Consider the following 66,318-nt stretch of genomic DNA (forward strand, 5'->3'; position numbering starts at 1 on the left):
ATGATGTATTGCAGTACTCGTCTATTTCAGATCAATCCAAATCTAATCAAGGCAGGTTATGGAATATTCATGAACGAAGCTGTTTTCAATCCTAGCCCATGAACTGGTGACGACGTACGCATAAAAGTAAAGTCGGTCGTAAAACAGCGGAATTCCCCCAGGTGCTGTTGACAAAAGTAAACTCTAAGCGACATAGTACGAGGACGAGTATAATATGCTTATAAAGACAATCGCTCTCGATTACCTTAAGCTTAGTCCACGTTTAAATGTCAACTGAAATTTCATTTGATTTGGTTTCACGGCATGCTAATGGGCATTTGTATCATTAGGCCGTTATAAGAGACAGAGTGTGTAGATATAACGCTTCGTCTTTAGAAGAGCAGACTAGTGTATAGATCGTCGGAGTGACCAGCTGAGGTTTGACGTCTGGGAGTCCACGAGTTCCAGTTGGTCTTATGTAAGATGAAGCAACACCCCAACACGTTAGGATGTATGATCAGCATTGGAAACGCGATCGATCGGTTTGGAGCGCGGGCTCAGCAAATGGATATATCCGTATGAAACTACCGTCATTATGGCTTTAAGTGCAATGTTGAGGCAGTGAGCTGGGAACATCTAGCAGTATGTGCTGGCACGTTTGCGGAAGAGACACACTGAAAAAATAATATGGCTTTGAAACAAGTTGATGAGGTTGAAACCTTTCTAAAATAGTTCAATATTATTACTTTTCAAATTAGTTCTACTAGTGTTCACACCGTCGGCCGTGAATGTCTTTCTGTCCGTTTACCTTTTATCAGCCAGCGTGAAAATAAAATGGCAATACGCAAGGATTGGTGAGGCTACAGCTCAGAGCAAACTATACACTGTCGTGTTAGATGGTATCCAAGCAAACGTACATCAAAGTCAGTTAACCCCGAAAACAGACCGTCTGCAAGAGGAGGATGAATGACACGTATCCATGGAAACAGTTTATATGGTAGCATGGCCGTGGTGAGGAGATATTTTCTGAAAGATGAAATAGCGATGACTGGAGATGAAGTGTGATGGTGGAATCTGTGTGGTTTCGTGTGATGACGAGTATTGGTATGACATGGACCAACAAGGGCGGTGTACGGGCGAACAGGATCGCAAAGCTACACAGTAACACACTGGATTAGGATGCTTAACGTTAGAGGGATCGTACCGAATTACATCATACTGGCCAAAAAGTCAATTCGATATTCAGTGGGGATACTTGATAACTGGCAGCGCAGATCCACTTAATACCTACCATATTTATGACATTCTAATAACTGAGCTTCATGTTTCCCTGTGCTAGTAGCATTGACGCTGGTCTATACCGAAAGTAGAGCTTTCGTCTAAGAAGGAAAACTACCAAAACATTGAGCGAGCACGTGACTAGCCTCAGGTTGTGCATAACAAATAAAACAGAATACGGTTCCACATGCCTTATTTCCAGTAATGATTCTCTCTTCACAATATGGCGCTTTATATCTGGAAGAGATGCGTCTGAGATGTTAGTGTCAGCTGACACGGCATTCATCTGTCACCATTGAAATGTCTGAGGTGTAAACGATCTCAATTTGGCGTCCAGTAGTGAAACAGTTAACTGCACAGATGATTTAATATACCCTATGAAATCAAATCGTCTTTTTCCGTTTGTGAAACTGATTGAAATTTGAAGAGGAGGATGAGGTTTTTCTGTTAATATTAATCGGCTATGAATAATGGAAGAAAAGTTTCCGACTTCTATGAAGAAGTTGGTGCCACTCCTATCCGTAGAAATGGACCGCGGTTATGTGGCGACGATGAGAGGATACTGTTGAATGTGGGTGGGGTGCGTCACGAGACCCACGTAGCTACCCTAAGGAATATACCCTGTACCCGTCTGTGTAAGTTGGCCGAGCTTCACGTGATTTCTGCGGACAGCAAGAGGGACGAATATTTCTTTGACCGCCACCCTTCAGTTTTTAACTCTGTCATTGATTTCTATAGAACAGGTATGTTATTTTTTATCTAAATTTTTCACGTTTTTTCTCATTTCTTTTTAAAATTTGTTTCTCTTTCATACGATATTTCAATTAACATGTCTTAAACATATATTACCATGCATAACTATATATTTAAATTGTTGTTTGTCAACAAATATTTTCATATATTTTCAATATCAACATACCAAAATCCATGTAAAGTATAATGTAAATATTATGGAATGCAAGCGTGAGTGAGTGAGATCAGTCTTTGCGTCCATAAATCGTCTTTTTGTGGTGCCTCATGACATCTGTTACTGGCGTCACAGAAAACATTACAGGCGATGTATGTTCTTGTGTCCAGGGATTTTGTAATACATCGAGCATTGATTTGATGTTATGTTTTGTTTACACGTGCCACTGCACGACCGGTCCATTGAGGCGTGACGTTTCATTAAGTTTAAATGTCACTCGAGAATGCACAGTAACACTACTACAGCAATATTGCGATCGATCGTTTGATAAATACATCGTTATTTCACTGAAGACACGTATCTAAACGTTCATCACACGTTCAACATTTACATGTTAATTTGATATATTGAAGGTCATCAACACCAATCTATATTAACACTGCCCTCGAGTACGTCTCGCAGACAGCGGTGTGTGTGATGTTCACTTCAGAATGGTATAGAGAATTTCGTGTCACGGAACGTGTTGGGTAAATGTATAAAAAAAGTCCCGAGTTTTTCACAACGTTCATTATTTACAGAATATACAATAGTTACAGTAATTAAATCCCGAACATCAAAGCTTCAAAGAGACCGTCAAGAAATTATTTGTCAGGTCATTTTCTCGGAGGCAATGAAAACAAGGATGAAGCCGATAGGTGTGTGATGGTTGATTAGGATGGCAATAACGAGACCTACATTAGCGCTAATGTGTCTGGTAGTTACCTAGCATTGCCCCCTGTCACGCCCATCATATGTATATGTATATGATTGCCTCATAAGATAAATCAGTTATCTCCCGAAAAAATAGATAAGGTATTTAAGAGATGATGTATTATACATGACGGTAGGATTACAATAGTCATGATGGCATCTTCTCTTATAGTCATGCCTCTACCGCTTCATAGAGAGAATCCAAGGAAAATGAAAAAAATAACACTGTTTATCTGGACGATTGTAGATACTGATGGAAATACGGGTGACATGACTTCATTAAAAAATGCGAGTGATCAGGCTGTATACAAATGAATCGTATAGACCCATTTCAATATGTGTGATATAATCCTATTCAAATATCATGTGAAAGTGGAATTATCAACGAATAAAAAATATTAAAATGTGAATTGTAAATGTAAATGATTCCACTTTAGACACACAACTCTAAAATTATAACATTGTGACAATAATGAGTTAGCAAAAATATCCATAGTTACAGTCGGAAAATGCTTTCATTTAAATGTTGGTTAGCTATATTCACAATGATAAGATACCATTCCCCTTTCTGTTGTATAAGATTACTACTACTTATAATAAAAAGGACATAAAATCCTCAACAAAATCTTATGCAATACTTCATATTTTTTTGCCTTTTCGAATCTGTATCGTTCTTTAAGATTGCTAATGAAATCATGCCGATTGTTTGTATGCATTGGTTTACCCTATCCATTTATTAAATTCGTGCTCATGCAGTGCTTTTGATAAAAGAAAATAAAGAGCGTACAAGGTTATCTTAAAAAAGGTCCCTGACTAGCCAATACAATGTGCCATCGACGTTTCTAGAAGTCTGTGAGCGAAGAGTTACGTTTACCATTTCACCGATTTCTGTTATAACAGTAAAGTTGTAGCGACGTTTGGATACTATTTTTGTAAAATACATATTATGTAGACCCGACCTATATAATCACACCATTATGATAAGATTGACGGTTGTGTCTATATCATACATTGGGACATGAGCCATGTTCACGACCTGTAATATACCGGACCTCTAAAGTATGTGACTACGTAAATAGTGGATGATGTTTTAGGCCTTTGTCTGTCTACTAGACAATACATAATTGTCTCTCGCCTTGGTCTAGTAATCATTGAGATTTTCTAACAATATGTGTGGTCGGATTCACGCTTTACTGTTAAGCTGGTGGCAGACTGGACAGACAGACGAGAGAGCAGCTTACATCCGAGACAGTGTCTGATATTTCCCCCAGATACGTAATGAGCACGTGTCATGGACATTAGCTTTTGTAAGACGCATGCTTGTTTTGTGAAGCAGAGGAGTGATTACATACAGTAGGTTGGGGAAGTCAATTGACGTTATGTTGTCTTACATATAACAACAACAGACAAGTTTGTAGCTGATGTTTGTGGGTCAATAATTTACCTCTTCAACAAATTTTGACGGCTTTGATTTCATATTGACAAAGATTTGTTTTGATCGATGCAGTTGCAGGGATACTATTTGGTAGATATGTCGATCTACACGTTGAATTTTCAGTTGACTTGAAACAATTTGATTGGCCAGGTTTTAGATTCACGAGAACAAATATGTTGCTTTAAGGTTGACTTAATATGGTAGATGATATTATTTGGGACTTTCATAACAAAAGTTTTATGAAAATTTGTGCTTTGTATGACATTGTAGGTGTTTTGTATGTTGATGTATGTATGCTGTATGAAATCCATGTATGCTGTATAAACATTTATGTTTTAATGACTACGGATATGTGTTGTATAAACAAAAGTATGTGTAGCATTTTTTTGTATGGTGGTGTATGTGATTTGTATGATAGTGAATGTGTTTTGTATGACAATGGAAATGTTTTATGACTATGAATGTGTTTTGTATGACTATAGATGTGTTTTGTATGACAATGTATATGTTATATGACTATGAATGTGTTTTGTATGACTATGGATGTGTTTTGTATGACAGTGTATATGTTATATGACTTTGAATGTGTTTTGCATGCCTATGGATGTGTGCTATATAATTATCTATAGGGTATAAGTGAAGGTTTGAACATACAAATGATTGGTATATTATAGGTTGATAGTTTATCAGCGTTACATAACACCTTATACTAATTATGGGGTGATTTTGCGAGATAGTACGGTAGTATGTCAAACTGAGATAGATGCAGACGTGATAAAAGTATGTTGGAGATAATGATTGTTTGTCTGATCCGGTGTAAACAGTATTGTTGCATGAAGTGATGAATGTACGTTCTGGAACTTACAAGAGGAACAGGTATGAGGGGAGAATTAATGTCAAGGTACGCATGACAAAATAATGTGGATGTTCGATTACGTAGCATAAAAATCAAGGTGACATATAAACAATATAAAAACAAGAAGAAAATAACATATTAGGTGATTTAGGCATGTATATGCAAGACTTGGAATATATTTCTGGAAGGGTGTGGATGTTCATGCGAGCCTGGTTGTGTATTGATAAATGTTGGAAAGATGACAAAAAACTCGAGATGTGCGTGTATAGGTAGTACACACGTGTAGCACGCTTACATTATGATGCAGATAGGCTGCTATCGATTCTTATGTAACTTTACCTTACCAGGCGCATGTTCTACCTTCATTCTATCTTCGATCAATGGTACCACAAATTCACACTATATAAATATATAATGGCAGGTTTATCAAATTCACAGCATATTACCATAAAAATATCGCCAATACAACATATTCACAGCACATATAACCAAAGTACCTCAAAATTCCACAGGGACACCACCAAGACCACGAATTTACGCCATATTTGGAATATTGAAAGTATTGTAAATTGATTTACTGTCATGTAAAACATCAACTATATCACGAATCCACCTTTGCAATATTGCTAGTATCACTGTTATACCATAACATCATAGAAATACCGTCAGTACCACAAATATATGCCATGGAAAATCATCAGTACCATATGAAATTTCAGTACGATAAATCCCAAGTGCCTCAAACAATAAACAACATTACAGCGAAACATCTTCAATTGCATAAAATAACCACATTTAAGAACGCAAACATCTTTTTTGAGTCACGAATTTCTGTACATTAGCTTAAACATAGCACAAAATCATTAATCGCATTGCGAAGAATAGTCTTTGGAATTACAAAACTTATATTATGTTCATTACATAATTTTGCCACATTGCTAGCGTCAAAACTTGTCTCAATAGAACTAATGTTTGGTTAAAATGCCCTAGTGTAGACCTTTTCCCCATATAAATAGTGTTTTTATCATAGCGTTTCATCATTGATACCTGGGCCCGGCACCATAAAACTATTCTCAGACAGATTTTTTACTCAAGTATATGATTTTACATAGGCTTGAGTAAAAAATCTATCTGAGAATGTTTTATGGTGCCGGGCCCAGGTATTTATCCCATGTCATTAGATAAACACCATCTGTACTACATACATAACCCATATTACATTCTAGCACTGAACACTTACTGCTATATTATCATATAAATACACTGTACCGTTATTCCCCAACACAATTTGCCATCACGCCATAATGATTTAAAGCTTTACGGCTGTATAATTGTATATTAATACAATAATGAATATTCTATCTCTCTGGCAGCAGTTGGGGATCTGTATCATTATTTACGACTTCAATAAACTATGCCAGCATTCTGTATTGGGATTAAATTAAAGGCCATTAAAATTAAAAACAAACCCATGGCTAATAGTCAATTGTGAAATGAGGATATTCGTGTTATTAGGCTTTGTGAAGGAAGGACTCCGCTACACCCACAGCCACTGTATGTAGCTCCTCGACTTGTAGCCACGACTACACCAGTAAAAGGACATACATTATCCTGCAATGTTTAATCGACACAAATCTTCCTCGATCAATGAAGTTCGCCAGCTCGTCAATCATTATCACTGCACATTGCTGTGTATCTATCAAACAGGAAGCATTTTGTTCAGATTAATAATCCGTACGAACGTTTCATTTGTCCACAAAGCCGGAGGCACAACCGAAATCGTTTTCAAGCCGACACATCTCTAAATCTACAAGGTTTTGAATCCGCTCGCTGCCGACATCTTTTGTTTTTGAAACGCCACTGGGATGATCGCCTTTTATTTAGTATCTATTTATGTTGCAAGTAGGCTTTAATTCCCATGTATTGGTTAAATTAGAGTCGTTTTTATGGTATCAACCCGAGTCAGGCATAGTTTTCCCCTGCCATGGAATCGCTAAGCACCGCTCCTGTTGGTGTATATGGCGTCGCGTTGCTATGGTAATATAGACTCCGAAGCAGTGCCAATACATCGACCAATTGTTTTCATCCTAGAATAAAACGTCAAGTCTTTTCAAAATTTATATGAGTTTGCCACATAACTCCCTTGCCTGCTATCGACTGAATTCATCCATGTAATATCTTGTGTGTCACAATGCAATATGGCTGACCAATACGCCGTCATGCTTTAGACAATGAGGTGACGTCAGGAATCGAAAATATCATGTTTTGACTGAAATTAAAATTTTCAAAGTGGTGTGTTTTGTTGTCATGTGACAACATCGTGTTAAAGTCAGCTCGCCAATGACTATTCTGGCAATTGTTTTGTGATATTGAAGCAGGAGTGAAAATGTGGAAAATGCCCAAATCCATCTATTGCATCTCGCAAACAAAACAAAGATCTAGTTTGAATTTAACAATATCGAAGGTTGAACACATGAATAAGATTTACTTCATATTGAAAGCAAATTAGACTGCATTAATCCTGTGGCCACATTAGATCTCCTTTTTCAATCTTTAAAAACAACATTCTTGTCAAAGCTACTAGCTTCTATCAATGTCCTCAACATACCTAAAACGTACGTTTCGATGAGGTACCCTGTTACACCTATCAATACTTATACGATTAATATTAAACAGTTCTTCTGCTACACCTATCGACAATGATACAATCCTATTTTACCATCACATAATCCGCTGTGCGCTTACTAAAACAAGTTTGGACATCTGATGTCATACCGAAATTATGGGACAGAATGAGTCACCACCGAGAATGTCAAGGCAGAATGGTTTTATCAACAATGCTTTGAGATGTGCTGATTAGAATTGCTGAATAAACTTTAGTTAAGTTTGACACGTAATTCTATTCCATGTAGTTATTAAAATGTATATTGGATCTTAAAACTAATAATACAGTGGTCATTTATGATAGACATATTTTAAAGGCAATCTTAATATTGGTATGTTCAGTGATTAGAGTGTAATTTAACTGGATATTTAAACACGCATTTCAGCAGTTTTCGTTTTGCTTTCGATAGACTTATTAACAATATTCACACACACACACATATTTGTAATTTTATGTAACATCACATTTAGGCGCCGTTTACTTTTCATTGTAGGAGAGAAAATATAAACATAGAATATTTAATTAGTGTTAATTCAATATGGAATTTCATAAAACTATTCTAAGAATATTTGTTTACAAGCCATGGCGAGATGCATGTCAATTTTGAGATTATATTACAATAGTGACATATCAAAAATATTACATAGACGAGGTCGATGGATATCAGGTGGAATATATGATAAAGCAGTATATAAAAAGACCTGCAAATGACAATAAAAACATTTCGTATACATGTCATATTCCTGTCTCTTATAACGTATGTTTTAATTTGTTTTTAGTGTCATTCGAGAAAAATAATGTACTTTGACGCTGGGTCATTAGTGATCTGATGGATGTCAATTTCATGCTTGGTTATATAAGATGTCATGTTTCAGGCGGAATTGATTCACAGAGCTAGGGTGATTTTATCCAACCAACATTGATCCGAATACATTTACAACCAAAAAACGGAGAGGTAACTATGTAGTGTAAAATTATGATTCACGCACAGATAATCCACCAGGGAATTCCAGATCCGATGGACATGAAATATTCATTCCGGTCCGATAGAAATTTTTACTTTATTCTTATCAGATTAATTTCAATAGTAATAGTGGAGCACCGCGTTGTTGTTAATCATATAATGTTTTGTTACCATTCTTACACAACACAAACTCACCTATACAGTTCTAGTTTTAATGACGAATTTGTCACACTCTGGTGTGCCCAACACAATTGATGCGGTACATGTGGACTCTGGGTCATTGTTTTGTTCCTAGAATTGACGGGAAGCTGATGATAGTGATAACGTTGTTTGAAACAGTTTGACGTGGCATCAATCACCAGACGAAATAGGACTGTGGTAGGCAGTATCTGACACCAGAGATTGCATCTATGTCGACCGAAAACAAAGCTATATAATGGCGGCGGAATCGTAATACATTTGTTTATCATTACACCGTATGCAATTGTAACAAAATAAATACAGAGGCTTCATTTATGTTTGAATAAGGTACGTTTTTGTTTGACATGAACATTATTTCATTGTCATCCTACATTGAATGCGTATGATGTGTATAACCAGCCATCCTCGATACTCCAGGGGTTCCGATCACTTACGATCTCTACACCCCTGGACTATCTCATAGTGAAATTTAGGCAGCTCAGCAGAAAACATTTGACCAATCATAGACCAGCAAAGATTTCCTTTGAAGACTACAAAAAGAGCGACGCCCAACTTCAAAGCCACACAGTCAACAACAGTGTACCGTTATATGGCTCTTTTGATGTACATCAAACGACTAAATTACCTGTTCTGTTGCCTCCAGTTTTACTATGAGATAGTCCAGGGGTGTAAAGATTGTAAGTGATCGGAACCCCTGGAGTATCGAGGATGATAACCAGTTCTAATGGACTACAGCATACGAACAACCTGGTGAATTTGAAATATTAGAGTCTACTAAAACCGTAGTTACTCGCACAGAATAGTTCTAAACATAAAACGGGGGAAAGACTCGGTTGCTGTCAGTCTAATGAGACTGAGTGAGGTGTGCTATCATTTGTGTCATCATAGATGATTCAAGTCGGTACGATAGCGCTATACATTGCACCTAATCAACTTCACGAACATGAAGTAGTCTCACAAGCTGAAATCCTATGGAAATATATATTCCTAGTCAATATAAACGAAAATGTAGGAAGGCTCGTGAATAAGTTTATAGAACCATGTGCTTTGGAGTACCATGTGCTCTATTTCACAAGCGGTGTTTAACAAACAGATTTTGAACAAAACTGTTGGTAATCAGATGTTGATAAAAAGGAGTATCCCAAAGAATGGTCCAAAACGGGCACATTACATATGTCTATAAAATGATGCTTCTGCTGGATGAGGTTTGCTGCAGCCATTACGGAATTGAAAAAAAAATCTGACTTGTAGCCACCCACTGATTGGACTGTTTTTTCCTCCAGGCGAGACATAGTCTTTAAACGTTGAAGTGCTGTTCCTGATGAACGTTCAGCATAAATTGAGTGGGACGACTGGTTTGCCCGTTGTCAATATAATGTGACCGGGTGGGGTGGGGTGTTTGTTCTCTTTAGTATGATTCAGCGAGATGGTTGTATAAATATGAAAACTCTTTAAAAAACGCAAAACTAACAATACGCAATCTCCCAAAATACTCAAGCACACAACACATGGTATAGAAAGGAGATAGTCCGTTAATGATATTCGGACGTTTAGCAAAGTCAAGCATTCAACCAGCATACACAGGATTAGACGTTCATTTTTAAAAACGCTCAATTTACATTGGAATAAGATGTAACTTTCTTTTTGCTAACACCATATACCTGAGATGTACGATTTCCATTAAATCCTTCTAGACCATAAACTTGACGCAGACACGATATATCTAGAATACATCGTAATGGGTGTTTGTGGTCAGACTAACCACAGGTTGCCGCCATTACTGTACCGGGGTTAATCCTGCGGAACTGTTGCACACCGGCTGTTTTGGCTGGCTTTTTCACATGCCTCCTGAACATAGGAATTTTTCTTAAGGAACAGCGATAAAGCGTGTTTGAAAAGATCAATAAACTGATCCGATTTCAAGTTGAACGCATTTATTCAGCTTGTTGCTGTAATGAGCAAATTTAATTAAGTTCACGGTGTTAGTTCGGATCAAAATCAAGCTATATTCGCTCAGCAGCAGAGAAGCGGGCTAGAACAACATTGTCATATACATGGCGTCATCTAAAAATGAAGTCACCGTCTGCAGTTTCCATTAAGGTAAAAAGCTAGGCTGTAATCGAGATGTCATGCATTGTCAACATATTTTAGATTAGATGTTTGTTTAATCTCATGTCTTGAAGTCTACTTTGCTAATGAAGACGCTCTTCAGTTAATGATATAGAAAAACAACAATTATCTTCTTCAAAATAATTACAATGATTTCACAAAATTACACGGCAGCACAAAAATTTTCATAACACAGCCGTTCTTTGTGCTTTTCCAATTAATTGCTTTTGTGAAGGTCGAAAAGGTCATAAGTGGTGGGTTTGGATGATTATATTGTATGTTTTGAGTTCCGATTTGTACACTGACGGTTTATGAGGTAGACCAAAGGCGGAATATATAAGGTTAGAGACTGATGTGTGGATCAATGGTTCTGGTTAAATGGCAACGAGAGGGCTAATTGGTAGGACGCTTATCTACAGGATTGGCCAATTAATGGTTACCGCCTAATTAGTATGGATAGGCTGGCTCACGCTTCAACTCCTGGCGCGGTAACATGATTTAATTCTGCTCTAAAATAGCCAGGTAGAGCCCTTAATATGCGACTCAGAGACGTCGAAAGAAACGAAGTGTCAGCATCTGTTCCCGATGAAGTTATTCAGTTGTTACATGTTTTATAGAATATTTTTCAAATATCATATGAACGTGGATATCCAATATTCATCCCGATGTTAAGCTTTACATACAAAGATAGTCATAATGTAGGTAAACGACAATGTGTCTGGGTAAGAAGGATATTACAATTTATTCTGTTTCATTGGCGTCCATAAGTGTTTACCGAAAATCTCGTCGAAATGTGTCTCATACGTGAAGTATAAGTTATTGGTAGATACGTATTCTGTCCCTATGTTTTATTTTTCACTGTTGTTACTGATACCACACAATTAAATAACCATAATTTCATAAAAATGCATCACATTGCGTCAAGTGTTTGTTTTTAATTGAAAAAAATGTGTTAGCGAACTTCGATTACTGTATAACATGCAGTAAGCTGTTTTCATGTGAAGAAAAATGTTCGTGGTTTGTATATGAAACAGTGCTTTAAATAATGCTTATAACGCTGTTTTTTCAATACCACCAAAAAGAAAGAAAATTTTTAGACAACGAATAATTTGTGTTAATATGCAGCATCAAAACATAACGAATATAATAAAGTATTCTACAGTTTTAAGTACAAAGAAAAATTATTGTGCTTATAGCGTTTGACTATCGCTGATATACTATTATTACGAGCGTTGTCTTTGGCTGCATGATTCAGTAAGATTGTACTATAAAATGGTCACTATAACAAGGAGACACAACACGGATATAACGCGGAAAAAACCCAGAAAAATCCCTCAGAGTTGCTACAAAGTACATTTATCCGAAGTACTGTATAGGCTACACAGTGCTTACATATTTTATTAAATACAGTTAGAGTTAAATTATTTTTTGATATATTATTTTAATGTACAATAATATTCTGGATATTTCTTAAAACTTATGACAGATGGTGGATCACTGTTATATTTGTGCTCATAGATAGAACATTTAACGTATCCCCGTAAGTTGTTAGTGGCGTTATATACTGAGATATTTATCTGACCATTTATATATACACACAATTAAATATTTTATGATGGTTAATGCAGCTGGTGGATTCAGTTTAACTACAATCCCTAGATTATTAATATCTATGCAGTGATAGTGTTCGTTAGCGAAGCATGGTGGTAGCATGTGATGAGAACTGAATCAATTTAACGGAGTGTGCTCACCGTGCTGTACATACATATCTAACGTAAAAACGTAAAATTATTTTTTATGTCGACACAGAAATTATTATTTTAGTTTGATGATATTTACATGACTGGATAATATCAAGTGCGTTAGATTAGATCACTAGCTTTTCATTTTTTTTTTCATATTGGAGTTCATTTTATTCGGTACATCATGTAAAACTCCAGTAGCGGAAATCGAAAATTTGCATGTTTTTGAAGAATAACGTTAAAAAATGTCGTAACCGAGACAGTATACGTCAGTAAAGAAAACTGACATATATCATTTTAGTATTTGAAAGCCGTGAAATATATTTTTTTGTTATATTAACAAAAAAAAAAAAAAAAAAAAAAAAAATAGAGAAAACATCGGATGCGGATAACGGGATCCGATAAATTCAAGATTATGAATACTGTTGAAATGTTTTACGACCGACAAAATGATCTAAAAGCGAGGTTCTATATTCTCATATATACTAATATTCTGATATTTACTTCATGTCTTAAACATATGGCTCAAATAAAACAATGATATAAATTTACATTTACCTGATAATTATTGTTTTGGTAGATATCTATAGCAATAGAAAAGGTATTGTAACGTGGGGCATTAACATATTTCATGATCAGCAATAATGAATTAATTGAAAAATCAATTCATTATCAAAATAAAATGCTATTCATGTTGATCTTTCTACAAAGAATATAATATATATATTATTTCATCGCAATGAATACAACAAATGACGACAGCGACCATAAATTAACAGATTGTCTGACACTTAATTGTGTTTTTGTTTTATAGTTCTGACGTGAACTACTCTGCTGGAAGGATGCGAAAATTAATAAGATTGGAAAAGGAAACTAAATTTGGGATTTCATTCTTCTGCTTGACGACGTAACTAAAAGATAAATTTAAAAAAAGTAGAAGTATTCACCAGTCGTCCGTCGTGTGTCCGTAAACAATTTACATTTTCGACTTCTTCGAAAACCGCTAAAGCAAATTCAATAAAGGCTTAAGACCAATCTAATTGAGAATTATATGGCTCCAACCCCCAAGGGCAAAAAGGGATAAATTTACTGAAATTTCAAAACTCTTCTTGTCAACGCACCAATATATTAAAATCAAATATTCTTCATACATATAGAAAAGGTCAGATTGATAAAATAACTGACTTACTTCAAGAGATAGATTTGATAGATACAATGTGCCTATACAGGGTGTTTATATGTCTCTGCTTCACTCAGGTGACCGTTAAGGTCCTTGAACCTCTTATTTGTTTTGTGACGTTAAGGGAAATATTGTTTTATGCTTAGTCTAAGCTTGTTGAACTATTCTGTTAGGTATGTGACATAGTTTTAATTGTGTTAAAATGAAAAAAAAACATGTATTTTCCAATTTGTCGTAACTCTGGCTACTTGAAACCAGTAAAATTGTATTGATGTTAGCCGATGTAAACAAAAGATTTTTTTTGTAACATTAATGATGTTTAACCTTTATCCTGCATTAAGTGCGTGACTACCCTTGTGGTGTACAAATGTTGCCATAGCAACACAGGTGAATATGTCAAATGTATATAGTTTCTCGCCTTTGTTTCGTGCGAGAGTAGAATTATAGTTTGATGCAGGAGGCGGGCTGATTACCCTGGAGACCAAACTATAGTTTGTAATGTCTCACCATAATGAACCGCATTCATTAATAATTCATGGTCCATGACCACTAAAAACAACTGCCCCCACCATCAAATGTAAAAATGTATGCCACTCACAACAGTTCTATTGTACCAATGCGTTTTTAATATGAATGTATAACCCATGAGCTAAAAGAAATATACCAAAGGACGAAAACGTTACAACTCGTTAAATGTATAACATTTTTGTACAGTTTTTGTGAAAATATTTTTTTAATTATTTACATAACTTGGGTGAAACATGTTAGAGAAACTTATGATGTAAAAAATCAACCTTTCCATAACTAGTCTAATTTTCCATTAATAATCTCACCAAATCACAAAATATAAATCCCCTAAGTTATGCTTTGTAATACATCCGAGTCTATATCTAATTCAATCATCTGGGAAGTTCTTTTTGCGATGGCCTGCTATCCTTATGTAATTAATAAGTTATGAGGATATCGCCACAACTTTTTTTCCATAAACGCCAATTTACTGTAGTCATAAAATAGTGCTTTGATGTCAACGTCATGTATATATATATTTATCACACAGAAAATGCGTTCATAAAAATGAAACATTTAGTTATTATACTGGTATTTTCTCGGTAATTTCTGGTGGCTGCGAAATACGCACGATTTTTAATCGCGCTCCAAAATAAGTTGTTTTACATTATATTAAAGTTTAATTTTGTTAATATTTTTAAACAGTAAATATCAATAAAACATATCACTACTCCACACAATTTATCTATGTAGGGAATAGTCATATAGTTGATTGCGCAATGTCAATAGGATTCAAATAAACGCATAATGGAACAGTTAAGATCCATTATTGAAATAAATACAAAACATCGTGTATTAAGACAACTTACTTCTTTGATCCTTTGATGATTTTTTACCAGGTTTATTTTGTGATACTCTTTTTACCTGGTTTATTTTGTGATACTCTTTTACCTGGTTTATTTTGTGATACTCTTTTACCAGGTTTATTTTGTGATACTCTTTTACCAGGTTTATTTTGTGATACTCTTTTTACCTGGTTTATTTTGTGATACTCTTTTACCTGGTATATTTTGTGATATTTTTTTACCTGGTATTTTTTGTGATACTCTTTTACCTGGTTTATTTTGTGATACTCTTTTTACCTGGTATATTTTGTGATACTCTTTCACCTGCTATATTTTGGTTACTCTTTTACCTAGTATATTTTGTGATACTCTTTCACCTGCTTTATTTTGTGATACTCTTTTACCTGGTATATTTTGTAAAACTCTTTTGTGAGATTTGGTTCACAGTGTTATTATTATTTTCCAAGGAGTTTGTATCGGAATTTTAAAGGAGTTAGCTTCTATTAATCTTATGAACATAATTTGTGTCTTAAGTCATAAGGATATTTGTCACGATAATTACACACTAATAATCATGCTTTTTGAGATTTCCTAACTATGTCATCTGTGTTATAGTTTGAATAAACTTGATTACTAAGATAAAACAAATCGCTCTACTGTCGCTACGGACCACTGTTCCACGTTGAATATAACATGCAAAAGAATGTTTTTAAAGACTACATGAAGAACGTCATTAATCGTTGTTACCATTCGATATCATTTTCGTACTCTTCAGCTGGCTAAACATAAAATATAAGAACATCGATTGTAATCTGAAATTATCGGATTGCAATGAGCTTTCTAGAAAGGAGGCCATCAAATAAAGCAATTTTAATCCAATCTTGAGTTTTGATAACATGTTTATGTACAGAATTACAGATCAGTCGATCTCGCAATACAGAACTACAATCTTCGTGTACATGTATATGGGTGTATAAAGAAAAGTAATTTGAGGAAGATTAATAATCTCCACATAGTACACGCCATCTTACATAGGTTATCAACTAAAAGGAATACATAAACTAAAATGGATGACTATTTTACATTTCCTCAATCTACTCCAGTCTTGAAATCCACAAAAATCGATTGCTGGCTGAAATTCTATAATATATGTTGAAATTCCATATTCTTGTTAAAAATGATTTATTCCTGAAAGCGATTTAATATGATAGCTTTTACCCGAACCGAACCCTGGTTATCAGGTTTTATTGATAGCCCCATATTCATCACGCGCGTACATTACCGACTTCCCAAGAACGCTGATGAGTTATTGGGACAATTTAAAACGGCTGAGAATTACATCAGCTTTCCACTGTATTCAATTAAACTTGCATAAGAAAACATGGTTTTTATTTTGGTGTTCTTGTAATGCTGCTGTTCATCCAATTCTTGTGTTGTTGCCTTTCTGTAGACCTTAGCCCGCAATATCAGTTGTTTATTGAATCATTTACTGAGCTCTATTATCATGAAGAACCAAATTTGTCATACGCGTAAGCTAGTTACCACAATAAACAAATAGATTTTAACATGGAAGACCTCGGATTGCTGTTTTATTAGGATTTAACATAATATATGATAAGGTAACGCAGGGTGTCTCGTTATATTTCTCGCATGTTTTGTACTCGTATGGCTAGGTGGAATATCAAATCGCATGTATGGCATTGTCTTTTTCCCTCACCCTTTCCCTTAATCATACTACGGCTAGGAATATTGAATCGCTGTAGTAAGCAAAAGTAAAACTGATCCGCAGTAGAAAACTGCGGAATATCGACCCATTCTGCATTGCATGAATATGTCGTCTGCCCCGGCTTTTTCCCGCTTTTATTTCACTTCTATTAGCTTGTCGTTCCGGAATCTCGAGTCTGTCGTTTACTATTGTAACACGTTCTGACTCTAAAACATCTCTTTGTCTTTGCGAATTGTCATGCAAATAATCATTATAGCGATATGCGCTGTGTGTTCTTGAATTTCCACCGTGAACATATTGATTGCGCTTGGAAAAGGAAATTGCTAGAAATACACGGCAATGGCAATGATCAATAGGTCAGAACGACCATATGTGTCTAAAATGGAGATGTAACAGTTGTGGTTTTGTTAGTACAGGTAGTTAAAAGAGATACTATTATCTTAGAAGTCTTAGACTTTTTACCTTATATCATACTACAGGAGTGTTGCAACAGTTACGGTTCTGCACAGCCAACCTGTTGCACAGAAATTTAACGATCCCTCGTAAACAAGGAATATTGTTGATACATGTACACATACTATTTGTTTTACGCACTACTTACCCTGAGAGAACAGCCATTTCTAATGATATGATTAATGTTTTATAAAATACATTTGCATATACTCATTTTTTATCAATATCTGAAAACAGTAAATAAATCAAATAAAGACAGTAGCACGTACATGTTTTGTTGTGTATCTGTAATCACCAACTCTATGTAGTGTTTTGTAATTTTGGTGACTTCTGTACAATATATGTTTTGTTGTGTATCTGTAATCACCAACTCTATGTAGTGTTTTGTGACTTTGGTGACTTTTGTACAATATATGTTTTGTTGTGTATCTGTAATCACCAACTCTATGTAGTGTTTTGTGACTTTGGTGACTTCTGTACAATATATGTTTTGTTGTGTATCTGTAATCACCAACTCTATGTAGTGTTTTGTGACTTTGGTGACTTCTGTACAATATATGCCCTACAAGTATTTATATTTTTGTCGTCCACCACAACACGTTATTCTGTTGGTGTGTTGTCTCCCTCAACATGTAATTATGTTGCTGTGTTGTCCCGTCCTATACGTAATTCTGTTGTTGTGTTGTCTCTCTCAACATGTAATTATGTTGCTGTGTTGTCCCGTCCTATCCGTAATTCTGTTGATGTGTTGTCTCCCTCAACATGTAATTATGTTGCTGTGTTTCTCGTCCTATCCGTAATTCTGTTGATGTGTTGTCTCCCTCAACATGTAATTATGTTGCTGTGTTGTCCCGTCCTATCCGTAATTCTGTTGTTGTGTTGTCTCTCTCAACATGTAATTACGTTGCTGTGTTTTCTCGTCCTATACGTAATTCTGTTGATGTGTTGTCTCCCACAACATGTAATTATGTTGCTGTGTTGTCCCGCCCTATACTTAATTCTGTTGATGTGTTGTCTCTTTCAACATGTAATAATGTAGCTGTTTTCTCGTCCTATACGTAATTCTGTTGATGTGTTGTCTCCCTCAACATGTAATTATATTGCTGTGTTTTCCCGTCCTATACGTAATTCTGTTGATGTGTTGTCTCCCTCAACATGTAATTATGTTGTTGTGTTTTCTCGTCCAATACGTAATTCTGTTGATGTGTTGTCTCCCGCAACACGTAATTATGTTGATGTGTTGTCCCGCCCTATACTTAATTCTGTTGATGTGTTGTCTCTTTCAACATGTAATTATGTTGCTGTGTTTTCTCGTCCTATACGTAATTCTGTTGTTGTGTTGTATCACTATACCCGTAATTGTATTGCTCTGTAGAACATGTAACTCGTAATCTAGTCGCTGTGTTGTCACTTGCGTTAGAAGTGATTGTGTATCTATTCGCAATTGCCGTACAGAGTAGTTTAAAGCTAATTATATTTCTTTAATAACTTTTCCATATAAACCCGATTATACTTGTCACTTACACGATATAACCCTGTACAAAGTCCGCATTTTATAGATAGCTTTATTCTTCTACCGTCGAAAGCATTCTGCACCAAAAGAAGTTGTTTCTTATCTTCTGATAGCTTGGTTCTCGGATCACTATAAGCTCTATATAACTAGTGTGTACTGTGATGACCTATGTGCCGTCGGCTCTCGTCGCCCTCCCGATGGCGCCTATATCATTAAAGACATCAAAGTGATGTATGACAAACCAATGCTAAGGCTTGTGGTGTTCACAGACAAGGATTTCAGCATTATACGTAATGGAACTCGAGTATTAGTTATGTACATGTTTTGAGTAACTGTCTAGTAAGATTTATCATCAATACCGCATTGCGGAAAACATGAAAATTTCCTTTTCAATGACGTGTTATTATATGTGTTTATGGATTTTCATTTGGACGATTATTTTTTTATTTTCATTTAGTAATTATGTTTTGCTTATATATTGTAATGACAGTAGAAATAATTGGTGAGAAACTTTATCATGCTACTCTTTGCGTTCTAATATTGATATGGTTGTAATTTGAGTTTCAATTTTGAAAAGTTGCCCGGTACTGACTGTACGTCTGTAGTCTTTATCAAGGTACTCCGGCTTTTACCCTTTATTTTAACAAGGTATATCCTTACATTATCTTGTTAAATATGACGTAAAAAGCAATAAAACACTTTAATATTGAACTCGTGATCTGACGTTGCCCAAACACTGAATTACATTAGGTGCTGACCTAGGGCCTTAAAGTTTAATCACACTATTTAATTGTATGAATTTGTTCAACACAATACCATATCTAATACAAAAATCAAAGACTTTTGATTCTGATAATACAATGTAATACTATCAACGAATATGAAATATTTAAATCGGGCTACGTTCTCGGTTATTAATTCTCTACAAGAATGGTATAACACCGTATTTACCCAAATAATTGATTAATAAGCAATGTTAATTAGTGTTCTTGCTGTTACGATACGGTTCAATGTATATTGATGTATCAATCGTTGAGAACAGGAGTTAATATGAAAGGTTTTCATATATTCCACCATTAATCTTCCCTCATCTTCGTCGCGAGTTGACTCGTGCACGGAACTTAATGGTAACGAAGAAAACACAAAACCAGTCCAATATCACTGTAAAGGCTTAATTAAATGAAAGTGATGTCGATTTTAGTATATAGTTCCCACACTCATCACAATTGTGTTGGTATGTTGGTCCCTACAGCAAAAAAAGTGTCTGCAGTATTCAACTTTATGGAATCTGAAACGTCAACTGTTATTATTTAATAAAGAAACCCTGACTGGCAAAAGCACAAATGATAAAACTGTTTTGGTTATAGATAGAAAGTAATGGTGACGCCATTTTTGTTGAGGTTTCCGTCACACCGTCTTGTCGTTGTCCTGGCATTGGTAGCTGTATACGTCAGTGACAGGTGCTCACGCGCAGCCTTCACATCTTTAGGATCCCCGGAGGCCTACTCGTAACTGACAGTTCCCGTATTACCGCGTTAGCTGTGACGATTCTACACATTTCTGTTGGTGTCTATTGCTTACCCATAAAACATAGGCAGTTTATGACAGTTGCCATTTGGCTAAGTAGTCAAGTTTAACTTTAGGTAACATTAATATGCCATAATTAGGATTACTATTGAGCCTCTGAGTTGGACAGAACAAATGCGCAATAAACTCGGCAATGTCAACGTTTTTTACACTGCTTTTGCTTTTATTTTTTATTCTCCTTCTTTTATTATTGTTCTATCTTCTCTTCGTGTACTTCCTCTTTTTTATTCTCTAAAGTCAAACCTACAAATGCGGCAGCATCATTTGCTTGTTGGTTAGTTGTTGGTTGATTAAAGAACGGTCTTCTATGTATACAGTGGATTGCGTTTTGAAATGCATGCATGGTGTAATGACCCTTGGTAACAGTGGGATGTTTTTTATAGTGCTATCTCACTGAAGTATGCTGCCAGGGACAGCTGGTAAGCACACCTCGCCTGGTCACATCATACTTAGTCTGGGAACGAAAAGAGTGAAATAACGCCGTTATGTAACATGTGCTCTAAAAAAGTTTCCATCTTGGGTATCTTTTGCTATGCAATCTTGTACGTGTAATTATGTCCTTTTCTGAACAAGTAAAACGAGCGTCTATGCCTTATTACCTCCTAAACCTTCATGTCTGTATTCATACTACAAACTCTCATTAAAATGCACATGCTTGTTTCTAAAGAGTTTACGTCGTGTTCAGACATCTGCAGATGCTTTCTGATCAATTGAATCTAAATAAGCTTCGGTAAAAACAGAATGAAAGACTTGTAGAATGTTCTATTATGAATAATGGAGGCGTCTGGGTATTCGTAAGTGGCTAACCCTGCTTCATTACCAAGTTCATCCATTGCATTTATCTACTCTGAGACAAGATGATGTCATAAGCTTTACTGTAATTACATATGTAAATTGTCCTCGATGCAGCATATGCAGTGGGTATAAAGACATCTTATGTTCGAAGAAGTGACCTTTCGGTCCCCTGCAATAAGCAGACGGCTCGTATTGCAGACAAAGCGACTCCCTGCTTGAGGCCAAATGTCCTACGAACTCCACAGAGGATTGAGTGTCACGTTGCTCAACTTATGTTATTAAAAAAAATCCTAATTGCGTTCGGCACTATACGTCCCAAAAGGCATTGATGCTGAGCTTAATAGTGAAAAAAAAGTTCCATACACATGACAAAAAACCAATTAATGGTGAAGAGCATAAGGGTGCATTCTTTTCACTTTCCTGCCATACGTGTCAGTTCATTCAATCAAAACATGGTGAACAAAAAACTTGTCAATATTGAATATACAGATACAAAGAGCCTGTGGGCAGGAGTATCGTGGCCTCAGCTCCAATACTAGTACTGTGATAAATAATACATTGTATTGGCGTCCTAGTCATAGTTATTTTTGATACAATGTATATGAAACCGTGTTTTGTTATTTAAACAGGGAAGTTCTATATTGCATTGTAATATAGGGTTGGATGCCACTTTTAACGCTCTGTAAATGTGAGGGTCGTCTGATAATTCATTATCACTGAAATGCCATAGGCACTTTTGGAATAACATCTCACTATATTCATAAAACTATTTCTTGAGTTGATAAGGGCCTTAATGGTTTCTTATCCTTTGTTACTTGACTGAATGAACACTGATAAACGAGCTTGGATCCTTTCATAACAAAGCTTTTGTATGTTGGAGTGTCTGAGTCGTATTTCATTCGACACCCTACCTGGTGTTATTTTATTGACACCCTACCTGGTGCTATTTTATTGACACCCTACCTGGTGCTATTTTATTGGCACTCTACCTGGTGCTATTTTATTGACATCCTACCTGGTGCTATTTAATTGACACCCTACCTGGTGCTATTTCATTGGCACTCTACCTGGTGCTATTTTATTGACATCCTACCTGGTCCTATTTTATTGGCACTCTACCTGGTCCTATTGTATTGACACCCTACCCGGGCCTATTTTATTGACACCCTACCTGGTGCTATTTTATTGACATCCTACCTGGTCCTATTTTATTGCCAACCCTACCTGGAGCTATGTCATTGCCAACCGTACCTGGTTCTATTTTATTGACACCCTATCTGGTGCTAATATTGCCATCCTTCCTGGTCCTATTTTATTGACACCCTACTTGATCCTTCTTAACTAACAGACGAGTCAGCCGTCAGAATGCAAAGTGTAAAGCGAAGATTGGACATAAACTACTGTGTTTTACGCCCTTGTATATATCTACAAGGGGACAGAACTCAAGACCTTTTCAAAAGAGGATTGATCGCTCAGTTTATCACTTGAATACTGTTAAATCCCTTATCCCATTTGTCAATAACACGTAAAATAACCGATGTTGCTCAAAATAACCTCGTTGAGTAATATTGTTTTGGTGAGATTCAGCAAAAATAAAACTGCATACTACCTGAAGCTCAAAATACAGTTTATTTTTTTGTGTGGTGTTATTCATTTATGCGGGTGAAACATGTTGTCAATGGTATACACATTGTGCCCACAATTCCTCTCTAATAGATGCTGGCCTTCATTGAACGTACTTATATATTCTGATACTGGTCAAATGGCCTAACTGCTGTTTGTCATGTCAAGTACGTTGGTTAAGAAGGGGGAGAGATTATACACATTGTGCCCACAATTCCTCTCTAATAGATGCTGGCCTTCATTGAACGTACTTATATATTCTGATACTGGTCAAATGGCCTAACTGCTGTTTGTCATGTCAAGTACGTTGGTTAAGAAGGGGGAGAGATTGTCTTGGACTATTTATTGGCTCGGCTGACCGAGACTTTCCATTACGGTATGACCAAGGGGCGTTATAGAGGCCTGTGTGGTCTGCAATGACAATCTAAATCTCATTTATTGACAAATTGAACACATTTCCGTCGTATTCTAAATGCTAAACACGCAACGTTATCATCGGACGGGAACCTTCTATCTGTATATATACTTATTTATGGACTGGTACTATTACTGGTTGCATGTATTATCTCATACTTCTGTATTCCTATGCACCTGCCAACATTGCTTTTGGTAAATCCTTTGATCAGTTTCAAGCTTCCAATTGCGTTGCTTCTGCGAAAGGAGCAGGACAATGGGCCTTGTAAATATTTTTTTACAAATAGAGCATCTTTCACACAGCTGATGAGACATGTGTCGGTGGCTCAGTTGGTCGAGTCATTGGAGTATCATGCCGGGGACTCAAGTTCGATTCAATGTCGGACCTCCCGTGTTATTCACCCATAATTACAGCTGTCTTCCACCAAGGGGTCTTAGCTAGTAGTATATTATTTAAATGCGCCAATTCATACCGTATGTTATATAGCAATAATACACAAATAAACACTTGTACTTCATGAACAATTGAAAAAATGTATGGAGAATTTGAAGCTGTAGGCGTAATGTCTTTCGCGTTTACTTCAGTCAGCTGAAAACTTCGGCAATCACACGTTCTCAGTTCTAATGGTTTTAATTAAAACTCGTCACAAATATCGTGTTCTTAATTAAATCATTGGGAACAACTCCTAAGGCAACCATCACCATTGGATCGATAAAAAATGGAGGAATATCTGTTATTTATAGGTCTAGGTTTGTTTGTAACCCAGAGTAAACATATAATGTATTCTGACAAGGAATATACTTAATGACAGAGAGAATATCTATAGAAACGGTTTCTGGCAGAATTACTATATGGTATTGAACGGTATAACCACTTGGCATTTAGGTTTGTTTCAATTATAGTATTGACGATTCGGTTTCTTGTTTATTATTAAGATACAACTGATCTTGAAATAGAGCTTTCTGATCGTTTGATGACAAACTGCCCCTTGAGCTATGCAGAGGAGGGCCTATTAAGCTCAACTGTGTAAATATATTTCCAAAGCAAATTGACTTTTCCTGTAAAACGTATAGTCACAAATACAGGATTGTCTTAGCGGCAATTTGCTCTTGTGTGTATTTTGGTACAGCGGTGTAGATTTCATCTTATACAATCTATTACATAAACAAATCGTTGGTAGCTGGTTTCACCAACTCAATAGGGCTATAATAAAGTGAAAATCGTTAGAACCGAGACGCACATCTGCAAGGCTGGCTCGCTCGCTGAAATGGCGGTTAGAACTTGCGACATTTATCATTATTTCAACAAGACAAATGATTATGATTTTAAGCTTAAAGTTATATTGCTGCTAATTTCACTGTAATGATATGTAACTTAAACATTTGATATTTAAACATTGACATGTAACTTGATGATTTAGCTCCCAAAAAGCATATGTCGGCCTATAAGAGAGCAGAAATCTAGGGATCATATATTCCTGGTTTTGAATAAAGCGCCTTCATTCACCGCCATGTTCAGTGACTTCGGGTTTTGTCGGATTCCGAATCGTATCACGTGGCTGACGTCCGACCTGCACGTGGTGAGCCAGGTAACTAGCGTAAGCGCACATGTGTTTGTTTACGTTTTCCTTCTAGCTAATATGAGCAAATCATGCTGGTATATGTCCACAGAATAAGTATTTGAAACATCCAATTTACACATTGCCGTAAAATATTGTAATGTGCGAGCATTATTTTCTTTGTAGATAGAGTCTGCTGAGATCGACCACATGTTTTGTTTATGAAAAATTGTTGACATTTTCTCTTGGTTTCATAACTCGTTTTACTTCGAGATTGTCGCGACGATGTTCGAAACAGTTCGGAATGATTCGGCATCTTTCGAGTCAATTTTTCACGTGTACACGTTAAAAAGATTTTTTACTTTTATAATTAAAAATGCATCCAGTGCTGCAACTTTATAAAAAAGTGGTAAAATTAGAAAGTTTAAAACTCAGACAAACGGTGAAAAATATGTATAACACTTAAACAGTTTTCACTATGACAAAAAGAGCGAAAGTTATAGACCACACAACTTTAAGCGTCGAATACTTAGGCTCGCTTTTTATCATTCAGGGCAGACACAAAGCAAAATCGGTCGAGTCTGATGTTTTAATACATCATTGGCATTAACTACTAATTATGGAATATATTGGCATATTCATAGTAGTCTAATAATTACATTGTAGCCATTTTTTATAGTCTTTGATTTAAAAAAAATATTTTGTATTACTTTTTTCAAAGCAACTAAGCAAGGTATTATTTTAACAAATGTTTGAATTCTAAGCTAAATAACGACTCGAATATCTGTTATTCCCAGCAATAACTTCTTGTTACCTTTCATGATTAGACAATGCCCTGCCTTCGCCGACGGTACGACTTTTATTGATAATTTATGACGATGTAAAATGTATGGCTTTGTCTGCGGGATAATTAAATCGCTATCAGTCGTGGCTAGCTGCATCATCTTACTTTGATCTTAAGACAACAATGAGAGGAAAGTATCAATCAGGATCAAGAGTCTGCCTATTTAGTCTGGTCCAAACACTCCCGTGATTTGGTCTAAACATTGGTCTTAATGTCGTTGTACTGATTTTCAAACGCCTATTTTAATAGTGTAATGATATCATATAGATATTCCATTGGTTCTTTTAAATCCCCCCTGATTTCGTGGCGTTTGGTAATATCAAGTGAATCTTGTTAACATACTTTGCTGTGCTTTTTGACGTTTAATTACACATCATCAAAGCTGAAAGACAAAACCAACCGGCACTGCGTGCTTTAAGGGGTAGTTGATTGACCAAAAACATTTTTAAATATGAAAATTATAAAAATTATTGAGACGGACTCACAAAAATAATGTATGCAGCGAATGAGGCTCAGCAATGAAGTGACTAGCACGGGCCACATCCCAATCTAAGGACCTCAAGTTGAGTTTGCGAAATTACGAATTTGGTGATTTCGTGATCTCTCCCTTGGTACATAGCTATTTTGCAATCTCGCTTTTACAGTCTCGCGATCACGCGACCTCGACGTGAGGTGGAGATTGCGAGTACGCCCGTACCAGCCATTATCCGGCATACACTGCAAGAGTTCATTGTAGACATATCTTGTGATAGCAACAATTGGAAACAGAGATGCTGCTACTTAATAAAGAATAATACAATAATGTGTTTAAGCACGGTCACTAGTTGATGTCTGAAGAATGACAGGTTGCCTCGACGCAGAACAATACCGATAGCCGTTATCCTATTACTCAGTCTGAACCGAATTTATGATTCAATGATATTATATAAAGTAAACTGTAACTTGACAAAGCGTCATTGTGCCATGGCGGAGGTCTAGTCAATGTCTGGTCTGCACGTGGAAGAGGCGGATGTCTAGTCAATGTCTGGTCTGCACGTGGAAGAGTGAGTCTTGTTCCTTTGACGTTAGTGTCTCAACGAGACCTATCAACAATGCTTCCATTGGTTTGTTCAGTAATCTCTAGTCATGGTCGATGTAGTCTACAGAGCAGGGCATTATGAGTACCTTATAATGTACCATCGGAATCACTATGATGGACACAGATCTAGAGAATGTAGTCTAATGATTGTTCTTCCATAAAATTTCCTATAGAAAAGTGTTGCAGAAGTTACGGAAACAATGTCAAGTTAACGAGCCTTGCTTAAAATCTGTTATGCTTTTCTACGTAGACTTTTAAGTAAAGGAATTCACTAAAAGGTAAGGAATGTCCGTACAAATGGGCCCTGCCTTTCTCACCCAAGAACTGTTCATGGCTTGCAATTACCATGGCTAAAAGAAGGATACAACACACATCATCAAAGTACCGATAGATGTACATAACCTTTTGAACAATACCTGATCAGTGAATTATTAGTATGTCCCCCACACAGTAATTATGTATACGCACCAAACAATAACTTGTACATCAATAGTATGGTTCGATTATAGGACAACGCCAGCCACTGTAATTTTCTAATTAGGAGATATCATTTTTATCTATACAATCAAGTTTAATAGGGCATATAATACAATGGAATGCATGCTCGTGGGAGTCCGTGCATGTGAACTTGGTTTCACCAAAAGTGTAGCCCTGACACTACCGAGTGTTCCTGTGTACTTGCCTTATTTCCCAGGGGATATGTTCTTGTCCAAACACCATGCCCAAATGTACCATGGATCTAGGCAGGATCAAAGCGTCAAAGTATCGCAGTTTCTGGGAGTTCTGCGTCACAGTCTGGCAGGGAAACATGGACTTTATCGACATTTAACATTAATGAGTCTTTGAGTCTTCACATTTCTTTCATTCGTTTGAGCGTGTTAATTGATCGCATCCAACACCATCACAATTGGTCTTCAACAAGACTGATCAAACTACATAAAATATAACCTGTTTCTAAAATAATGCTTTAAAATGTCAAATTATTACTGTAGTATATGCATCGCTCGCTGTAAATGTTATAATCCTTGTCTATTGTATACTAGAATAACTTGTCGTGTCATTATTAAGGGCAGTGATGAGAGAATATCGAACACCTTAATGTTCAGAAAATTCACAGTTCTCTAGCAGGCTCGAAATAGAATATCATTATTCTAATTATTATGCAGTCTCAAATGCACAAAATATTTACTCATTACATTTTTTGAAAATCTTTAAGTCTAATTTTATTAACTTTCAACTTTTTATTCAGTCATATTATAAAATTACGCTTGCGTTTAATGTGACCGTCAGACAAATTGAATTTAAATGCATCCACGAAATGCACGAAACGGCAACATGTACCGTTAAAATTTTATTTGTTGTAAAGTAAGTGTCATTTCGGAAGGACATATGGTATATTGAGGTTGAAGCAATTTGTGGATATATTCTATTTTGAATTGAGCAAGAATTCAACAATTAGAAGGATACATCGTATAATTATACCGCAGTCTCCCCAAACAGACACCACATACAACGCATTCAGACAGGGGAGGACAACCTCAAGTACCCTTAAAATGTAACTGTTAATAGGACGATCATCAGTATCGGTCAAGCATTGAATTACAAACGGATGTTAAGGCTTATGTTGGAATCCTAGTAATGTCATTTTATTCCCGCTGTAACAGCGATTGCAAATTGAAATGAAGAACAATATTTCCGAAAATTGAAGGGCCGCGGTTGTCGGGTGGTTAAGATGCTTTTTGAAAAAAAAAACGCCTTAAGCCCTCCATCTCTGGTTGCAAGTTCGTAACCCATGTGGAGCAGTTGCAATGTACTGGCCGCTGGTTGGTAGTTCTTCTCTGGGTACTCGGCTTTTCTGTTGTTACAAACCTGGCACGTCCTCAAATTATCATGGCTGTTAAAACTAATAAAATCAAAATAATGCAAAAATTGAGAAGTTATGTGGCGATTTGTGTCTGTATTTTGCGTCAAATATACAGCTTGATGATTAATGATAACACAAGTTTAACAAAACGGATGTTGTTATCAGAAATGAACAACTGAATCACGAAACAAAAGCACAACGATGGCACCGACAGTGAGTGGCAACGAGACAACATGGATTAGGTAATACTATTGTGACAATGGAATCGCGACAAAACGAGCGAGATAATGTACATTGTAAGTGAAATCGATACAGGTCGAGTATCCACGTGCTTACATAGTGGAGACAAACATCTTAAATTAACATACAATACGCATTATACTCCTGTTTTTAGTGTTGATATATATCCTACTGACTTTATCCCCATAATAACTATGTCGAGCTGGAACAGACAATAGGCGGGAATACATACGGGCCTTGGGAATGCGGGGCGACCCACCGACGCTAAGTCCGCTAATACTGACTTCACAGTACTAGGGCTACTACATATGGTGTCCAGTTGTAAGTGTATGTATTTGTGAATATATACTTCTGATGTTAAAGGCAATATGCTAGATTATTTTGTAACTTGTCATAGACATGCTGATTTGATTATTGAGTAAAATAATTTTGTGTAATCTAATCTGCTGTTATGGCTCCCATTAAATTCAACTGTTAAATCTCCGAGACCAATTCTTTCTGTATAAGCAATAGTTTACAATGGAGCGGAATGCTGACAGAAATTAAAAAAGACGCCGTAGACAATATTTGTTTTGTTGCAGCTGTAACGACGGTTATTTCCAACATGACACGAATTATGATATAGCGCAATATGATTTGAATAAAAAGTCTATGTAATAAAAGATTATATTATCACTTTCGAAAACTTGTCAAAAGATGACACAAAACGACACAGAATTATTTTGTATTTATTCAGATACAGTAAACTCACATATTCAAGACAAAAACTAGCATCCATATCGTTTCTACAAGTATATATTTACATTTCCGTTTTCACTTTACTATATACTTACCAATTACGTAAACGCAGTGGTTGCCGTGCTAAAATACACACACCGGAACACTAACTTCCGCAAGTAGAGTGAAAATGCGCATCCGATGAGGCTTATTGCATATGTATATCAATGTAAATCTTAGATTATATATCAGCAAAAAAAAAAAAAAAAAAAAAAAAAAAAAATGCTTGTCAAAGAATCTACCAATAATAGATCACAAATTTGAAACTATTTATCTCATTTTGTATATTGCAAATTTGTGTAGCACTCTAGATTTTATGTTTAAGATTACGTTCCTGCAAATCTGTTTGTTATATTCGCTACTTTGACACCTCTCTCCTAGTTTCATTACTGCGACATTGCTCTAGAACTTGTAATGCGTTCACATGCTTTCTGAAATTGGGATACTATGAAGCCGGTTAATTGAACTGTGTGTGTTGCTCTTAAGTTGTTTCGTGCTATTAATATAGCCCGAAACAGTTCTGTGTCATGCACTACGTGGAAAATAGTTTATCTAACAAATGTTCTGCTGATCACTTGGTCTTTAGGGATTTTTTCGTTTCTTTTTTGGGGGGTTTTTACTGACTTTCAAAACTGATTTGTCTAGAAGTTCAGAGCTAATTGCATAGTTCTGTCGCTCCGAAATAAGGTATTTGTACCGTGGAGTTAAAAACTTTTGTTCCGAATTTTGTTGCTACGACGAGGCTGTTGCAATACTCTCCGGATCTGTAGTATTATAGCTACTCTGGTGCTATTTTGCTGATTGAGTTTTCAGAAGTGCACTTTTGGTATTTATTCTCTAAAGAAACTACTTTTTTAAGCTTGTGGAATTCTTTACTCCTTAGTTGTTAAATGTATTGCCTGGCTGACTTCTACGGGAAAGCATATTTTTGTGTGTATCGATTATTTGTACGTGTTCTGTAGTTTGACGCAGGTATTACGTTTTATCACATATCTCAAGCTAAAATTAAACTCTAACCCAACACAGTGGTGATAACAGGCTTTATCTTAGAAATATGTGGAATTCAGAACAGGAAGACACGTCCATGTATCATTCCAGCAACTCGGCCATCATTGTAGTTTGGGTAGCTCTAAGCTGTGGTTAAAAATCCATCAGAAATCAAGTCTGACAGCCACCAAGGTTAATGATAGCTTCATTGTAAAATTCTAACTTAATATCGCTATCTATCACTTGAAGCCACAGTTTACGTTCAGTTGTTTTGAACGATGTGTCTCATGCAGCAAGTGACAGACACTGAGCTTTTCGCGTGAGTTTCTCTCTGTGGAAGTGAGAACTCATAAACGGTACAAGCCACTCGTGTAAATGCTAAATACACAGTTCAGTTTATCTGTGTACGATGTATAATTAATGAGCTCCGCGTTATCAAATATACTTTATTTTAACATTGTGCATGGACGTTAATTCTGATTTATTCACATAACCAAAGTGATATCTCCGCGACCGCCTTTTTGAGACTATGGTAACCAAATTACATTTGCTATTTTTTGAAAATTGGGTCATTTTAATTATAATTTATTAAAACAAAGTTCGCAAATCTTCCATACGCTAATTCGTTTTTTATCATTTGTAACGTTTTACCGTATAGCTGGTTATTTTTGTGGGCCAAAACTTTGATATGTTTTTTTTATTTTTGCGATTTGGCTTGAACGGCATATTTTATTGAAAAAATTCTCAATATTTCGCGATCATAGCAATGTTTCGCTTAACTTTCGATGTTCCCCACGGGAAAATTTCCGGCTCTATAATATTTGTTAATCATGGTAACAAAATGACATATAAATCTGCCATCCTTTAAAACGTTTCCAATATAACTGGTTGTAAAAATTAAAAAAAAATCAGTTTAATAAGTTACAACAATTTACCAAGAAGGTACCAAATTCATCATAGAAATAATTAGTAATTGGACAGAAAATGTCATAAAACATGTGCAAAGTTACCCTGTTACGATGACAACAATTAAAAAAAACCGATTCATAGATTTTAAAATTGAAGTAACATGTATCTGAAAACGCTTGTGGGACGACAGACACATATTCTTGGTTTATTTAGTCAATCACACTAATACAGTCTTTTTTTTACATAATTATGTTCATAATATGCAATCATAAGTTGATAGTACAAAGCGAGATGTTTAGTAGGAGTTAGGTGTTTTTTGTCAGCCCGAACAATAAACAGTAGAAAGCTGAAGTGTTCTGTCTGAGTCATACACAAATCTAAAAGTCATGAATATCTGATGATACAGCAGGTTTCTGTAACTTCCTTTTTGTATTTTTGCCAACTCAAAAAAAAACAACTAAGTCGTTTCGATCAGTGAGTGGCATGGACACCTTTCCCACCTCCAACCCAAGAGAGTCGGTCTACCTTTCTCACCTCAAAGACTGGAGAGTCGTTCTACCTTTCCCATTTCCTGGCTTCTACAGTCGGTGCATTATTTATATGAATCGCTGAAACTCTAACAACATCTGTAGCGGTAATGTCATTTTAAAAGAGCAAAGTAAGGTGAAGCACCTGGAAACAACGTTAATAGTACATTTAGATGACAACAAAGTACAAATGTTCGCTATTCCGTAGATCCAGACAGAGACGAGCAGGCAGCGATCTCTGGCTAAATTACATTAAATGTTTGGAAAATAACATTACCCATAGGGCTTTTCTATCAATGATATGTATGTGAATGTCTGAAATGCTTACATTGAAATCAACATTCTGTGTCTCAGCAGAAGAATTACGGTAAAGCCTTTGCTGAGTCTACAAAACTCCATTGCCAGGTCCTCAACATGTCAAAATGCAGGATTGCTACTTCATAACGTGTCTGCACACTGCAGCAATACACTTGTTATGGAGATTGGAAATCCTGAAGCAGATGGATGTGTATTATTTTGTCTTCAATTAGGAATTCTGCCTATTGGGATCGTCGGTATTTGAATCATAACTTGTGTACGTGGGGAGACATGGTGACTGACTTTGATTCTGATTTGTTAGCAATGCTGACTAGTCCGCTAGCACCGCACAATATCAATAGAATCATAGGGTCGATGGACTGTGATTCACATTTCTAAAACAGTTCATGTGCATCATGTGGAATTAGAATAATTAACGCATCAATCACCATCATACCGCAGCATGCATGCCTCGGTCACATTTATTTCTAGAGTTGTGGGAGATGTTTCACAGTTTGCAGGTCCCTTATAATTACAAGCCATAAGGTAGCTGGTTTACTTTGGTTATTTTTATTCTTCTCAATTTTCCTATTAGAAGCTAGGAGGATTTATTAAAGTTCCGTTATACAAGAAGACACAAGATGAACATACCGCAGTCTCCCAAACCACGCAACTCGCACTTCACTCACGCTACACACTGCATAAATGGGAGGCCGTCCTTGGCCCTGGCTGTTAAAATAATCAAACAAACAATGTTAGAATGTTGAATTAACGTCCTATTAACAGCCAGGGTCAAATAAGAATGACCTCCTTTGTATGCGACGGGTTGCGTGTATGTAGTGTTAGGTACGTGTTTTTTTGAGTTTATATAAGTTTCTTCTTGTATAGTGGAACTCTTGCCCTTTTTATAGTGCCTTTAGCAATGAAGCATGCCGCCAAAAACACCAACCAACACACTCAACTCGGTCACATTATACTGACAACGAGCAAACCAAACGCCATACTCCCTTTACTTTGAGCGCTAAGTAGGAGTACTCAATGACAAATACCACGAACAGCATACTGACTCTGTCATACTATGTGGCTGGTCTCGGCCAGGGGACACGAATAGAAAGACTTCTTCATAAGGACGAACTCTCAAATATCAGTCGTATTAAACTAGTGTTCTACGGACACAGTAGTTACGGTGTTACGCTATACCTACATACCAAACAAGTAAAGATTAAAATAAATATCGATCACATGATGGCTCTAATCCCTGGATACTTGATATCTAAGTCCCAGCTTTAAGATATTGACGTATCTCAAAGCCTTACTCTGTGGCATTATTACTCTCGAAACGTTATTACTTGATTTTTTTAAACAAATAACTGTAGCAATTTACTGTAGATAAAATGACAATGATGACGTCACTCAAACAAAATTCCGTGCCTATAAAATGAAGCTGTCGATTAAAGTCTGAATATAATGAAACAATACCATGCTGTTCAGTGTAAGGAGGGAATGTAATCATTGAAACCTGGTTCTTCAAGGTTATTGCAGGCAGCAGTACTTCTTTACATATTTGATGAGATATGGTATCGCTCACGGGACTGCACTGGGTTTGTGTACTTTACAGAACCTATTACTAGGCGGTTATTTCTTTGTTGGAAACACAACACTTTCCTGGAACGCTTTATTTTGGTGGTCCCATCGCGGTACCATTTACTATTTATGTTTAGTTAAAAACCATGCGGTATTTATCCTATGTAATGTAGCGTCCCCAAATTTCTATCTCTTTTGTTTGGCTATATTGAGTAGTTACTGATACATCTAGGTAATACTGTACAGTGTTATCAGACTGAATTGCACTACCACAGAAACCGTTCCAGATCCTAATTTCGCAAAGCAAAAAGTAACTACGCAAGTCAAACGTATCTCCCAATAACAAAACACTGACTTAAGTTTGCTTTTAGAAATCTGGACCCAATTGTTAATCCATTAGAACAAAAGTCAATTGAAAATCAATTTGTGTCATCTATGAATAGTTTTAAAAGTAGCAACCAGGAGCAGAAATTACTGTGTTTTTAATATGGAGACTAAAGTAACGCTGGCCAGATGACATCAAGTCTTCTTCATAGTTGAAAAACTGATAATTATGTTCTGTAAATTGCGTAAAAAACAAACAAACAAAAAAAAACACCTTGCTCATATCTTATTACATATCATTGATTCATTGGTAAATCACCAAGCAAACCTTACGCTTGAAATGATCTGAATACTTCGAACCACGACAGAAAACATCGAAGAACATTAATAAACACACCCTAGCGTTGTATTGTTACAATTGGACACAAAGACACTGAACAACACACCCTACCCAGTCACATTAGGGTCATGAGCTGATACAAACACGAACATGAAATACTCCTAGTTCTTTTAATACCTGACACGTGTGTAATCTTACCAAATCCTCGTTAATAGATTACCTGGTGTGGCAGCGTGGTCGCGATCCGATATCGTTTATATTTCTGCATCAGTGTACCATCTAATCAAGGTGTGGGATTAAGGTGATATCGACACCCGGATTTAATCGTCATTAACAAAAAACACAAATACAGAGACGGAACCTTAATCATCTGGTGCAATCTAACCTATTCTAATTCAGCAGCAATTGACAACTGTTTTAATACATTATACTTGGACATTCGATACGGAACATGTTGTGTCGAGTAATGAATACATCCGCGATCTCTTGAGAATTTAACATGGAGTACGCACAATGAATCTGTATCAGACGGTCAAGCCATGTAATTCCTCGTAACTATGAACAAAATGGGCCAACTTATGGTTTCAATATACTTATACTTTTTCATTTGGCCTGGAAGAAATAAGAATTCTTAAAAGGTTGCAACTAAAAACGGAACTGCATAGTTTCTGTCAAAATAGAATGGTCTCAAAGATTCTGGTACGAGGAACAAAAGGAGAAATATCGTTCCTTTTTCCAGTCATCTTAAAAGAAGAATTATGTGATGCGTTTTCTCTTTATCAATGAAAATGAAACTACGATAATATTCTCGCTATCAATTAATTCCTAAACATAACAATTGAAGCAGGATTCATCTTATGTTTTTTAACCAAGAAACATTCCAGTTCTAACCCGGTTTCTTTGTTTTAAAAGGCTGAACAGTGTTTTTTTTCTGTCGGATGTATTTGATATTATTTAATGGTTTGTTTGTTTGTTTGTTTGTTTGATTAATTAACGTCCTATTAAGGATGTATTCTTCTGAGGTTTCAGTCCCGTTGAAGTCTCGTTTCAACATAGATTAAAGAAGTTATGAGATTTTCAAATATGATTTATCAGTATCTGTAGCAAGTTGCCAGATGCAAATTTTGTCAAAAAATTACATTTCTATTTTTAGTAGATTTTTTATATGGGGATTTTAAGAAGTGGCCCATTTGGCGGCCATTTTGAAATTGCGTCTTTTTTCGCTTCAAGTAGAGCCACACATTTACCATTTTTTACTGAAATTGTTTTTACTTAAATCATCACTTCGCCAGCATTTTTAGCTGTATTTAGCTAATTTTTACTGCAAATCGTTACTAGGTTCGTAGTAATTAAAATATTGAGCATTAATATGTGAAACGATACACTTTTGTGACTTTATTTTTACATTTAATGGTAATTTGGGCAGTTTTATTTTTTACTCTGAAATACTGAAAAATAACAAAAATTCAAATGGGGCAAAAAAGTAAGCACACGGACCACCAATTTTTCTTCCTGATTCAGAAAGAGCAACCGTTTCCCTATTGATATGCAAAATAGTAACAAAAGTTTAATACCAAAACTTTTTCTATAAAGGGTTAAATTTGACAAAAATGGCTGAAAATGGTGCATTTTGTAGCACAAAATTAAGGGGTAGGGGTAGCATATATTGTTATTCTGAGAAAAAATATTAGTCTAATTGATCAAAACTGGTATACTTTTAAAGAAGACTACTAGAAAATGAATTCTACAAACATTCATACATATCAAACACCTCATTAGGAAATTATGGCTTTAATCTCTATCTTACATGGTCAAAACAGCAAAATTCCCATAAAATCCAATATTTTGTCAACTAGGTGTCTTTGAGTGACAAAAGCTCAAAAATGAGCACACGGACATATGTTTTTTCTTCCATTTTCTTTTATAGTATGAACTCCTTTTTCCAAAAATCTAAATGAGAAAAAAAGTTTAATACAAGAAAATTTTGACTTCTCAGAGGTGTACATCCTTAACAGCTATGGTCATGTAAGGACGGCCTTCCTTGTATGATATGTGTTGCGTGTATGTTTTGCGAAGTGCGTGTTTTGGGAGACTGCGGTATATTCATGTTGTTTCTTCTTGTATAGTGGAACTTTTGCCCATTTTATAGTGCATTATCACTGAAGTATGCCGCCGAAGACACCAAGCAACATACCCCACCCGGTCACATTATACTGACAACGGGCAAACCAGTCGTCCCACTCCCTGTATGCTGAGCGCTACGCAGGAGCAGAAACTACCACTTTTAAAGACTTTGGTGTGTCTCGGTCAGGGGACAGACCCCAGTGCCTTCCTCACAGGTGCGAACGCTCAACTCAATGCCAAAAGAGAGGCGGTGCTAAGGGAGGCATTAGGAAAGATAAAGTCAGTTAGGAAGAAGAGAAAAGATAAAATCCTAAATTTAGTCGACTTTTACGATCATGCAATAGGGGCAGCAGGTAAAATTCTAATGCCCTACCTGCAGGGCCGATTATTTAATGGAGCATCGATGTATAAAGTAGCCGATACTTACATTGTATCGCTAAGAAATCGACTTGAATTGTTACACCATATCGCAAAGAAATCTTCTTGAATAGTTACACTATATCGCAAAGAAATCGACTCGAATATTTACAAGATATTGCTAAGAAATAGGAATTGAATTTAATTTACCTTGTCCTAAAATAGGGGGAAGTAATTTTATTTCCTTTAATGCAAAGGAAATGACAAAAATCATATTTGTAATCTATCTATAAACTGTACTGTCGCTGGGCTTATATGAGATTTTCTATAGTAAATTACATATTTCCGATTGGTAAGTGGACTAGAAATCTATGGACGGATGGTCAATAGCGACGGAAACTGGAATTAATCAGCTATGAAATAGGAGGATGTTGATGATAAAACCAGGAATAAGATGATGTCGGATTTGTTGTTGTAGACGGCCATGTACTAATCAACGTTATTGTCTACGATACAACACTGTCTAGTCTGTCCGGATCTGGGTGTTAACTTCGGCTCTTTTACTATTAATACTCCAGAAGGAAAACCGAACGTGTGAGTATAGCTATTCCGACTGAAGAAAAGGGCAGACACTTAGTTAATTATGCCGACAAAGGAGCTGTTATGGCGGATGTGTACGCGTACATGTCTAGATTGTTAATAGAAAATGTGTCCATGATTTATCGGAGTGTACTCCTTGTGATGATGATATCCGTGTAATGGTTCAATACTGTACATAAGTAATGTGTTATCAGGTCATGAACCCATTACAAATTGTTGTCTAAGATAATCGTCAACAACCCATACATATTGATTTTAAGGTATGACGTTCAAGGCTTAATTAGTCAATCATATACATTTATAGTAAGAGGGTCATACATTAATAATGGTTTAGAAATCTGTGTTCGGGAATGAATCAGCCAGTCTATTTACGTCCTACTTACTGGACTGAATGACACGAAGGTAAAACAACACGTAAATAGTAATTACAATGTATGAATGAACACATAGTTGCGTAATTAAGTGTCGTTTTTTCCAAGGTCCTATCAGACTTGTTAGACGATGGTTTTCCTGCACTTGAGTAATGCCAGTTGAGAACAGAACTGTGGCCATAAAACTGCATCCGGGATAACTATGGCTAACTTCCGGCAGCGGCTTAACACCGGAAATCGCATTAGAAAGCACGCGTCGACAGACTGTTAATTTTATGATTTCTGACAGTTCTTGGGTAACTGTCGTTAACATTAAGATTTAAAGATCTACATTTGGTAAGGATGTAAAACATGACCTTGTAATATGCGTTCAATACGGCAATGTCCGTGTTCTGGGATTGACTTCTTATTGATTTCTTACATCCTGTCAAATGCGTGTTTCACGAATTATAAAAAGTAATTTTAAGCTATCTAGTTTATTTTGATAAACTGCATTGCTTCAAAAGAAATGTCTTTCTCGTTATACCTTTTTACGGTAACAAAACCTATAGACTCGAAGAATGACTTTTATTTTAATTACCAATAACGGTATTAGTAACATCTGTTTTCTTTCTTGATAAATAGAATTGTAGTTAGTTGATGACCACCTTTACTTACCTTGGCTATTAGAAGGGTTTTCAGCAAAACTACCACACACCACACAACAAACATTAAATAACTACAATTTTTTTCTCTCTGTCACTTTGATCTATACAAACAGACAGCAAGAAAACTATACTTCTGTCCCATTCCAATGACATCAACTTAACGTTCATAATTTGCTCTTGTATGCAACCCCTTGGATTATATTTCTTATGTGTGGTGATCGTTGTCTTTGGCATTATTTCTAACGAGTTTCTTCAAGTTGGAAAGTAGGGTATGTTAATGGTATCGTTACACAACCGGTGGTCATTGTTCGATGAAGATTGCAGTGTACACATCGGACATTTTAATAGTCATCGGAACGTTAAACATTATATTCACTAGTTTTGTAACAATAACATTACAAGTGTTGGTTTTTTCCAGATACAACCTAGTCTATAAATAAATGGTAGGGTTTGTTCAGTTTATTGCTCAACATGAAGGGGTGCGACGACTAATTTGCTGCTCGTCAGTTTAAAGTGACCTAATGGAGTCAGTTGTTACAGTCTGGAGATGACCTACCATAAAACGATACTGAATACTGAGAACACCGATTTTAGATAACCTTAGTTATTCATTGGATGTTAAGCTTAAAAAACTAAGCAATCAATAACCACGTTCTGGTGAAATAAATAATGACGGATAAAACACTTTAGTCAAAGATGGTATTGTCATAGCAAAACAATACGTTTTGTTGATAGTTTTCACTCTGAATTTACAGTTTTTAAATTGTTTCGGGGTAAGAAGCTGTACCATATTGTTCTACTATACATTACATAGCGAAGGCGAGAACATTCCACTGGCCCTCTATCTACAGCATAAACAGTGACTCAAATGACCTTAGCTCTACATAAAACGTCAAGCCAACACAGTAAAAAAAACATCGGAACTTTACTCTCAGTACAAACAGGAAAATAAATATATTTAAAACAAGATCGACTGATTTGACATCTCTTGATAACAGATGAAAATCCTAGCGTACTTTCGTCGTCGCATCATAATTGCACAACATCTATGATTTTGAGTCTCTATCACAATGTTAAGTGGATTTCTAAAAGCTCTTCTGCTGATAAACAATCATGTATAATTCCAATTCATCATTCTTTGAGACTGTCACAATACCCATTCCGGTAACGATATCGTCTAAAAGTGTCGGTTTGAGGAGAGATAAATTATGGAAAACACCAACTTAGAATCCATCGCCAAACTGATGTGAAAACATGCACAACAACATTCATGCATTTTGTCAATAAATCTTGGGAAATATTGATTGTAGTTCGACAACAGCTATGGCGTTTGGGATATATCCATATCTTGTAGCAATGTCGCAGTACCCGACGGGAAAAGGCTCACAAGAAACGGGCACATAGACAGCGCGTGCTCGCGTGACGACCGTTATGGACCATCGAACAGATGTAACCTCCCGAATTGGTGCGTGCCAACTTCTCGTCTGACGTCAGACGAGCGCCCCCTAGTGATGTAAGACTGCAGATATGACGGTACCAAGGCCTGATTACCAACACAGACAGACGTATATAGTGGTTTAGTGTTTCTATATCGACGGTACCCGTAACGGGAGACTACTTCCCAATGTGAAATGTAACATTTTCATGCTATTGGATGATTAATATTGTGAAGAGAATCATAAAGCACACACGACTATAATGTATAGGTTATGTTATAACTGTTTTACTATCGGGATATATTTATATTATCATTGGTTAAGAATTTGGTAATAAACGTCAATTTAATGTTCTAAACGTATAACTCACAATAAACATATCGATGATATACTGAGTAATAATTCATACATATTGAAAGAAAATCACAGAAATGTTTCTAATATGAGATCTAGTTATAAAATCTAGAGCTTTCCATGATTTATTTTGATATCCAAAATTATGTCTTTCTGCTGATATACATGTCATTTGTATATTTTTTTTTATCTAATCGAGTGTTTAATCTATACAATTCCATGTCTTCTCAAGATGTAGACCATTCCTGTTATAGATATTGGACAAAAACATCGCTGTACCGATCGATATACCAATCAAACACTTTCAGTTCAGGGTTAAAGGTCATAATCTCTAACAAAATGTTCACATCTCACCTATCATGTTTTGTGGCGACGGTTGGCATACCAAACTGTTACAATCTATAATAGTTTACATCAACATCGTGCGTCAGCCTGCCATCATCTGCTGCTTTGTAAACATCCGCTGTTCATCTGCGCATGTACTGTTGACTTATTGGTATCTCCAGCAAACATTAATTTGCTTGCTAAGTGTAATTGATATTAAAAATTGATCTTGACATGTCGTAATGTAAACAACAACAAATCAATAATTCATATGGATTTGGCATTGTGTAAGTGGCACTTTTAGATTAAAAAACACGATATGTTACTCAAGAGTAATTAAAACGTGTCAGGAATTAAATAAAAAATCCTATTTTTTATTTCAAATATGCAGTTCCAAGCGTTTCAACCGATATTACACATGCGGAAGTAAAACCGTTGGTCCTGATTATTGATTAACGCACAGACTGTCCGCTTGGTGGCGCTCAGACGTCACAATGGCCGCGATCATCACACGGGCCGGGTTCTCATTGCTCTCCGGGGACACCACCGATTCATAATTCATGTCTTCTTGTCATCCGTCATCATTCGGAATGTCAGTCTCACTTTTATTCAAAGTAGCCCATGTGCATCACTGTCGGTGCCAAAGTAATAGTACTGGCGAGCTGAAGAGAACGGAATCCGACCTTTTCATAAAACATCAAAATGACGTTGTCATTTATTGCGCAGATGACGTTCCTCTGGCATGAGTTCAATAGTATTGGCAGCATAAGACTCCTGAGGGTGGTTAATCGAAGACTGGGATAATATCAGGGTTATCGCAGCTTCCCGACAAACTTCTCATTTTTTGTAAGAAGGTCTGTCAAAGTGCAATACAAAAAGTCAAATGCGAACGCTGGTACGATATCTGGCGTGATCTGTTGTTGTATTGGTACAGAACAAAGCCAGAATGATATGGACACATTTCGCTAAATTCCGAACAGCAATATTAGCGGGAAAGCGGAAAAAATCCTCTGAAGTTAAGATTTCCCTTGGGTGTAGAAAGTGAGAAATTAAAGTTAAATATGGCGAGAAAGCTTGTGACTTGGTGTGAATTAGCCGTTCAGTGTAGTATAAAACTAAACACCTCCTCGTATTTGACCTTTGTTTCTGGTTCAACAATCATGCTGGGTAAACATGGCGCGATATCAAAGAATAATTACAATACTAGATTTCCCAGAGCCATTTCAAGTTCGTATCTAAATATAACATTTTGCAAGTAACTTATATGCGTATTAAGATCATGTATGACAAATTCAGCCACTACTGTACATGTACGGATGGAAGACTGCAATACCATTGTTTCGGGGAATTGTCGGTTCAAAAACACAGAAACAAAATAACCATGATTTTTATTTAGAAGAGCTTTTAATATGGTATTTACCACCACACGTTACAAACATTTAGAAACTTACAATACTTTCAATGCAAAAGTGTTCATTTTGAAAGTACAAATAAACAGCTATATTTACATTTACAGTGCAATGAAATGAGTACATACGGTCAAACCATTAAGCCAAATTGCAGTCTACAGTTTCATGTTACATTTCTACTGTGTGAATAATTTTGAAGTGAATTCTGCAGGTGTATTTCCATCCAAAAACAGACATAAGCCATAAAAATACGAATTTTAAAGAACTTTACAGTGCATAATTTTTGTAACTTGTAACTTTTAACATATAAGTACCTTTGTATTTTCCAAACGTGTTTGCTGTGACAATTTTCTCAATCACTGAATGATAACGCAACAGTAATTAAAATGACTAATTGATGTATTTAATGCGCGTTATTGAAAATATTCCTAATCGTCCTAATTTGATATTCCCTATCGACTATCCATTAGCGGAAGGGCTTGGTGCATATCTGGACTGAAACGTCTAAACCCCTAAAGATGTGAAGTCAGCAAATTCTTTGAATCCATCATCTAAAATTGTACTGATGCATGTTCCCACTGGGGCTAATGTTATGAAATAATCGAACTGTACTCGAGCCCTGCTAGGGTGCGAGGTGTTCATGTTGCAAGCCCAAGAGGTTTAATGTTTGATAGAAAATAGTAGGAGCATAATACATACATACCATCACGTATGTCTGCACACTCTCAGAAACCATTTATACCGTCATGCGCAGACTCCTTCTCCAAACCTCGCGAGATTTATCGAGACAATCTAATTGGAATCTGTAATGTTTCAAACTTAGTGTAAGATGAACCTAGTGGCGTTTATCCAGGATTCACAGTAAATGAAGACAATGGAAGGAAAACAAATGCTTATTAAAAACATAAGTCTTCTCAGAAGCCAATCAATGCAAATACATATACTGAAATATATATATCATTCATCTATACAATCTGAAATGTGAAGAATCATCCCCACCTCCACCCAGCAAATATCTCCTATCATGGTCCATAGTACATTTATTTATATATAGTACGTAGCTCTAGCTCATCATACCAATTCCCAGTAAAGCAGTCAGTGACATATATATCGAAATAAAAAACCACAGAGGTCACAACATTTCATATTTGATATGAAGCTTTGATTAATTGGTGACTATACAATGGTAGGCAGTTGGTTATATGATAATCAATAATGCCGTACCGAGGACTCCATTATCAGCTTAGGGCAAATATCAAAGTAAATCACAACCATTTGATACTGAGTTTTACTCAATGGCAGCAACAAATGATGCCAACATAAAAAATAGAGTCTTATGTCATAACAATGGTGAGAATATAATTGATAATGCACATATTTTTTGAAAGGACCAAGCTTCCAGCAATATATATGTTCTATGAAACCGCAGCTTATAATTGTAGAAAGTTACCAGCAATGTATATGTTTCCATGATACGGCAGCTTATAATTATAGATCTGCATGATATTGCATCAATACTGGAAACCTATCTGAAATCAAACCGGAATGTATCCCGGCATAGCACCATACACACAATAATAGTTTGTCCTACAAGGAGAATTGTTCATTATAATCTCACAGTTACGTTAGTAAAGAAGCTGATCGGAATTAAGAGATATCCGTCTGTCCTACCTCTGTGATATCATCTTTACGCATAATGCACCTTAGACGCAACAAGGTAGTTAATACGCTAATTAGCATTTCAGATGGTTAAACTAATTTTTGAAGATCATTCCAATTGGGCGTTAATAAAAATGACACTCGATGAAACAAAACGTTATGTATGGAATTGCAAACATAAAGCTAAACCAGCAATATATCTTATATTACTCAAGCTTATATAAGCAAAGACAAAGAATACATAAAAACAGTCAATCCTTTACAACCATAGTTGTTCTCTCTAATTAAGTATTGGAATAATGTGTTTCTTCGGCGTTATAGAAGAGCTTTTATTGAAGACGTTTTCTTGATTTTCTGCATCATAAACGAAGTAGTGTAATTTACAAATCAGTCAGCATTACTTAGCATTGTATGTTAGCGTACCTGTGATGACACATTTATGTATATAATTATGTAGATTGAACGAGACCCAACGTTAGGTATCGCGTGTTTATTCGCCATTCAAGCCGATTGCCGTCGTTCTGAGGCCGTCCCATGATCTGCTCCACTTGTACGTATATTCTCGAGATTCTAACAATCAATACTATCTGTAGAGCTTCGTGTTATATTTTATTATCCAATTCCATCAAAGGAACACAGTCAGTCTCAATGTTCTTATGCAAACTTTATCTTATCACAGCTTACAGGTCCACGGAAAGGAATGAGGGTGGCACAAAGTGGCACAGATAAATATGTTAAAGAAGGGATGATTATATGATTAATATATGCTTCAATATGTTCTTAAAACGCGATTTTATATCGTCAATGTTATTATAGAAGGTGGTATGGCTAGGTATGTGAAGCCGTCTTCATCCGACATAAGGCATGAAACATATGTTTAAATATGCAGATTTGTAGTTCTTATGTCTATGATATTGTATGTTGTCATGACCATGGTTAGTGTCTGCTTGTTGGTTCAGGCTGTGTAACTCGGTGTGGATAGCAAATTGTACAAGTAGATTATAGTGTACCATTTAAAAAAGATGCTCCAAAATACAATACGCATGGACAATACACTTGAACTCGTCTTGAAATGCCTATAGATGTTCAGCAAAACAACCCTGACATAAAACGCTAGATCACTCGAGCATACCGCCTAACAGTTTATTTCCGCGGGTCGAAGGTTTCCAGATTTTGACTGACAAAAAGAAAATCAAAGTAAAACTTCGTGGTCTTACTATATGGATACATTTGATGTTTCTTTTACCCTTTTAAGGATTTCATTTTTTCGACCAAAATAAAGTAATGTGTGTCTGTAAAAATGACATATTCTCGAAAACTATCGGTGTTACAGTAATAAATTCATCATTTAATAATCCTATGTAAGTGTTGTTTGTAACGTAATGTGCAATACATTTTAAATAAATCTTCCCTGTGACAGCGATTTTGAGGTATATCAACCAAATAAACTGATTCACGCTTTATGAACATCTTGATTGCTCTCTCGAGAGTTTTGCGTCTATAAAGGAATCAATGGTAGAGGATCAACGTATCATCCCATCATGATTGATATCACTAGAGAGAAGGAAATATTGTAATGTATACAAACAAACAAACATGTCATCCTCAAACACCAGTGGCTATCAGTTCGGATAGCAATGACCAAGGATGAATGCCTGCGGAAATCCCCTGGGGCAGGCGAACAGATTACTTTCGCTAATGGTGTATGGGAAGAAGAGGTCAGAACAGATGCGTCGCTACAAAAGCGAAAATAAAGGGACATGATGTCATATGAAATAGCCATGGATAAATTATTCACAGCGGGAAAACTTCAAAGGTGTCGGAATTCGGGTTGTATCACGCCTTGCATCTATTTTGTATGTACCGCACTACAACAAAGTCTGTGTCATGATATGAGATCGACCGATAGGAAAAACATATATGTTGGTCTAAAATGTAGGGTAAAGCTGTGTTTGTTGGAAATGCTTTCGTTGGATGCATTATTACTACAATGACAAAGTAGTCACTGTGATCTGCTTTTATATCATTATTCAAAAACAAAATAGCATAACATTTATTTTAGATGAATTGTGCTTATAAACAATTTGATTTAATTAAACAAAATTGTAAACGTTTTAAAATAGCATATTAACGATATATTTTAAACATTTTGTTACATCTTTAGTTACTTTAATGTATAAATAAAGAAAATATGACAATATTATTCGATGATATCACTTGACAAAATCAATGTGTTTGCGACATTTACCGTTTGCAAATTTTATTTTATAGAAATACATTCACAAAACGGGTCGATGTGTGAGTGTGTAAGATAAACCAAACCTAGCTTTTATAACAATTTCAGAGTGAGTAAGAATGTTGGGATGAGTAAACCACTTGACTGTATTAAGACAGATGATAATTGTACATATTGTACAATAATGGGTGATTTGAGTGATTTGTTGATGGTGATTTGAGTGATTTCATGACGGGTGATTTGAGGATTTTGCGAATTGTGATTTGAGTGATTTTATAACGGGTAGTTTGAGTGGTTTGCGGATGGTGATTTGAGTGATTTCATGACGGGTGACTTGAGTGATTTGCGGATGGTGATTTGAGTGATTTCATGACGGGTGATTTGAGTGATTTGCGGATGGTGATTTGAGTGATTTCATGACGGGTGATTTGACTAATTTACTGATGGTGATTTAGATGTACTTGTATAAAAGCGATGAGATGTAAAGTAAGGTGTGTGATTCACGAGTGATATGTCAGGTGTACATGCTATGGATATAGAAGAGTTTTGTCTCTAAAACCAGGGGTTTGAATTGAGATTTGAGAGCGATGATTTGGGTGTTTGTTGTTGTTGTCAATAAAAAGGCTATCAGAATAATAGGGACGTCTTAGGTAATATGGTGTTTTTACGATTGTATTCACTGAAAAAGTAACGGTTTGATATGAATTTGCTTTGAATACATTAATAGTACTAAAGGTGTCCCTAAAGCAAGAAGAAAGCATCGTAATCATTTAATATGTATAGCTAGATTTTTTTCTTATCTTATTCACCAAATTGAATCATTTCTTTCTCTCTAGCACATTAAGTGTAAATCTGTGACGTGACGTTTTGTACTGTTGACCTCAATTGTGATTATACCGTACTTGTAACGGCATGTTCTGAAACCAAAACACCCCAACACCTCTGTTTCAAATTGCGCTTAAGCGGAACTCATTGATACGGTTTGATGACCTTCAAAAAACTGTCCTAATAACATATCTGCGTCCATTACATTTACTATTGATCACAGTTTGGCATTTGTGTCTCCTTTATATTGTAAACTTTATAATGTTTCTCTTGGACGATTTAAGCAATGGGAATGGGGCGACAGAGAGTTAATCGGTCACGGTTGATCAGTCGTCGTTGGCCTCCTGCTGTCGTTGATGTTGTTTAGTTTGAATGATTACTGTGGTAGACTTGGTCAGTAAAGCATCAGTCTAGGCTTCCTTCTGTATCGATTTATTGACTGTTCGAGGAAAATGAAAAGTAATGGTTAACGTGAATAAATGGGAATGTAGAAAATGATTGTTCATATAAAGGTTCAAATCAGACACTGACATGCTTCTTAAACGAAAAATAATATTAAAACTGACAGAGAAATGAAATTTAAAAAAAATCGAGTTGTTAATGCAATCCTCGATTTTAAAATGTTTAAAGTGATCAACTGAAAAATCAGTTTGGTGAGTTCATTATGATTATACATATTGAACGATTAAAAACCCTACCGTGTGTTATTTCCTCGTCGACTGGTTGTCAAATGATTACGGGTAAATTAGAAAAATTACTAATTCTGACATCAGATCGAACGTTTCGGGCCGTTTCAGGAAATTTATTTACTAGGTCATCACGTGCTAGCTGATCGGAAGTTGCAAGGGGAAGTAACTCTATTTACTCTACTTTTCTTAAATAAGCTTGCACATTCTTTTGAAGTTATTTTAAGTTATTTGACTTTAGTTTGAGCCACATTTGAAGTTCAGTATTTAACATTTCTTTGACATTTTTATCAACTTTTAAACGCACAATATTATACGACAAAGACACAAACGCACTAACGCACGCATTTATTTATCCACACATGCCAGGTCGGGCAAGTTTGTTCACGTGATTTTGATTTGCGTGCGTCTTAAACGTTTTTCGTGATACTAATGATTTTATGACTTGAGACAATTGCATTCTCATATTATGATTTTCAAATTAATTAGTTTAAAGCAAATGAATTGCACTTGTTTTCAAAATCGACCTTCTCTTTTACAACTTGCACTTGTTTTGCATTCTTAATACAAATTTTAGCTTAATATTAAATAATATGTCTATATCGAATGTTTCTTTTTAATCTCAATTTCCCTGCAGATTGATCATATCTAAATTTAATGCCCATATCAACAATAAAACCCACGTGAAGAAAAATAAGCATTGGATGTAATTTGTTTAATGATTATTCGATAAAGTTGATTGTTGTCAAGTTTCGAAACGACACTACAACATATAACTCGTTAGTTGCTATCCAAACATGCTATAACGATATCTGATTAAATTTATCTGCCATTAATTGTGTGCGGCGCAGCCATGCAATGTTACTGTTTTTGGTTTATGGTGGTAGTAAACATTGCACGTGGAGAGAAAATATTTGACGAATGTACCCCCCCCTATTCTCGGCAACATGATCCACTCATTATTAGCATGTCGGATTTGCTGAGTTTTGCATAACTTTGGTTAACATTGCTTTTTTACATTGTTTAGCTTTGGAATCATTTGGTGTTTTAAACCGTCAGAGATACGGGGAATACGAGAGCTGCCTAAATTAATTTGTTATAAACTTGAGTTTGCATGCATGCTTTATTATCAAAATACTACTGGTTTTCTATTTTTAGAAAATGAAACTTGTACTCGATTGTAACGATTTTATACTGCTTGTATAATTTGCAAATTTTATTATATTTGCAGAAAAGATAAAAAATATTAATTAATCAAGTTATATTAATTTATCTAATTTACGATCAGTATGTAATATTATTGTTTCAATAAAAATTTAAATTCAAATAAACTTTTTCTGATTGTGTATTTCATCAGTGCTGAATAGATAAATAATAAAAATATCACCTTTTCCATATTTTTTAAAAATCTGTAAATCAACATATTTGTTTTTGAATGCTAACAAGGGCAGACAACTCTGATAAAATTTAGCATCGTCTGTTTCTATTTCTTTAGGCGAACTTCATGTGCCATTAGAAGTATGTGGTGCCGTGGTAAAGCGAGAGTTGGACTACTGGCAGGTGAACCAGTACTGTATAAAGTCGTGTTGCTGGCGACACTACCGTTCTTACATTGAGAACAAGGCAATTCTAGACTCCTTCAACCGCAGTCTGGCAAAGGAGCGAGTGTTTGTCAATATCAACGAATATGAAGGATGGAAGCGATTTCAGATGAAAATTTGGCTAATCCTAGAACACCCAAGGACATCAAAAGTGGCAATGGTTGGTATATGTATTTGATGTAAAACGAAAGTAAAAACAAGGCTTTTTCTCTGATCAAATAGTCATTTTTTGCGATTTTCACAAAAACAAAACCGAATACATTTTCGCGATGTACCTTAAAGATAGCTTATGGTTTTTCTACTTATAATTTTAGAGTTGAAAGATTTCGATAATATCAATATGCTTAATATGGGCTTCTCAGAATTGATTTGGATTATATGTGAACCGTATCAACTGTTAGACACCGGACATATGGTGTTTAAGAAGGGTTTTTCCAGACATTTTAACTGTTGATTTGTGCGGTAATGGTCTGAAGGTACACGGAAAACGCTAAAATTGACACAGAGCACAATAAAACGCACCGAAATAAAACCAGCCGTTTTGATATCAATTAGTCAAAATATCCCGATACCAAAATATCCCAATGTACGTAGGTTATCGCTCACTCACCACAATAAAACATATGCTATTTTTTTTATTTACATAAACTATAAATTATCCAAAGTCCCATGCAGGTCTCATTCTGAGTATGGTATTCAACTCACATTAGGTTTTGGTTTGAATGTTCTAAAAAAGAAACTAACCAGGCTTAAGTTCATGTTTGTATAAATTCTTGATGTTGAGTGTAAGAAAAAAGTGTGTACAATGTAATTGACTGTGGATACCTTTATTAATGATGACTTGGTTTCTTTCATTAACTCGATCCTTTTTGTCATTTTATATTTCAAAAAATTCAATCTTGTAATGAGCATTTTCATTGGCTTCAAAATTCTTTTCATGGCGTACAAATGAAGTCGCCTTTTATAACGTTGCATCTTATTTAATTAAACAATGGCTTAGAAATATTATTGAGAAAGAATTTACCGTTTCACTTGATTAGATTGAATTACGAAAAAAGTTTTTTTTACTGTATTTTCATGATATGCAGCAATAAAAACCACGACGGATTTTTCACTACGACTAACTATAATGTTTACCCGCTTCCTATTGTAGATATATGGCGTCATATCGCTCCTGTTTGTCATTATCTCCATCCTGGGATTCTGTCTCGAGTCTCTGCCAGGTCTCAGACCGATGAGGAACATCACGCGCATCGATAATGCTACATCTACGTGCGACGATGGGTCACAGGGAGTACAGGTCATGACTCAAAACGAGGGTCTCAATATTCTTGATATCATTTGCACAGCGTTTTTTACGATAGAATTAGCAGTGAGATTTGTGTTTGCACCCGAAAAAATCAGGTTTGTTCGCTCTATGATGAATGTCATAGACCTGTTAGCGTTGGTCCCTCTGTATATGCAATTAGTGTTCAACACTGACCATTTACAGTTCTGCTATGTGAACGAGCGTTTGATGATAGAGATAATGTTCGTTTTACGAATCGTTCGAATGTTCCGAATATTTCACCTGGTAAAACACTACCAAGCCCTGAAGATATTGGTGTATGCCCTTAAGGCCAGTGTCCAGGAGTTGCTTATGCTTGCTATTTTCCTCATCATAGGTATGCTTGTATTTGCATCCATGATTTACTATGCAGAACGAAAGGACGCCGTGCAACCAAGCGATACTTTTAACACTATTCCAATGGGTTTCTGGTGGGCTATCATCACCATGACAACAGTAGGTTATGGGGATATACACCCGACCAAACCCATCGGGTACTGCGTCGGGGCCGCGTGTGCTGTCAGTGGCGTACTTATGATAGCACTGACCATTCCTGTAATATCAAACAACTTCACGCTCTTCTATACGCATGTCAGGTCACGTGGGACCAAAGAGGAGGAGCGTGACAAGTACAGAACTAGTCAGAGCACATGCGTTAATAATCCATTCCGGGAGAATTCCTTGCTTGCTAATTCAGAGGAAGACGATTACGGGACGATCACGATTATTGAGAACAAGAACCCATCCCGTGATTCCTACATTGAAACATATATAAATGGACATTCGTCCATTAAACATTTCACCAGAAAACATTCGACAAAAATGAAAGATTTGAGACGTATTAATGAAGCTTCCTCACTAAAGGATATGGTTATTCGGAACTCAGATTTTGGCCTTGACGACAAAACCTACGGTGAAAAGGCTCGTTCAGACGATGGTGTTACTTATTCAGAAGAAACTATTTTGTAACACATATCCACTTCCCCTACTTGTTGCATTTGTTTGCTCGGGTTTGTTATTGTCAAAACACTAGCAACTCACTTGCATTTCAAAATTTTTGCTACCAAAATCCTTACCTTAATTATTCTGCAGGGGAATGTATTCAAAATACATTAAACTTTTTGAGTGACTGTTATACACTGTATTGGCAAGGTAAGGGTTGGTACCTAACCATCACATTGGAAACTGGAAAGTTATGTTGTTTCGCAAGATTAGTTCAAACCTTACCTTTGTCTAAATAAATAGAGTACTGTAGCATGTTATATTCATTGTGGGTCATAGGCAGTGTTAATCTATACACTTCAGATCATACAAAATTATCTTCACCATGGTAAAATCAAAACTATGTTTATCCTTGTCTGCAAGCACTATTTCGATGTGTATTTCTGCGATTGGGTCGGTCAATATCTAATTAAAGGGGTTCAACATTGCTAAATTTGCAAAAGTAAATTTATGTAGTCATGAGCAAGTTTCGTCAATATTTTTTAACTTTCAGGAATTTCGTAACATAAAATTGTCCATAGAAAAGCTTAACATCAGTTATGGAAACTTCTTTAACTTGTGTAATGCTTTTCTATAGAGAGTGGAAAAGATCCTTATCTGTCCTTAACTTTTGTATCATTTTCAGAGATTTTTAAGTATTAAGGTAATTACAAATTGTTTTCACTAATCTTCGACTGTAAATCAGAACTATACTTTACATTCCGTCTTCATCATTACACTGTTTTACACTTTAAAACTTCATTACGATTCTCTACTCAATATCGTGATATCTATCATGTCTGTACAAGCCAATTCATATGTACAGAAATCCATCAATATAGTTTCTATTTTAAATTTGGGAAAATAAATAAAAGCAAGAGCAATCATTCGCGTTGAAATTGCAGACTTCAGCTGCATTTCCCTAGTGATATTCAACTTGATGGAATATGTCATGCAATTGTTGTTTTCCGATAAATTTGTTGAAAAAGAATTTGTGAAAGGTTCAGTCACTTGAGTGTTCCATAAAGAATAAACCAAAATTCATACGTCGAATAAAACGTGTTTATCCATATGCACTAGTGCCTTTTAGTAGTTGGTAAATTCCAAGAGACCGATACTAAAGTTTAAAAAAACCTTCAGTTATATGCTAGCTGAATTTTGGCTTGAAAACTCGACTTTTTTTCTTTACTGAACAACAAATAACAATACTCGAAAAAAATTTGAAAGTATATGTTTACAAGGCAAGATTAATTTAATATTTCAGTTTTTTGTCGATATTGCAATTTTTGTGACGTAATATAAATTATTTGTAACTATATCATTAATACAGACTTGTTGAACTGAATCCCTTTGAGAATATCATGATTACCATCGAAATTCCATGTCATTTTTTCTGTTGAATATCAATGAAGTATTTGAAATTTTCCTGTTACTTCAGTTGGTTGCAATACATATCATTCTGATTTTTTTCTTTTCTTGTAATCTTTTGTTGAAAACAATCAATTTTGTAATCTTTCGATTTTAAGTAAAAAACACACTGACATGTTTGTGATTCCCGAAGTTTTTTTTCCATAAAATGACTTCATGATCAAATGGCAAAGTTATGATACTTGGAGTTCAAATTGGAATTAAAAATTGAAAAAAATATACCAGATATATTTTGAATACTAAAGGGAAATAGTGTTTGCAGACAATGAATTGTTAATTGTATACATTATTTTATCTATCCCCGTATATTTGATCGCCAAAACAACACTATATTACAAGAAAGTAAGAAGAAGTACGAATCAAACTTTTAGTTGAGTAAGTGAATATACTTTGATGTTGACATTGACACATTTTGAAAGTTATTCTTGCTGGAGTCCCTACTTTATAGTTGTTTTAATGAAATGCCACTGCATTTTATATTAATCCCTACAAGTTAAATAACCACGAATAAACCGGATAGAATGTCAAGAAAGATAACCAGTATAGTATTTTAATATTTGAAATCGACATAGCAATAACATATACATGTACACCAGCGAAACAGAAAGAGTCTCGAAACATTCACCTCATCTTCACTCCAGCACAGCTAATACACGCAATTATCACAAACATTTATGTAGGTCAACTTCCACCTTGTTATATATTTTAGATTTACAGTAATTCAGTCTATATTTTAGATTGTGTATTGTTAGTAATTTTATACAGTATAAATTCTATATTTTAGATCGTGAGTGACTCATCAATATAGATTTTATATTTTAGACAAAAGCAACGTATTATACATTCGGACTTACACAATATGATATGGTAAACGGTTAAAAAGTAATGCAGTATATATTGTATATTGTGAATGAACAGTTATACAATATTGAATATTTGACAAAAGTGCAATGTATTCTGTATATTGTATATTGACAATAATATTATATATTGTCCATTGTAAATTGACAGTGTTACAGAAATATTGTAGATTGAGATAACCTCAATATTGTATATTGCTAATTAACAGTAATACAGTATATATTGTCAATGTAAACCACCTATTGATGACATATTAACATCAAATAGTAAAAACGTATTTCACAACGTAATGCTTAACGAAATACTATGACTGTTCACTATGGAAATAACCACTGACTTCACAATAAACTGTCAAAAAGTATATGAAGGTTAATGTCTATACATTGTTTTATATATGTTGTAAATGGTGTATTACATATTAACTATATAAATGAACGTAAATTAATTAGGATAGCACGGTAGCTACAATAACTATTGTTTTTGTAGTGGAGATAAAGCATTGAGACAAAATCTGAGCGTACTCTAAAGAAAATTATGATGAGAATACAAGCAGATATTTTTTTTGATATCTTCATAGCATAAAATAACATATTCAAGTGAATCGTTTTAATTCAGTTTATCACGGTAATCTCTTCAAAATTCATTCGATGATTATTGTTTTTCTGTGAAAGCATTACGCCATTATCTAAGCTAATCAGAAGTGATGTAACAAACGGCGACGCAATTACCTCTTCATGGGCTGATTAAGTAGTTACAAGTAAAATTTAATTGTATATATATATTGATTCACATATACGAAAATAACCTATAGTCACTGTGATAATTTCCTGCATGTACCATGATCCATACACTACATGATAAGAATTATCGCTTATAAAAGACAGTCGTTTCATACGTAGAACAACACAACACATTTACTCAAATATGAATAAATCATTATTCAATAACTAAAATCAAGAAAAATGAACTTGTGTTTACAGACTACACACATTCCTGGTAACTTTTATGGTCTCTCTAGTCAGGTATGTACACAGATATATCGAGTAACGGTCCTATTCAATAAAACATTATCACGTCCCAGATTTAGTCAAAGCTTGACGCTTTTCCCCAATAACATTCCATGTGATTGCTTTTGATATCCTTTTTGTTTCCCAGAACAGCACTATCGACTTAAGGTGTGTAATTATAACCGGATGATGATCTTGGGACACCAATCCAGGAAACAACAACTGACCGTGTAGCCATACGGTTGTTTTATTTTTAACATTTTGTAATATTTCAAACATGTTTACCATTTGTGCCAAAGCACCTTGTTCATGCTTCCGAATGTTCACGCAATTTTTTGTTGGGCTGTCATATTTTCATTGTTGACGACGCATTTTGTATGATTTTTGAGAATTCATCACAACATTAAGGAGATTCATTATTGATGACAATTTGATGTTATTTTCTGATATTGGCATGGCCAGGATTTGTGTAATTGTACTTGTGATATTTGAATTAAGATCACTAAATACATATTTTGGTGTATGATCATAATGTCATGAACATAGTGAGGTAATTTTTCAATATATTTTATCAGTTTATTAACTTTTTCCATTTGAAATATTTATAAATATTTAAAAGAGAAGAAAAAATGTTTGCTCAATTTCTCTTGAAAATGTTTTATACCAATTGAATGGCGGCTATGTTACAATTTTTCTGTTTACAGAAGTAAATGTATATACTGTATGTTGTACTGTGACATAATTAACAGTGAGTATACATCAGTTGCCATAACATAAGGCCTATGCATAATGACGTCACAACACGTTTCTTTGAAGGCATGACGTCACTTAAAGTTTATTTGGGGGCATGACGTCACTGCTTGATTGTTTGACGACATATGCATATATATGAGGCCGTTTTTATAGCATTTGTATCATTTTCACGGTAAATAATTTTTATTTTGTTATTAACTGTTTCATAAGAATTAAAGATGTTAAATTATATCTTGTTTAGTAAATACTAAATATTACATTTTATTTTCAATTTAAGATATAATTTAACATTGCTGTTTGCTCATTCAGAATAACTCTAAGCACCACTTACTAACTTTCTTTCTCATCTCACCTACTGACGTTAGCAACATCGTTTTATTGGAAAATGACATTTCTTTCCCCAAATAAACCTTAATGATGAACTGCTTAACCCAACCTTTATCTTCCACTCCTCAACTGTCGGTCATGATTCTTATTCATTAAATGTAATCATTTATAACTTCTCTTTCTTGACATTCGCAACACACTTGTATTCAAGTTTTCCTAGTTTCTCCTCCCCGATATGTTGAACTAATTTTTATTACATTTTCCTATCACTTCTTTCACTTTCTATCGTATTTAAATTGTATTGGTTTTCGCCAATACTTCATTCCAGATATTTTGTACTTACTTTAATCTAAAAGTTCTAAGAGTTCAAATATCAGAATCATTGCATAGGAAATTGAACCGAATCAAATCAAATATCAGAATCATTGCATAGGAAATTGAACCGAATCAACAAGGTCAGCAGTCTTCAATATCCGGATCAACTCCTTTTTAGGAAAAAATTAGAGTAAATAAAATTTGTCAAACATCCGTGAACATGTAACGTAAAGCAGAATTGATTTTAATTGCTACACGTAAAAATATGAATATTAATTGAGAAAAAAAAAATCTTATAAGGACTAACTTTTTTTTCTACGTTATGAGCAATATAATTTTGTGACGTCGATGACAGCCACTGCATTTACACATGCCCACGCTAGTTTTTTTTTCGTTTTTCACTTCCGTGAGCCAGCAACTTAGCAATCGGTTATGAAAAATTCGAAATTTTTACTTTCGCTGAATTTGAAAATAATGCGTCCTATGTTAGACCGTGATCTCTGATAAATTGATTAATTCCTAGTGTAATGTCTGGTCGGGACTTACCAAAAATCGAAGCGACAGTACATGTATAGTCTATCTCTCTTTAGAAAAGGATAGAGACAATCCAGAACTTATTATTAGACTGAAAAAAATATTGATATTTTTCTGATATTTCAGTTTTTCATATTCTACACTTTTATGACAAATATCATTTATTTAACCTGAGGCACTCTGTCTTATGGAAGTTTTAATTGCCTTCCTTTTTTATATCAATTTTTATTTTTCAAGACATTCTATAGCACATAACATAATACAGGCATATATTCATTCACTCCGACATACCATATACATTTTACATGTATAGAAAATTGCAATCATATGAAGTACATACATACATTTATACATCTATTACATAGATTTATACATACACACCTATATCGTAAATCATATGTATAGTAGTTACATATTTCCTTATAAACATACATACTTACCTTCTTTTCTTTTCTTAACTTTCAATATTCACAAATGTATAGAAGTCTCCAACTTTCCCCTCTACGACGATCACATTTATGCATTTGTCTTCCCTATCCGTGCCATGTCATTTGTGAGATTTTCATAATTATTTTTTCTTTCATTTACCACCAATTTTCACATTGCAGGAGATTTGTATGAATTAAAGTTCATATGAGCTGATTTGCTAAGTATGTAATACTATGAATATCGAAAGTTTTATAAACATAATGGCTTTTGTCTCTCTATTTGAAGTAAAAAATGTTGAACATTTATTTAATCATTTCTAATTTCTTTTACCTTAATTGCAGGAAGTTTAATTGATTATAATTCATTTTTAGGTCACCTGAGACGAAGTCTCAAGTGACCTATTCTAATCGCCTTTTGTCCGTCGTCGTCCGTCGTGCGTCGTGCGTCGTCCGTCGTCGTCCGTCGTGCGTCGTATGTCCGTAAACAATTTACATTTTCGACTTCTTCTCCAAAACCGCTGAAGCAATTTCAATGAAATTTTGCACAAACCTTCTAAGGCATAAGGCCAATCAAAATTGTGAATTATATGGTCCCCACCCCCCAGGGAGCTATGGGAGGGGCCAAAAGGGGTAAAATTGACTAAAATTTCAAAAAATCTTCTTCTCCACTCACAGATGTGATGGAATTAAATACTCTTCATAGATAGAAAGGTCCTAAGGTCCTTTACAAAAATTGTGAATTATATGACCCTGGGGTCTCAGGTTTCCCCCTGGGGAGGGGGGTTAAGTTTACTATAGTTTATATAGGGAAAACACATTTTTGAGTATTATTTGATCATTTGTTATAGGAAATGAGTCAAATATTGTCAGAATTATCAGTATGAGATGGCCATTGAATCCTATTAACCAATTTTCCATGACTGATCCCCAGGGGCCTTAGGGGCGGGGTCAAAAGGGGTCAAATAGGCTATAATTTCAAAAATCTTCTTCTGAAATTCTGGAACTGATAGAATCACGTACTCTTCATAGATGGAAAGGTCTTAAGGTGTTTTATGAAAATTGTGAATTATATGACCCTGGGGTCTCACGTTTCCCCCTGGGGAGGGGGTCAAGTTTACTATAGCTTATATAGAGAAAACACATTTATGAGCATTTTTTGCTCAATTTTCATAGGAAATGAGTCAAACTTGTTTAGAATTATTAGCCTGAGATAACATTTTAATATTATATCTATGTTGGTCCTGGTCAACCCCCTCGGGGCAGAAGTGAGGGGCCAAAAGGGGCAAATAGGCTAAAACTTTAAAGATCTTCTTCTTAAATACTGGAAATGGTAGAATCAAATACTCTTCATAGATGGACAGGTCTTAAGGTGTTTTATGAAAATTGTGAATTACATCACCCTTGGGTCTCAGGTTTCCCCCTGGGGAGGGGGTTAAGTTTACTGTAGTTTATGTAGGGAAAACACATTTTTGAGCATTACTTAGTCATTATAATAGGAAATTTATAGTCAATTGTTGTCAGAATTATCCCTATGTGATGGCCATTGAATCTTATTACCAAATTTTCCATGACTGATCCCCAGGGGCCTTAGGGGCGGGGCCAAAACGGGTCAAATAGGCTAAAACTTCAAAAATCTTCTTCTGAAATTCTGGAACTGGTAGAATCAAATACTCTGCATAGATGGAAAGGTCTTAAAGTCCTTTACAAAAATTGTGAATAATATTACCCTGGGGTCTCATCTTTCCCTTCTAGGGAGGGGGTCAAGTTTACTATAGTTTATATAGGAAAAACACATTTAGGAACATTATTTGCTTAGTTTTCATAGGAAATTAGTCAATCTGGGTTAGAATTATTAGCCTGAGATAGCATATTAACATCATATCCAAATTGGTCCTGGCTGACCCCCAGGGGCCAGAGGGGTGGGGCCAAAAGGGGTCAAAATGGATAACATTTCAAAAATCTTACTTCTGAATTCACAGATTTGATGTAACCAAATAATCTTTATAGATTAAAAAGTCAAATTTATAAAATCACTCACTGACTTCAAGGGCCTGATGGGCAAATATATAGTGTTTATATGCATGTCTTTGTTTCATTCTGTATCTGATATCAGGTGACCGCTAAGGCCCATGGGCCCTTTTTTAATATGTTTCAATGTTAAATAATTAACATATTTTGTTAAAATACAACTGAGTATTCAGTTATCTTTTCTTGTCGATTGTGCATGATAAAGTCACTTTTCACATGATTGTCTTGTTTATTGTTTGTACACTTGCAAATTAAGTCTTGCCTTGCCTTTTTGCGTTCTTTTCTTTTAAATAGTATGATTGCGATTAATGCTTAAATCATATCAGGATTTTATAATGAAATTATCAATCAACATATCCGAACTAGAAATATTACATCATAAACCCAGGGTAAAGCGGAAAACCTCCCCAAAACAACAGGGTGAATGTTAATTGATGCGTAATACTATCGATCATGTAATATACCTTTGGTAATAATACAACTCCGTATTAGTGAATGGAATGTTGTGAAGGTTAAGGTATCCTAAAGCCAGTATGTATGGTATGTTATGAAGGTTGGGGTATCATATAGCAAGAATGTATGGAATGATGGGAAGATTGGGGTATCATATAGCCAGTATGTATGGTATGTTGTGAAGGATGGGGCATCCTAAAGCCAGTATGTATGGAATGATGTGAAGGTTGGAGTATCCTATAGCCAGTGTGTGAGGTATGTTGTGAGAGTTGTGGTATCCTATAGCCAGTATGTATGGTATGTTGTGAAGGTTGGGGTATCCTAAAGCCAGTATTCATGCTATGTTATGAAGGTTGGGGTATCCTAAAGTCACTATGTATGGTATGTTGTGAAAGTTCGGGTATCCGATAGCCAGTATGTATGGTATGTTGTGAAGGTTGGGGTATCCTATAGCCAGTATGTATGGAATGATGTGAAGGTAATGGTATCCTAAAGCCAGTATGTGAGGTATGTTATGACAGTTGGGGTATCCTAAAGCCAGTATGCATGGTATGTTGTGAAGGTTGGGGTATCCTATAGCCAGTATGTATGGAATGTTGTGAAGGTTGGGGTATCCTATAGCCAGTATGTATGGAATGTTGTGAAGGTTTGGGTATACTATAGCCAGTGTGAGAGGTATGTTGTGAAGGTTGGGGTATCCTATAGCCAGTAGGTATAGAATGTTGTGAAGTTTGGGGTATCCTATAGCCAGTATGTATGGTATGTTGTGAAGGTTGGGGTATCCTAAAGCCAGTATGTATGGTATGTTGTGAAGGTTGGGGTATCCTAAAGCCAGTATGTATGGTATTTTATGAATTTTAAGGTATCCTTAAGTCAGAGTATATGGTATGTTATGAAGGGTGGGGTATCCTATAGCCAGTATGTATGGAATGTTGTGAAGATTAGGGTATCCTATAGCCAGTATGTATGGTATGTTGTGAAGGTTGGGTATCCTATAGCCAGTATGTATGGTACGTTGTGAAGGTTGGTGTATCCTAAAACCAGTATGTATGGTATGTTGTGAAGATTGGTGTATCCTATAGCCAGTATGTATGATATGTTGTGAAGGTTGGGGTATCCTCTAGCCAGTATGTATGATATGTTATGAAGGTTGGGGTATCCTATAGCCAGTATGTATGGTATGTTGTGAAGGTTGGGGTATCCTATAGCCAGTATGTATGGTATGTTGTGAAGGTTGGGGTATCCTATAGCCAGTATGTATGGTATGTTGTGAAGGTTGGGGTATCCTATAGCCAGTATGTATGGCATGTTGTGAAGGTTGGGGTATCCTATAGCCAGTATGTATGGTATGTTGTGAAGGTTGGGGTATTCTATAGCCAGTATGTATGGAATGTTGTGAAGGTTGGGGTATCCTAAAGCCAGTATGTATGGTATGTTGTAAAGGTTGGGGTATCCTAAGGTCACTATGTATGGTATGTTGATACTTGTCTAGTGTTCCCTATAGTAGGTCAATTGGACATTTGAAGTATCCGTGTGAGGAAATGTTATTGTATTTCATTTTAGTATTTATTATTGGGAAGCAAACTTGTGACCGAGTACTTATAAGTGTTTGATGAATAATATTTAAGATTGTGTAACTGTATCACTAGTGATGTATGGTGTCGTCTGGTGTGGAAACACATACAACATAGTGTCGTCTGCTCACGTTTATATCTGAGTTGAACATCACACCACTGCAGTTTGAAATATTAGAAAAAGGTCACTTAAGTTTTGTTAACATTTTTGTTACACCAGTATCGTTTATCTATTCATTCTCACCTAAGTGTCGTCTGTGTCTGCAATGATAATTGAACTACACATTTAGGATATACTTGGTATCATCTAGTTTTTGTTTAATTTGTTCCATTTATTAAATCGATCAAACCGACTCAAGTGATGGGGTGGTATAAATGGTTTATCCGCGGCTAAAAGACCTCAAAGGTGCAAAACTGTCGTACATTCACTAATAAGTATTACATAGAATAGGCAAAACTGTAATTTGAAAATCCATTATCAATATGTATCATTTGAATACTAATTATCACCATACAAGAATATTTTGTTCATTGATTTCAAACTGTTCATTCTTACTGTAGTGATGGAAATCAGAGCAGTAAGAAAACAATCAATGATATAATGTTTGGTACAGAAGGCTGACAACACATTGTCGTCCGAAGACACTAGTGTCGTCTGCTTCTTTTTATATGCGTTAGCATTATAGGTAGAATACCAAGTTATTTATAAGTGCACATGGACTTAAAAATAACTTCATCTTGTCTCATTGTTTAAATGATTTACGAAATAACTTGCTTGGTAATTATATATATATAAGTTCCGCTCCACTTTTGCTTAGTCTTAGATTCTTCACATTATCATGCACATATAGATTGCATATATTCTACACTAAATTCTCTCAAACCTACACGAGTAATACTGGCTGATACAGTGCAATACACTGATGTCGTCTGAGGCTGTATTGCATGGCTACCCATGCAATAAAGCCTTGTGATGTTACAGCGTCAACACAATTACTATTTTCTCGGTGCAATTTTAACAATTTTTTCAAAAAGTCGGCTGATTTACTTTGAAAGATACATATAACGGGATTTACGTTGAAAATATCACGTAATTTTAATGTATTACTTGCAGTCGCGATTTTATCAAATTATTTCAAATGTTGGAAAATCATAGTTGTAAAATTCAAATAAAACGTTGAGGCATGAGAGAAAAAATACTCTTTCAGATGTGGATATGAAGGATAAGGATTTTCTACCCTCGAGATCACAAAATGTTGCACAACCCTCGGCAAGCCTCGGGTTTAACTAGATTTTGTGACCCTCGGGTTGAATATCCATATCCTTCATATCCACATATGAAAGAGTCTTATAGTCACATGCTTGTTAACATATCATTACATTTGCGTTTGATAACCTGTGAAGTATTCAAATTTCAATCGGTTGTGCTTTTCGCTTTGTTAAAAGAAATTTCCTTGACAGAAAAGAATAATAATTTATGTTTGACTTCTTCCTTACGTTTTACTTTCTTTATTAAAAACAAAAGTAAAAACAAACAATCATCTATTTAAAACTACAGCATGTAAACATAGGTTTGCGTGAGAATTACTTTTATGTGAGAGTGATCTCCCTTACACAAGCTAAGTAATGCTAAGCCTGTAGTGCTTCTTTACAGGGGAACTCCATGTGCCATTAGAAGTATGTGGTGCCGTGGTAAAGCGAGAGTTGGACTACTGGCAGGTGAACCAGTACTGTATAAAGTCGTGTTGCTGGCGACACTACCGTTCTTACATTGAGAACAAGGCAATTCTCGACTCCTTCAACCGCAGTCTGGAGAAAGAACGAGTTCATATTAACTTAGACAATTACATTGGATGGAAACGCTTTCAAATGAAGATATGGATGATCTTGGAACACCCAAGGACATCTCGCGTGGCTATGGTATGTATATACAAAATTAAATCAGATATACCTTTTGAAAAAGTAAAACAATATTACGATTTTCATTTCCTTAATTAATTGATTCATTCTTTTGATGAGGAATTGGTATAACATTAAGCTTATTAATGCCGTCTTTTGGTTGCTTAAATACTCAGTTAAATCTCCGTTAAATGTGACTTTTTTGCCATTAAATTTAAATTCAACTACTTACGGTGATTTTTCTCAGTAATTCCGGCTTTACTCCATCATATAACGCTAGTATGGTCTTAAACGACTCTGGCTGTTAATAGAAAGTTGAACAAATCAAATCAAACTGAGCTATTTTTGGAACTGAACTGTGAACATGATTGATAGTCCTACTTGTTGTCATTACAGATATATGGAGTCGTGTCCCTGATGTTTGTGGTTGTATCTATCCTCGGCTTCTGCCTAGAATCCTTACCAATGTTGCAAAAGCCCGTTCGAAATATCACTCGTTCCGTAAATACAACTGGCGGATGTGAAGGTGCTGGTGCACAGGCAATGACTCAAAACGAGGCTCTTAATATACTTGACATCATTTGCACGGTCTATTTTACCATCGAATTGGCGGTCAGATTCTGTTTTGCTCCAGAGAAAATACGATTTGTTCGTTCTATGATGAATATCATTGATTTGTTAGCTTTAGTTCCCCTGTATATGCAACTGCTCATCTTTAATACGGAGGATTTAAATTCATGCTACGTAAATGGGCGGCTTGTGATTGAAATTATGTTCTTGTTAAGAATAGTTAGAATGTTTAGAATCATGCATCTTGTGAAACACTACCAAGCTCTGAAGATATTGGTGTATGCCCTTAAGGCCAGTGTCCAGGAGTTGCTCATGCTTGCTATATTCCTCATCATCGGTATGCTTGTATTTGCATCCATGATTTACTATGCAGAACGAAAGGACGCCGTGCAACCAAGCGATACTTTCAACACGATTCCAATTGGATTCTGGTGGGCCCTAATTACGATGACTACAGTTGGTTACGGTGACGTATTTCCTACCCAACCAATCGGATACGTTGTAGGGGCCGCGTGTGCTGTCAGTGGTGTACTTATGATAGCACTGACAATTCCCGTAATATCAAACAACTTCACGCTCTTCTATACACATGTTAGATCACGTGGTACAAAGGAGGAGGAGCGTGATAGATACAGAAATAGTATGAGCACGTGCGTGAATAATCCGTTTAGAGAGGATACGGTAATAAGCCAGTCGGAAGAAGATGGATACGGTACAATATCGTTACTGGAAGAGAAGAGAAAACCGTCCAGCGGGTCCGTCATCGAAACGTATATGAATGGTCATGCTGCTACACTCAGGAATTTTCCAGGAAGGAAATCACCAAAATATAAGCACTTCCAAAAGCTGGCGGAGGCTTCCTCTATGAACGATGTAGTTATTCGTAATGCCGAGTTCGACTGGCAAAGAACCAATAGTGATAAGGCGCGTTCGGACGACGGAGTGGCTTATAATGGAGAGACAATACTGTAGGCATTATATCACCTATCTAATTTCACCGTGATCAGGAGAACGAACAAGCTGGTATCGCAACAACGATTGTTTCCACACATGCAGTAATTGTGGTGTCCATGAAAGTTTAGTTTGTGAATGGTATTTCTGGAGGGTTGACATGGATCCTGCGGAGATCAAAAGCATTGAATGGCAGATGTTTTATGCATATTTTCAATGCGATATGAATAAAATACGATGAGACATACAAGAAGAGGGTTTGGCAATAAGGGTTATGTTAAAGGCTAAAAACATAAAAGACCTTCTGTGAAGGTTGAGAATGATTATGAAGCCTGGTTATAACAATTTTAACGTAATCCATAACTAATGGTTTTATATCTTAGATTGTTGCTATCCAAGATGAATGTAAAAAGGACTCAATAAAGAAAAACAACTTTACATATTCACGATTATAAACAATTTACAACACACAATCAGTAATTCAGTTCAATGAACAAGTTTATGGCAATTTCTAATTCTTCTTCTTTTTATACCAAATCTTTAGCTATATATACCATTGACCAATTACCAGGTCGTATGTCGTCACGCTACGTGCTCGCACACGCACATGCACTTATTCCAAATCGGTGAAAGTGTCATAATATATAAACAATACAAAATCACGTGCTGTTTGGTAGCTCACGAACCGTAAGATTGATCCGCAAACATGGTATGTATTTAAAATAAGGGTTACTAACGTGTAAAATATAATAACTTCGACATAATTAATGACGTTTGCATATGTCAATCGAACAAAATTCCACGTTTGAGTGATGAATTTCAAAATATTTAACTCTCATATCTGATATTTATATTTACGACATAGGTATAACATATGGTGTGCGAACTTAAAATTTAAAATGATAGCAGATAAAACTATGACTTTTGTTCCAAACCAAATGAACGGAAACTAAGTACCATTCTTTCAGTAGGTGCGACTCAGATACTGTTTCTTCCGTATCTCTCATGGTTTGTACCACTCTTTGTTTATATAATAAAAAAAACATCGAAAGATGTCCATTCATGATTACAGTAAATGGTGTTAATATTGAAAGAAGGGGACATTTGAACATCGAGAGGAGTGATACGAATAAGACGGTGTATCAGAAACATATAAAATTGATTTAATAAATTAAATATCTTGTAATTAAAGTAAAGGAAATTAAAAATGATTAAACAAATGTTAAACAATTTTTCTTCAAAGAGAGGCAAAAACCAAAATGTTGAGCACTGCTTTCGATATTAATAAATACTTATATATATCGGTAAGTATATCGGTAGTAATAGAAACCTAAAATAATAGACCTCACAAATGATATGGCGACTGACAGGGAAGACACTTTAATCATGGGCTT

At 35.5% G+C, this 66,318-nt stretch overlaps 2 protein-coding genes across 2 annotated transcripts; both read left to right on the plus strand.

The window, feature by feature from the left end:
* Positions 1–1,720: 1,720 nt before the first annotated feature.
* LOC138326466 (potassium voltage-gated channel protein Shaw-like) lies at positions 1,721–53,140 on the plus strand. Its single transcript, XM_069272568.1, has 3 exons — positions 1,721–2,000; positions 49,383–49,648; positions 50,642–53,140. Exons 1-3 carry the CDS (start codon positions 1,721–1,723, stop codon positions 51,782–51,784), a joined length of 1,689 nt encoding a protein of 562 aa, XP_069128669.1. The 3' UTR covers positions 51,785–53,140.
* Positions 53,141–60,115: 6,975 nt separating this feature from the next.
* Positions 60,116–65,646, plus strand: LOC138326467 (potassium voltage-gated channel protein Shaw-like). The gene is made up of 3 exons (XM_069272569.1): positions 60,116–60,134; positions 63,159–63,424; positions 63,800–65,646. Exons 1-3 carry the CDS (start codon positions 60,116–60,118, stop codon positions 64,943–64,945), a joined length of 1,431 nt encoding a protein of 476 aa, XP_069128670.1. The 3' UTR covers positions 64,946–65,646.
* The last annotated feature ends 672 nt before the right edge of the window (positions 65,647–66,318 follow it).

The sequence above is a fragment of the Argopecten irradians genome, chromosome 6 (genome assembly GCF_041381155.1).
Source record: "Argopecten irradians isolate NY chromosome 6, Ai_NY, whole genome shotgun sequence".
Lineage (NCBI taxonomy): Eukaryota > Metazoa > Mollusca > Bivalvia > Pectinida > Pectinidae > Argopecten > Argopecten irradians.

What these genes read in the sequence shown, in the direction of transcription:
- LOC138326466 (XM_069272568.1), top strand. Translation starts at nt 1,721, where the DNA reads ATGAATAATGGAAGAAAAGTTTCCGACTTCTATGAAGAAGTTGGTGCC. An exon ending in CATTGATTTCTATAGAACAG is followed by an intron (nt 2,001 to 49,382) that starts GTATGTTATTTT and finishes CTATTTCTTTAG; the next exon opens with GCGAACTTCATGTGCCATTA. An exon ending in GGACATCAAAAGTGGCAATG is followed by an intron (nt 49,649 to 50,641) that starts GTTGGTATATGT and finishes TTCCTATTGTAG; the next exon opens with ATATATGGCGTCATATCGCT.
- LOC138326467 (XM_069272569.1), top strand. An exon ending in GGACATCTCGCGTGGCTATG is followed by an intron (nt 63,425 to 63,799) that starts GTATGTATATAC and finishes TTGTCATTACAG; the next exon opens with ATATATGGAGTCGTGTCCCT.